Raw genomic sequence first — 71068 nt, forward strand, 5'->3', positions numbered from 1 at the left:
GATGTATACTACTGGTAAATTGGCTGGTAAAAAAACGTTTTGAACGGCTCAATTCCGTTACAAGGGCATGGGATGGACCACGACAGTGAAGCGGCATCAATGAGACCCGGCCCAGCCCATCATTCGCTGGTCAAATGCGACCGCAACGACCGGGTAATTAATCGCGCATCTAGCTAATCGTTGCACTGTTGCACATGGTTCGACGACCCCACTCGTCAGAAACGGTACTGTAGTAGCTTCGTACATGTTGGAGACCAGCAATGCTTCACGATGTATTGATCGGTGCATAGCACACGTATATATGGAGTACAAGGTAGGCCATAACCTTAACTATACAAAGACTAGGAGGTGGGCCAGGCTATACAATATACATGCAGGTAATGCGAGCAGCGGTGTGAACGGGGTGAGCGGCAAGAAGGTTACCGGGGTTGGCGGCCATGTGAGCCGTGGCTTCGGTGTCCATATACCAATCGCCACCGCCAGTGTACTGCTGCGGCGTGGGGGCGGTGTGGAGGGCCGCTAGGAGCGTGGGGTCTCAAGGTGCCCGCGGAAGAGCCGGGGCGGACGACGCGGGCTGAGGCGGTGGCGCCACGTACCCACCGGCCGAGGACAACCCATAGGCCGTGGAGGGGCCGTAGAGCGGCATGAGCGGGTACAGCTGAGGGGCCGCATGAAGCGCCTGATGAGCGGCAGGGCGGGCGCCGAAGAGGCCCGGAACAGGGGCACGCGGGATAGGCATGGAGTACGCGTGCACAACCCCGGTCAGGGGTTCTGGCCGGCCTGCCAGGGCGCCGGTGGGAGCTGCTGCTGGTGGTGGCGCGGCCGGCGGGGCCGGCTGCTGCTGCGGCTTGCGGCCACGGCGGCCCCCGCGGCGCTGCTACTGCTGCTGCTCGGCGGGAGGCTACGGAGGGGCCGGCGGCTGCTGCGGGTACGGGAATCCGGGCGACGGCGGCGCTGGGAAGGGACCCGGGACGGGCCTCGGCGGGGCGGTGGGTGGCGCACCGCCGCGGGTACCGGCGGTGAGGGCGGTGTGGGTGGCCCGGGTGCGTGACATCCGCATCCTCCGCTCCTCCAACTTCAGGTACACAACGATTCTCGGAAACGTCGGGTTGATGATGAGGGGGGTGTTGGAGGCGGCGTTCCCAAAATCGTCGTTCAGGCCGGCGATGAGGATGCTGAGGAGGAGCTCGTCGGAGACCTTCTCACCAAAATCACGTAGCTCGTCAACAAGCTTCTTGAGGCGCATGCAGTAATCATCAACGGACGTGCCGAGCTGCTGGCACCCAAAGAACTCGCCGTGCAAGAAAACCTTGCGTTGGAGCGCGTTGTCGGTGAAGAGGCCGTTGAGCTTGGTTCAAACGGCGTGAGCATCATCGTCGGCGGAGACCACCGTGTGGAAGAGGTCCTTCGAGATGATGGTGTAGAACCAACGGATGAGAGTGGCGTCGATGGACATCCACTCCTCATCGTCCTCCATGAAGCGGGAGTCCACGGAGCCATCGATGTGATCCCAGATGTTGTACTCCCGGAACACGAGGGAGAAATACGTCTTCCATGCATAGTATGTGGAGGTGAGGTGATCGAGGACGACGGGAACCCGGATGAGGATGTTGAGGTCGCAGATGACGACGGGATCGGGACCTTCGAACGGGTTGGTGCAGCGGCTGCGGGTGGCGTCGGAGGAGCCGGGGGAGGCCATGGGGTTGGCGGCGTCTCGCGGGGAAGCGGCGCGGCCGAGGGATGGAGGCGCGGCCGGGTGGCGGCGCGGTAGGGTGAAGGCGGGAGCGGGGGCGGCGGCGCACACGGGAGCGGCGGTCGCGGTGGCATGGGATTATGGCGGCGACGGCGGCGGGTGGTGGCGGCGGCGGCAATGGGATCGTGGCGGCACACGGATTAGGGTTAGGATCTTAGGTATGATATCATGTTGGAGACAAGGGTTTTGGCAATGCTTCACGATGTATTGATCGGTGCATAGCGTACATACATATGAAGTACAAGGTGTGCTACAACCTCAACTATATAAAGATTAGAAGGTGGATAAGCTATACAATATACATGCACGAACCATATATTCAACAGTACAAATTCCTTCCTTGACCACAACACATACACATCTTCTCTCTCAAACGCACGCCATGTTTGATTGTTTCCTCCAGTTATAAGAATCTGAACCGCAGACTTTCAGGGACTGTGCAGTGTACACCAGAGAAGCGTGTTATTTTTCAGAATATGAGAGGTACAGATGCCCAATTATTCGTCACATAGGTTGAGCCAATCTGCTTCCCATTCGATATGTTGAGGCAGCATAACACAGCAGGGTACATGTACATCAACGAACGACAATTTCATAATTCCATTCTATCCTCCGAGCCAACAATCCAGAACGAAAATGAAACGACTGTATGTATACACCAAAAGCCGGGAAGCGCAAAAAGAAAAGCTGCCACAATGCAGCTCAAGAACTACTGTATGTCCCAAAGTAACTGAAGCGGACCATGTTACAACAAAACGTTCATTTCAAAACTTGATATCAGGCGACGGTCGCCGGCGTGGACGCCGGAAGTTCGGCGCCGGCGGCGGGGGCCTCCTCCGCCACCGTTTCCTTCTCCTTCGGGGGTTCCGCGCCCTCTGTTTCCTTTGGTTCTTCCTGTTCTTTCGTTTCAGCTGCTGCGCTCGTACCTTCCTGTTGCACAGCGGCAGTAGACAGTATGGTTCAGCAATCAGCAAGTTATTGTGTTTTTTTTTGAGGATCTCAGCAAGTTATTGTTGACATGAATATGCACACCAAAATTCTTATACTGCACTTATTATCTCGCAAAAAAATATATACTGCACTTATTAGTTGCTAGGAAGTTTAACACTTTCTTTCTGTACATATGTGGTACTCCCACCGTTCGGATTTATTTGCCCCCTTTTATTTTGAGCCAAAATTTGTCCATGAACTTTACTAATAAAATATAAACTATATGTCATCAAAACTATATCATAGAAAACCTTTTGAACTACAAATCCAAAAATATACTTTTGGTAGCATGTACTTTATATATTTTTAGTTAAACTAGCACAAATGCCCGTGCGTTGCAACGGAAAAAATCAGTTTATATTCAAGTTTATTTATAATAATATGTGCAAAAATACATTCTTGTTCATGCAAATTTTAGTCAAATTTTTTTAAGATCCAAAATTATCGAAATAGGACATGCTAATCTTATAGAATATTTCTTTACCTACATCAACATACTTCTCCTTAAAAGAAATTAGGAACTCGGTAAAGTTTAGCCAATACCAGTCACAAAATTCGGAGAGAGATAGCATACATTCGCAACAACTATTATATTTTTGGGCTTGTTCGAGTGGGGATATTTGGATATTTTCTAGATTTTAAAAATATTGTACTAAAATAGTGTTTGGGGCTCACCATGGTTCTTGTTAAAAACAAAGTTATATATGATATTTATTTTTTCGTTAACATTCTTAGTTCAACCGACAACTCAACATGGACATAGAAAAATCCCCAGTCCAGCAGGAAGCAGGCCTTGCATTAGAATTTCAACAACTGTGGTTTTGTCGGGCGTCAAAAGCTCACAACAAAAATTCAGGTTTAGCCCCCTATGCCAAATATACTATTGTGACCTTGTGGAGTTAGTCTGACTCATTCTTTTTTTGAATGACAACTCATATTTAGCTGGGCAAGCTCATCCCCACGCTAGCACGGCCTCAACATGTATGTGCTTGATCTTGTCTTTCAGTAGGCTGCAACACGTTGGTGCGTGGCCTTATGCTGCTTCATTCTTGCCTCATGCAGTCCACCCATGCATGGCTGGCAGCGGCTCGAAGGTCTCACACCTCTTTGAGCACACAATCACACGATTTTCCCTCAATTCGCTTTCCTTATTTACTTTTTCAAAGGTGGCATGATTTTTCCCTCGATTATTTTCCGTTTCTCGATTTCCTTTCCTTCCTTGAATTCTCCTTTCTTTATTTCTTGGGACAACTCCTTGATAACCAGGAAACTTAAAAATGTATATAAACTGGTTATATTGTGTGCAAGAAACCGAGGTGGGACTAAACAAAACCAACATTTGTGTCTCTATTTAACACAAAAGTGATGTAGCTAGATGGTACATACCATCTATGGATAGACCACAGGTCATGCGTTTGAAACCCATGATGAAACACTTATTTTTTGCGTGGGCTGCCAATGTAGTTGGGCCGGCTTATAGCGCGCGGCAGGCCTGGTAGCTGGGCCAGCTTACAGCGCACGGTTCAACCGTGTTTAATTTAACGGGCTGAGGCCCAGCCAAGCGATGGGTGAACAGACTAGAAGCCAAAAACAATAGGACGAAACAAAACAGGACCAAACTAAGAATACCTATTCCCTTTAATAGTAGGTATAGGTATAAATATAGATATAGATAATGGTTAAGCTTGAACCCAAAATACAAAGGGCCTAATAAACCCGGACGAAGGTAATAGTACTAGGACTTTTGAGTAATTGCTCCTAGTAGAACTTTTGAACGGTAACTAGCTTGAACTAAAATCACGATACTTATTATGGGTCAAAGGAAGTACTCCCTTTGTCCGAAAATACTTGTCGAAGAAATGCATAAAAATAAATGTATCTAAAATTAAAATACATCTAGATATATCCATTTCTTCCACGAGTATTTCCGGACGGAGGGAGTAGTAAATTGCTTCTCCCACTGGTAAACGCACCAAAATTTCTAGGAAACAAGCATTCTCCCTACAATGTACCGGCGTGAACTAGCGAAGGCCATTGGATTTCGGTTAGCTGCCTGCTCATGCATATGATGCATGTGTGATATCAGCCTTGCAAAGTGGAAAGACCCAATAGCAACCCGCGACACAGGGCGTCGTGCCATAGTGCGTCACAAAAAGAAAAAAAAATACCATATTATAAGTTGCCTGACAATAGTCATCTTTTTTAAAATGAAAGTCATTTTTGTGTTGTCTAAGTTGGACATTATGATGTTTGAAGTTGCACGAAACGAAATTGTGTCTCTATAGTTGTCTAAACTTAACACTACACACGGTTAAGAATATCCAACTGCCTAGTTCTCAATTAATAAGAAATGCCCGTTTAGGATCTCCGGCTTTGAAATAATAATTTCTCGGTCACCTATATAGATAAAAGCTAAAACAAAAATGCAAAAAAAATCATGAAAAAATAAAGTTTTGAAAATAAAGTAAAACCAATAGAAACAAACTCGGATCACCTTGGGCCGAGTGGCGAACGGGCCTATTCCACTCAAAGTTTGTGTACAACACACACATAAAGATCAAGCCCGAATAGAACAACGGCCCAGATCTCGCAACCACAGAGCTATATCGCCCAAACTCAAAAAACGAACCAAAAAACCTAAAAATGATCTAATGGAGGGTGAACAAAAAGACATGCACTTGCTAAACATCCAGGTGCCGGTACGCATATACTCCTACTAGCAAAAAGACTGCTGCTGGTGCCGGTAGCAGTCTAGCAGAGAAGAAAAGAAGTACTCCTACTAGATCGAATTCGGTAGAAGTTGAGAGCTGAACAAAACCTCTAGCTGCGCCGTACCTCACTCTGTTGCCCGACCACGACGTCCCGGCTAGCTTCCTCCGCGGGTGCCGGTGCCTCTTCCACCACCGCCGGCAGCGCCACCTCCTGTTCCGCGCCGGTCGCCGGTGCCGTCGGCGGCTCGGCAGGCGGGGGAGCGTCGTCGTCGCCCAGCGCCTTCGGCTTCAACCCGCAGTTCCCCATCCTTCCTTCGCCGTCTCTTGCCACGCAGCGCAAGCGCAACAGACGTGAAAGAAACGGCGGAGGAAAATTAGAAGCGTGGTGAGTGGTGACAATCGAAGGCGATGTTTTATAAGCCTGCCGCCTGCTAGGAGTTCCGGTATCAACAATGATCTTCTTGCTGTGATGCTGTCGTGGGTGCGAGCTGGTACGGTTGGAACTAGCGGGCAGCGGCAACGATAGAATAGCTGTAATCAACAAATTATTATTGTAGCCGACTAGCCGGCCGTATTAGGGTATACCATTTGGCGTCGAACTGTCGACGTGATGCGAACCGTTCCTGGCATCGTCTGGTGGAGTCGTGGGCGGCACTGCAATTTCTTTCTTTCTTCATCTTGAGCCGGTTCTCCATCTTCAGTTAATTAACCCCAGGAGAAGGCAATCGCTCCATTAAGTAGATAAGATGTCACTATAGGTTCTTTTTTTTTTGCCGGGGGTCACTATAGGTTCTTGTTCGGCCATAATTTTTTCCTTCATAAAATCTCAAAGAACCGGAATTTTTTTACAGCCCTTAATTCCTTATCTGTTACTACGATGCTATCCTCTGATTTTTTTTTGACAGTTAAATTTGTCTCTCGTTAACCAGGTAAGAACGAACACATCGTATACAGGACAAACTACTAGTGCGGTTGCATGCATGCGTTCTCTTGGGTACACCCAGACTACATATACTCCGTACAATTGTACATACGTCTTCGGCCAGTGCGCTCCTAAAATATGAGGAAGAGGAGGCTGAGGAAACCAGGCAAAAAATAAGCTCAAGAATAACCGTATCAGTTGCTAAGAACACATGCATGCATGCCTATTTTTGCCTCCTTCTGACCCTCTCCGCTCTCCGACCACCGTTAAACCATCCTAAGGCTACCAAGAGCGCGACCATCCTAACCCTGCTCCTAACCACTCGTACTCCAACCATCCTGACCTATAAAATCCTCTCCCAAGCATCGATCATCATCAAGCTAAATAAGACTTCCAAGTCCCAGCTAATAAAACCGAGATCAATAATCCCCCGCCATCTCGCCGGTCTCCACCGCACCACCGTCCGTCCGAAATGGAGATGAAGAAGATCGCCTTCGCCGTCCTCATCGCCGCCGCCTCGGCCACCGCCGTCATGGCCTCCGAGGCCGCTCCTGCCACCAGCGACGCCTCTGAAGTGGCAATCGCCCCCGCCGCCCTCGTCGCCTCCCTCGTCGCATATTTCCTCTACTGAAGCAGCGGACAGTAGGGGAGGAGTTAATTACTAGCATTGCATTGGCCGCATGTGTGTATACATGCGAATGATGTGGTGTAATTTTTATCATTTTTGTATTGATGAGCACGGTTAACCGCTGATAGGTACGTGATACATGTACTTGTATCCGGTGGATGCTTAACCGTGCTGAACATGTTCATTTTTTTGGTCAGATCACATCAACTTGTGTACTTGTTGTGATTTGTTTTATTTGTTGAATTCAATGTTTTCTAGTTCACTTTCATATTTCGCGTTGATCCTCCTGTCATTTTAATGTCCTTCGGTCAAAAATGAGGAAAAAACTGGGCGAATTTCTGCACCGTAAGAAGACCAATTCTCTCTATATCACTCTCAAACGTTTTGTTTCCTGGATAGCGCTGCATGACAATTTTTGGGTTGCACTCAAGCCATTCCAATATTCTATTATTTTATTCTCTATAAACATTCAATTTACTGCTATTTTAAGAGCACTCATAAGAGTTTAAAAGATCATATCATGTGTAAACTAATCCTCTCTACTTACTACCTCTAACTAGTTCAACCACCACAAAACTGGGACTTGGTAACCCCTTGCCAACTGTTAGGCGTGCAACCAAGGTTTTTAATTTCGGAAAGAATATAATTTCGGACCTCGCTTAAATATGCAAAAATTCAGAAATTTAACGTATTTCGGAAATTATTTTTGCGTTTCAGATTTCAAATTTCACTTAATTTTAATGAATTCTAACATAACTTACTTTTTTTGAAATCATTTCGAATATGCCTCAAAATTTCGGAGTTAAAAATATTTCGGACTCCACTGAAATTTCATTGAAATTTTTAACTCTGCTTGCAACGCATAAATTTTCTTATTTTTCTTGAGCAAAAAGGAATTTAAATTATCAGTAGTGTTATCTGGCGAACGTCAGCTGGGAGGGGGATCGCAAGTGAGCGATTTTCCTCACAGTTCTAGTTGCTTCGCTAGATCTAACGATAAGAGTAACGAAAATGCCTTCTTCTGAAGAAACCACCTTGTTGTTTACAATAAGTTGTCATCCCCTCACAAATAAAACTGGTAGCGAAATCGTTTGAAGTGCCATCCCTTCCAGCGAATGTTCGCCAGCTAAGAGAGTCCTAAGTTTTGGACATCGTTTGGTCAACGCCGTTCGGATTGGATAAGCAAGCCCGGGAAGTTTGTCAAGTCATTAGTTGTAAACCCGTGTAGTTCTTTGGTCTCACGCACCAATGATCTCAATCCACCCGGGTAATTAATCATGGTAATCCCAACTGGAAACCACCAGATCAATACAGTCTCTTGTGAATCCAGCAAACCTTACATGCGATCGGTTACAAAGGAGAACACAATCCCCATGCGTACGAGTACGAGGCGTCACAGCGAGCATGGAGGGGACTAATCACGCAATAATAAGCACTGGTAGTACGTAATTAACCCGATCAACCCACAGCATGGAGGGTATCATCGTTTCTTGCGGAGTTTGGCGATGCCTTCCTTCACTTTGTACCAGACGCACTCACCAATCCTGTAGAACAGGACGTAGCCGCAGATGTACAGGCCTTCAAACACCTCCTGCGCGGCGCTCTTCCTCCTCGCCACTTCCTCGTCTCCCTGCTTCCCCTCGGCCTCCCCCGGCGCCTCCGGCTCGCCCTCCGCGGCGCCGTCGTTCGTCCTCGCCACGGGGGAGCTCCACGGCCTCTGCTCGCCGCGGGTCACATGCCGCAGCGGCGACGAACTAGGCGCGACGGAGGCGACGCCGGGGAGGAATTTGCAGCATGCCGCCTTGTTCGGAACCGCCGCGTTCAGAGCGCCCCTGTTCGGTTCGGTGGGGATCGGAGACAGTCGGAGAGAATTGATCCCCCGTGACCCCATCCAGTAATTGTCTCCAGTCCCATTAGAGACAGGATTAGCCGAACGAGCCCTGAACTGGAGTGGAATGGTTCTGGAGCACATCTTGGCGGGGGAAATTTGTTTGGCAGCTGACAGTCGGCAAGGCATTCAGCTGATTCAGGTTACATGACTCCATGGCGGATCGGGTGCTTTTTATACTAGTATGAATATCTGATTAGCCGGGTGAATCAGAGCCGATTAGTGATAACCGGAAACCGCCTTGGCGCGGGGCTGAGCCTGACAAACACGTCGGTGTTTACAAGGCGGTGCTAGTCCTTCGTAGTTTGTTTTCGTATATTGAGCATGAGATGGTTGATGACATCGGCTGGTACTTGACGTCGAATGCCCTGTCAAGAAACCCTTTCACTAGTGAGTTTGTGTTATTGAAAAAGTTTGTGTTCGATTTTTAGCACTGAATCCATTTTGCGGAGAGGCGAGAATCTAACACATTTCACCCCCGGTCTTTTGTGTGGTTCCGTTATAAACTTACAATAATGCCATTTGAGAATCTCCATGGTAATCCTTCTTTTTGTTGTTGGGATCTCCATGGTCGAGCTGAATGTTTCTGGCTTACGCACACCGTTCTGAGTTTTGACCGCCCCCTTGCATAGAATAGCTAACTAAACTCATTTTCTGAGATGTAGGAGAGCTAAATTTGGACAGTTTTTTTTTTTTTGAGACAAGCTAAATTTAGACAGCTACAGACTACAGTACCAGTGCAGTGTAGTTTATCCCTTCAAGCTCGGCGGGGAGCATCGATTTTTCAGTTTGCACAAGGAAGTAATATGGGCCAACATATTGACTGAGGAGTAGTAGCCCATACATTACCAATACTAGAAGAACGCCTGTGCGTTGCAACGGGGCCACATTAACTTTAAAAATTTAATATCAATTATGTTAAAATTTCATTTAATATTCTCATACATATTAAGTGACATTGACGACCTTTTTACCATCAAATTCTCACACACACACTTTTTCCCTCCCTCTTCCTCACTCTCTCCCCCTCTCCCTCACTCGGAAGGTGGGACGAAAATAAACCCGGAACGGAGACTACCAACTGAGACATTAGGAGTAGAGATCATTTAGTTGATAAGAATAAATAGAAAACGGTGTTAAAAAGGAGAAACAGATTAGAATACATTGAAAAACCAAAAGGACGATGTAAAAGGGGATTCGCCCTGTCCCCCGGGCCTTGCCACCGAACCGGCTCGGTGGTCCAGTCCCCGCGCGGCCGTCTTCTCCTGTTCCCCTAGCCACGTCGCTATAGTGCCGGGCTCCCGCCCGACCACCTCGCTGGCATCGAAGGGGAATGGATAAGGGTGACACCCTTCCTTCCCTGCCCCCATGGCCTCACTCCTCCTCGACGCCCCTTCCAAATCCACTTCTCCTCTTCGCTCGCTCGATCTCGTCGATCTGAACGAAGTCAGACGCCACGGCCACCATGACCGACCCCGTCCACATGGCCACTGCCCTCCCTGCGGGCTAGGAGCTTGTCGAGGAGCTCCAAACGCCTTTCGCTATTTCATCTGCGCCAACGAGATCAAGTCCAACACCCCCGCATCGACGTCGCTGCCGCCTTCCTCAACCTTGGGCCACCGCGACATTGCCATCCGATCCGCGCCGCCCCGAGCTCCCATGTCTTCCCCTAGGGCGCCATTGACACCGCCATGATCTCCTCTTGCCTTTCCCATGTTTCCCCTCTCGTTTGCTCTTGTTAGGTATTTCTCCGTGGCCGAGAATCGCCATCCGCCATGGCCATTGCAGGGGTAGCCACCGAGCTCCTCGGATTGACCCCGTAGCACATGCCCGCTCCTATGCACGCCCATGCCCGAGCCTGTCGCTCTTCTTCCGCACCCGCGGGGCCACTCCCTCTCCATGCCCACGCCCGTGCTACACCGCGTCGGTCGCGCCCGCCGCTGCCGTTGCGCTTGCCGCAGCCACCGCACCATTGTGCCCCGCGCGACACACACCCTGGCCGCGCGCCACACTCTCGCTGGCTGCGCTCGCCCCGTCTGCTGCCGCTTATCCCTTCGCTCGCCCCGCTGTCGCGCCCCTGCCTCGCGCCGCCTCCAGTCGTGGCCATCTTCTGCCGGTCGCCCCCTTAGCCACGCCGGCCGCATCTCTGCCCTCCACCGTCGGCCGCTCGCCTCGCCTGCTGCGTGTTGCTTCCTACTGCTATACGCTGCTCTACCGCTGGTACGCTGCTGCGCCATGCCCTCGACACCGCCGTGGACAAATGTGGCGGAGGGATTGTTAATGGAGTACGAGAAAGAGGTGGCGGAGAAGGTGTGGAGAGGCAGGAGGCCTGGGGCGGTGTCACCTGGCTGTGGTGGAGATGTTTATGCGAGAAGGAGCCGGAGTGGAAGGAGATGTCACAATTGGAAAGAATCACAAAAAAATCATAACCCGGAGATCTCAGTTCAAAAAAATGCTAATATCGATGGAGGGGTGATTTTCTTCAATAGGTGGAAAACATAGGAAATATTGGTTGTTATCAAGAAAAGGTAAAAATTTAGGAAAGCTAGCAAAATGCCTGTGCGTTGCTACGGGCAATAATACGGATAAACAAATATACTAATATTTAGGAAAAGGTGTGCATACCCTCCTTACCAAAGCAATTAAATGTACATATGTTGCCACTGGATAATATAAATATTATGTAACCACACATTGTTTTACTACTGTTATATAGAGAACCCCAATATTAGTCTTCTTTTTCTATCTAGAGGGAACTTTTGCCTTCCTCATTTCCTATTTTCAAGACGTTTCTTTCTACACTCACCTCGCTAATATACATGTGGTTTTTTCTCCTCTATTCATCCTTCTCCATCAGACCATCGGATCTAATAAACTATGCCGCTATATTTTTGTCACTACATCTTTGTTATGCTCCTTGATCGTCCCCTTAGGGAAGCACCAACACTCGGTACTTAGCACATGTGCCAGGATCAGAAACCTGGCCGATTGGCACTTATCCCTCTCTCGGAACAGGCTTTCGCCCTGCTTTAAGCAACGAAACAAAGTACACGGGCGAACGATACAATATAGTGGAGAGGTCCCCTTACAAAGTAGATCAAAAGATACAACATGAGCCTAGAACAAGCCTAACACCTCGCCGAGGCACGAACAACGACCCCCGAGCTCAATGACAACGCTCCCAAGAGGGTGACGGCGCGAAACGTCGCCGAATGTTAGTGTTAGATATAGCGTCGGCGTGAGACATTTCCATATGACAAAGGCAAAGTCACATTTGGTGCAAACTTAGATCTGATTTTCTACCATCCTCCATCATGCGGTACCATATTCCCTGAAAACTAATACCAATAAAATGCATGACTTGTAGAAGTCGTCAATAATGAATGCTGAAGTCTAGTAAAAATTTGTGTTTTTCTATAAACATGCTAAAAACCATAGAATAAGCCATTCCCAACATTTGATATCACAAAAAGATAAACTTAGCAAGTTGAAAAGGTCTAAATCACCTTTTCTTTTGAAACATGCAGTAAATCGTGAGGAACATACATTTTGCCTTCATTTCTTAAAACCGGGTCACAAACCGCAGATAGTTTGAACATATATTAGCAAATTCTATTAAGAATTCATCTATGAAGACACAATAAGATTTTGTACAAAAGAATAACCATAGGGATAATGGAAGGTGAGAAAAGGTTATGAATGGAAACAGAGCCAACGTAGTCTGAATAGCATAAATAGCATGGTACATAAAAAACTATTGAGAAAATAAATAAATATCATGCTTATTTGGTATAAAGAATTTCACTGTCATTAAAAGGAGATGATGCTAACTATTTGCAATCACAATGAAGTATGAGTGAAGACCAATCAACTTGTATTCTTTTTCTTTAACATGAAGGATGGGAATAAGTCGTAATGGTCATTCACTTGTTAACAAATTTGTATGGTCGCCAGTCCTTCAATAAGAATCCGCAGTTGATCGCCATTGAGACACTGTCCTCCAAAGTTGAGTATCCTGAGATAAAGCATAGTGGGAAATATTTAGCCATGCCACACATATTGCACATTGTATCAAACAGCCCAATTATATAAATGTATGATTAGAGAACTGTGCATGGTTTATTGGATCCATATCAAACCCAAGGAGTGGCAAAGGAAAGACAAGATGCGATATAAGCAAATCATCTTTCAATCTAAAGAGTAAATTGCATTTCTTGCCAGATATTATGTTTAGTAGTCGTGAGTTCACCTTGTATGTTCACATCATGCACACAAAGTGGACCTTCTTTAATTTTGATTACACCACTACAAGCACACCCAAATCCACAAAAAGAACAAAAAATAAATCACAAAACCTTCTTCATAGCTCTACCTCTCTCCACCATGCGGCCTGGAGAGAAGTTTGGCCATATCTAGGGTCTTGACTTCATAGGCTATTTATCCCGAGAATGCTTGAGATGGACATCCTACTGCATATCAATCCCACTCGTCGGCGGATGAATTTTTGGTGCAGGCTGGGAGCATGACCTGGGCAATGGCGTCGACTGATTTCTGCATAAGAACAATACAAATCTTAAAAAACAAAAACACCTTTAGTTGTATCTAAATGCCCAATGTCAATATAAAAATGGGGCAACAAATAGAAAAGAGGCCAATAACTTCATTTTTATTTATTATTTGCGAATGAGGCCAATCACTTCATTAAATGAACACACTAAAGGCAATATTTCCTTTCTCAGTATCTCATAATCTGTCATTCGAGCATTCAACTCTTAAATTCTCAAGCAAGCATTTTCTCCAAAAGCCAATGTGGTGAAAAATTCATACTGCAAGTAAATTAGAGAATAGATGAAAGTATCTTACAAGAACTTAAGGAAATATGCCCTAGAGGCAATAATAAAGTTATTATTTATTTCCTTATAATCATGATAAATGTTTATTATTCATGCTAAAATTGTATTAACCGGAAACATAATACATGTGTGAATACATAGACAAACAAAGTGTCACTAGTATGCCTCTACTTGACTAGCTCGTTAATCAAATATGGTTATGTTTCCTGACCATGAACAATGAGTTGTTATTTGATTAACGAGGTCACATCAGTAGTTGAATGATCTGATTGACATGACCCATTCCATTAGCTTAGCACCCGATCGTTTAGTGTGTTGCTATTGCTTTCTTCATGACTTATACATGTTCCTATGACTATGAGATTATGCAACTCCCGTTTGCCGGAGGAACACTTTGGGTGCTACCAAACGTCACAACGTAACTGAGTGATTATAAAGGAGCATTACAGGTGTCTCCAAAGGTAGATGTTGGGTTGGCGTATTTCGAGATTAGGATTTGTCACTCCGATTGTCGGAGAGGTATATCTGGGCCCTCTCGGAAATACACATCACATAAGCCTTGCAAGCATTACAACTAATATGTTAGTTGTGAGATGATGTATTACGGAACGAGAAAAGAGACTTGACGGTAACGAGATTGAACTAGGTATTGGATACCGACGATCGAATCTCGGGCAAGTAACATACCGATGACAAAGGGAACAACATATATTGTTATGCGGTCTGACCGATAAAGATCTTCGTAGAATATGTAGGAGCCAATATGGGCATCCAGGTCCCGCTATTGGTTATTGACCGGAGACGTGTATCGGTCATGTCTACATTGTTCTCGAACCCGTAGGGTCCGCACGCTTAAGGTTACGATGACAGTTATATTATGAGTTTATGCATTTTGATGTACCGAAGGTTGTTCGGAGTCCCGGATGTGATCACGGACATGACGAGGAGTCTCGAAATGGTCGAGACGTAGAGATTGATATATTGGAAGCCTATGTTTGGATATCGGAAGTGTTCCGGGTGAAATCGGGATTTTACCAGAGTACCGGGAGGTTACCGGAACCCCCCGGGAGCCATATGGGGCTTAATGGGCTTTAGTGGAAAGGAGAAAGGGGCAGCCCAAGGTGGCTGCGCACCTCCCCCCTCCCCTAGTCCTATTAGGACTAGGAGAAGGTGGCCGGCCCCCCTCTCCCTCTTTCCCCCTCGGGGAATCCTAGTCCAACTAGGATTGGGGGGGGGAGTCCTACTCCCGGAAGGAGTAGGACTCCTCCTGCGCCCTCCTCTTGGCCGGCGCCCCCCTCCCCCTTGGCTCCTTTATATACTGAGGCAGAGGCACCCCAGAAACACACAAGTTGATCCACGTGATCTATTCCTTAGCCGTGTGCGGTGCCCCCTGCCACCATATTCCTCGATAATACTGTAGCGGAGTTTAGGCGAAGCCCTGCTGCTGTAGTTCATCAAGATCGTCACCACGCCGTCGTGCTGACGGAACTCTTCCCCGACACTTTGCTGGATCGGAGTCCGGGGATCGTCATCGAGTTGAACGTGTGCTCGAACTCGGAGGTGCCGTAGTTTCGGTGCTTGATCGGTTGGATCGTGAAGACGTACGACTACTTCCTCTACGTCGTGTCAGCGCTTCCGCAGTTGGTCTGCGTTGGGTACGTAGACAACACTCTCCCCTCTCGTTGCTATGCATCACATGATCTTGCGTGTGCGTAGGAAATTTTTTGAAATTACTACGAAACCCAACATTGGCATCCGAGCTTAGGTTATTTATGTTGATGTTATATGCACGAGTAGAACACAAGTGAGTTGTGGGCGATATAAGTCATACTGCCTACCAGCATGTCATACTTTGGTTCGGCGGTATTGTTGGACGAGACGACCCGGACCAACCTTACGCGTATGCTTACGCGAGACCGATTCCCCCGACGTGCTTTGCACACAGGTGGCTTGCGGGCGACTGTCTCTCCAACTTTAGTTGAACCAAGTATGGCTACGCCTGGTCCTTGCGAAGGTTAAAACGAAGTCTATTTGACAAACTATCGTTGTGGTTTTGATGCGTAGGTGAGATTGGTTCTTACTTAAGCCCGTAGCAGCCACGTAAAACTTGCAACAACAAAGTAGAGGACGTCTAACTTGTTTTTGCAGGGCATGTTGTGATGTGATATGGTCAAGGCATGATGCTGAATTTTATTGTATGATATGATCATGTTTTGTAACCGAGTTATCGGCAACTGGCAGGAGCCATATGGTTGTCGCTTTATTGTATGCAATGAAATCGCGATGTAATGCTTTACTTTATTACTAAGCGGTAGTGATAGTCGTGGAAGCATAAGATTGGCGAGACGACAACGATGCTACGATGGAGATCAAGGTGTCGCGCCGGTGACGATGGTGATCATAACGGTGCTTCGGAGATGGAGATCACAAGCACAAGATGATGATGGCCATATCATATCACTTATATTGATTGCATGTGATGTTTGTCTTTTTATGCATCTTATCTTGCTTTGATTGACGGTAGCATTATAAGATGATCTCTCACTAAATTATCAAGAAGTGTTCTCCCTGAGTATGCACCGTTGCCAAAGTTCGTCGTGCCCAGACACCACGTGATGATCGGGTGTGATAAGCTCTACGTCCATCTACAACGGGTGCAAGCCAGTTTTGCACACGCAGAATACTCAGGTTAAACTTGACGAGCCTAGCATATGCAGATATGGCCTCGGAACACGGAGACCGAAAGGTCGAGCATGAATCATATAATAGATATGATCAACATAACAATGTTCACCATTGAAAACTACTCCATCTCACGTGATGATCGGTTATGGTTTAGTTGATTTGGATCACGTAATCACTTAGAAGATTAGAGGGATGTCTATCTAAGTGGGAGTTCTTAAGTAACTTGATTAATTGAACTTAAACTTATCATGAACTTAGTACCTGATAGTATCTTGCTTGTTTATGTTGATTGTAGATAGATGGCTCGTGCTGTTGTTCCGTTGAATTTTAATGCGTTCCTTGAGAAAGCAAAGTTGAAAGATGATGGTAGCAATTACACGGACTGGGTCCGTAACTTGAGGATTATCCTCATTGCTGCATAGAAGAATTACGTCCTGGAAGCACCGCTGGGTGCCAGACCTACTGCTGGAGCAACACCAGATGTTATGAACGTCTGGCAGAGCAAAGCTGATGACTACTCGATAGTTCAGTGTGCCATGCTTTATGGCTTAGAATCGGGACTTCAACGACGTTTTGAACGTCATGGAGCATATGAGATGTTCCAGGAGTTGAAGTTAATATTTCAAGCAAATGCCCGGATTGAGAGATATGAAGTCTCCAATAAGTTCTATAGCTGCAAGATGGAGGAGAACAGTTCTGTCAGTGAGCATATACTCAAAATGTCTGGGTATAATAATCACTTGATTCAATTGGGAGTTAATCTTCCGGATGATTGCGTCATTGACAGAATTCTCCAATCACTGCCACCAAGCTACAAGAGCTTCATGATGAACTATAATATGCAAGGGATGAACAAGACTATTCCCGAGCTCTTCGCAATGCTGAAAGCTGCGGAGGTAGAAATCAAGAAGGAGCATCAAGTGTTGATGGTTAACAAGACCACTAGTTTCAAGAAAAAGAGCAAAGGGAAGAAGAAGGGGAACTTCAAGAAGAACAGCAAGCAAGTTGCTGCTCAGGAGAAGAAACCCAAGTTTGGACCTAAGCCTGAAACTGAGTGCTTCTACTGCAAGCAGACTGGTCACTGGAAGAGGAACTGCCCCAAGTATTTGGCGGATAAGAAGGATGGCAAGGTGAGCAAAGGTATATGTGATATACATGTTATTGATGTGTACCTTACTAGAGCTCGCAGTAGCACCTGGGTATTTGATACTGGTTCTGTTGCTAATATTTGCAACTCGAAACAGGGACTACGGAATAAACGGGCACTGGCAAAGGACGAGGTGACGATGCGCGTGGGAAACGGTTCCAAAGTCGATGTGATCGCGGTCGGCACGCTACCTCTACATCTACCTTCGGGATTAATATTAGACCTAAATAATTGTTATTTGGTGCCAGCGTTGAGCATGAACATTATATCTGGATCTTGTTTAATGCGAGACGGTTATTCATTTAAATCAGAGAATAATGGTTGTTCTATTTATATGAGTAATATCTTTTATGGTCATGCACCCTTGAAGAGTGGTCTATTCTTATTGAATCTCGATAGTAGTAATACACATATTCATAATGTTGAAGCCAAAAGATGCAGAGTTGATAATGAAAGTGCAACTTATTTGTGGCACTGTCGTTTAGGTCATATCGGTGTAAAGCGCATGAAGAAACTCCATACTGATGGACTTTTGGAACCACTTGATTATGAATCACTTGGTACTTGCGAACCGTGCCTCATGGGCAAGATGACTAAAACACCATTCTCCGGTACTATGGAGAGAGCGTCACAGGCCAGTTTGATTGGACTCACTATCGCATGTATGTGGTCCAATAAAGTTCGTAGCGTCTCATCATATGGTCTAAGTGCATGACTTCCAGAAAGCAGGGACTTACCAGATTACACTCTGGGCGGATCATTCACTCTCGATGATTGTCATCTTTTACAGAAGAAAGTTATTTTCCTGTACGCTATGCTTCACGCAATTGTTCTATTTGATTCTGTATGGCGAAGCTGACTGGAAGGTGTGATGCATCATTATCATAGGTCTCTTACAGCTGCCCCTCATTAGATTTCTGGTAGGTGTCACTGAAAAGTAGCATTATTCCTCTGATGAACTGAAGCGTTCACTAGTGGATTTTTTAATGGGAGCTTCGAGGACTCACTTCTTCACTCGATCAAGTTCTGAATGGGCGCTCCCACTCACTTCTTTCGACGCGCAAAATTTGCTTCTCTAGCACAGGAATCCTTCTTTGTGGCACACGAATGTCGCCTTCGGATCTGTATAGAAGGAGTACCAACAAGTTCCTTTGGGTATTCCTATCCGGAAGACGACCATTTCTCAATTTGCGCTCTACAAGGCGGCTCTATGCACGGCTTGCCGAGCAGTTGCTTTCACCATCAAGCTCGCCAGACGTCTCTCCAAAGCCTTCTCTGGAAGATTTGACGACCTTTTGTTCTATGCCCCAGGGGACCAGTCAGCTTTAGAAGTGCAGCTATGTCTCAGATCGGATCTGTTGTGGAAGATGTTCCGCTCCGTATCTTACAACCCGCTGTTTTGAGCCGTTGCATCGTATCTTGGAACGTGATCATACATCGCTCGCCAGCAGGCCGATATCGCGGCCATAAATGCACGCTAGCGTAGAGACATCAATATTGATACTAGTACGACCATTACTCTTTGTGAAAGGGTGCGCCACGACAATTACGAGGGCACTTATTCGGCCACAACACATTCGAATGAGTAATGCGTGTTGCCGAGTGAATTTCTTTGCGGAGTCGAGTCTTGGAACTATTCCACAGTTCTTTCGAAATGTACGACCACAACCTGACGTACACTTGCAACTCATCTGTACACTACTAAAGGTTACAGATCAGAATCGAGTAGAGCAACTTTAGGTCTTTCTTGTTCGACTGATTTTCACTTCACTCTGAAATTCTTTGAAGCTTTTCAGAAGTGCTTTCGTATCTGTGGTTCACTGTTCAAAGCCGATAATAGGTAGGTCAAGTCCACCCCTCCTTAGTGCTGCCCCTAGTTAGTAAAGTCTCTCGTGACACAGTTGCAGACCTTAATGGATGCAGGATAATGGCCGCGCCAACCGAGTTGCCCCGGCTCAATATGTCATCAGGACCACCAGATACATACGGTCATGTATGCGATTTTTCAGAGGCAGCAGCATCGGTGGGTATGCTCTCTCATAAGTACCGGGACCGGTGTTTGTAGCCGTCATCTTGCCCCATGACGGGCCCCGCTCTCAAGTCTGGTTCGTTCCATTAGTACCAGAAGATTGGATCGGTATCCATAAGGAGTCAAGTGAGGTCTGCCGAAACGCGGTTCCCCATCAGCTATTGAGTTAGTCTGTCAAAGAAAAAATAGCGCCCTCTTTCTCTCTCGCTAAGGGCCGTATGGCCCCCATTTACTTCTCCTGGGTTCGGTTGTAAGGAGAATATGCCTAGTAAGGCTCAACTCAGTATAAATGATATTCTTTCCTAATATATCCTACCGTACATAATGATGATAATGATGCTGTACTACTCATTACATATAGCGTATGGCTACTGTTTCATTCAATCACTCCGTGAGACATCTATATTTTAGTGCTTCTAAGATTATGATATGAGCATAGCTAGGTTACTAACTATCAGAGAGTTCACTAGAATCGGACCTAGATCTCGTGTATAGGGTGCCACTCTCACCATATGAAACATAGATCATTACTCATGATAAAATACGAACAGACCATGGTATTATGTGTCTTCTCGATGATTCAAACGTGAATGACCAGTCTCTCAGAGAGTTTATGATACAATTTGATTCCGTAGATCTATCAAGTGATGCATGAGTCATATCCATCATACGTTGCGTTGAAGTGCACCCATACATGATTTACAGAACTATGATTCCTACGGATTCCTTCTAAATTATATCCCGAAGGGTACCTGTAATGTCACCCAGAATCGGTAATTTGGTGTAGTTTGTCGCTACACCTTGCTCGTAATCACATTTTTCGACTTGTAGTGACCTGTTCTCCAACGCAGCTGTACATGTCGTCACCTCTCCTGCACTTGGCCAGTGCTTTTCCGCATTATTTCGTGAATCCCGATTTGCCAGACGGAAACACTTTGAGTCCCTTGCTGTCCTATCGAGTTCGCCAAATAAAGTCTACAGCACTAGACTGAGAGGATTCACTAGTAAGGAGATCAATACCACAGGTGGCTGCCTCTCTGCGAGATCTAGTGAGAGTAGATGGTTGCGAGGTGTCTCACGCGATCTAATTAAGCTGCTATAGATTATGGCATCATCATACCTTTGTTCCTTGTCACTTCCTGTCTGAGTCTCGCGCAAGAGGACTAGGGTGGATCAGCTCTCGCGCTCATCCATGCTGACGTCTGGCATTAATAGCACATCGATCTAGAAACCTATGCTCAAGTTCTCTTAACAACCTATAAATGCAGTTATATGTGAGATCATGATGTATTACGGATAGGACTGTGAGTAGAGAGTATCTTTGCTTGGTAACGAGATTGAACTGCGATATGAGATACGACGAAACTGAGCTGTAACTCTCGGGCAAGTAGCCGACTAAATCCGATTGACTCATGAAGTGATCCGCTACTAATTACGTTCCACTTTCGTTGATGCTGTCTGACTCCCGATATACGCATCCATTTTGTTCAGAATATGTATGGAACACATTAGTGGCGGTCTCAGGTTCTCCAGTACATTGGATGCATACATACATGTGATGACTCCATCCTGGTCTGTGTATCATTCTACCTCCGCACTTCAGCCATTGCGTCTCGGATGAATGGCTTCTACTTGTGGGCATCGTAACGTCTTGTTCAATGCACTCAGGGTGCATCAGTATCACAGCTTAATCGATCTGCACTCAGAAGCGGCCTGTGACATTATTAAGTCGATGTTGTGGTGCGACTTAGTGATTGTTACCGCGAAGAAGTTTGTCTCTCGGTGCAGATCGCACGCGAATTCATCCCGGTCGACATGATCGTGACATCTCCACATTGAAGATCAAGTTGTATTTATAGCTCAGATCTTTAGATAGTATGTCTAGATGACAGCAACTGTATAACTTTCCTTCTGCCATACTTGCAGCTATTGTAGACTCTATTGAGCCGATACTTCATATGCTTCTTCAGGATACTGGCCATGGTTGCACAGGTGAAATGATTACTCGGCGCAGAGTCCTGGAAGAACATCTGCTAGCTCTATGAGTTCATAAAACCGTCGTCTAAGTCCCGATTCTAGGCCGAGGTATACCGGAGGAGTCTACTGCGCGCCACTAACCCTCCGATGGAGCATATAGGCCTCATGCTGTTCGCCTTTCAGTGCCATGAAAAAGCGTAGATTAAGGGGCCAGCCATCAAGTGTGGTCCCGCATCACTTCCGCCCTTCCTTCGCTAGTCCTATCGGACTAGGATAAGGTGGCCGTGCCCCACATCTCCCATCTTTCCCCTTGGGGAATCCTATGGAATGCAGGTGTGGCAGGGGGCGAGCGCGCAGTCCTGGTAGCTCTCCACGGAGCGAATGAATTAGACTTCTCTCCTCCTGCGCCCTCCCTCCCACTGGACCGCGCCCCTCTACCGCCCAATTTTGGGCCAGGGAATCCTCACGCCTTTCACTGAGACTCCCGGGTATGCAGCGTCGTAACCCTGTCCGTACCAATCAATCTGTTCAAACTGTATAGTCATATCCACCGAGGATAACGAAAAGCATTAAGAACTTGAAACCCACAGAACGAACACCGATCGCTGCACGGGATCAGCCGCGGCACCACTCATTCCTCTCTACTTTAGCATAGCGTGTAGGGATAAGTCATCTTAAGACAGGAAGCCTACTAGTCTGACCATGTGCCTAGAGTTCCATGTCTAGAATCGTCATTACAGTCTACCAGGCTTTATCGTATACTTATCGTGTGAAGATAACTGACCCACTTAGACTCTACCTTCCCCGTACTACTCCTCTTATTTGCTTGGATCGTACATGCTTAGTCGAATCCACTAAACCATGGAAGTCCCACGATCATCACGTGGAGATGGAGTAGTTTTCAGTGGTGAACATCTCTTTGTGTATTCTGATAAGTCTACTGATCAGTTGTGGCTGATTTTGAACTTCGGCGCTCGGATACCGTTCCTTAGTTCGTCGTCGTCCGTGGGTACTTTTTTCCGAGTATACGGCGATATATGGCATGGCACTGATCGAGTCGGGGTCGATCTACGTTTTAACCTCTCTGGATCTTCTGCTGTGACTCGGTTGCGCAAACGTGCTTCGCACGCGTCGTTCTGTAGATCGGACGAGTGTCTAGTATGCCGACTACCGCTCGGCTCATAGCCCCTGCGTGGTACCTGCTGTAACGACACAACTCTTGTCAACGTTTCCGTATGCACTCACATGATCTTGCGGTGAGCAACACTTTCTCTTGGATAATTTGTGAGAGATCCTCTCTGAATACATGGACTTCATGTGTTAATTTGCCTACCTGCAATCATCAAGTCAATCTCTGACTCCGTATAAATGGGGGGTCAGACGTTAGAGAACAATACTTTTTGTCAATGACAATTCCACATATTACAGTGATATGAATACTGGCCATCATCATCTTGTGCTTGTGACCCTCCATCTCTGACAGCACCGGTCATGATCTCAGCCATCGTCACGGCGCGTACATCCATGTGATCTCCATCGTAGCTCGTTGTCGTCTCGGCCAATCTTATGCTATCCACGCATTGATCACGTACCGTTATAGATAAACAAGCTAAGAGCATTACATCGCGATGTTTGCATTTGCATATCGAATCGATAACTGACAACCAATATGGCTCCTGCCGTCAGTCTGCCGATAACTCGGTTCAACATGATCATTCGTCTTTACAATTACATCAGTTTGGTTCCTGCATGGCCTTCGTCCATTTCGCATCAGTCAGACGACTCGCCGATGCGAAAACAGTCGACTAGACCGTCGCATCTACTTGCTGTTGCCAATTGTTGTCTCGTGGCTGCTCGCATAAGCTACGAGAGCACACTCGTGCATACTCCTCATCGCAGTACTATTGACAACACGAAGCATAGGCTATTAGGTCGGTTGTCGACATTAGGATACTCCTCCCGAGATTTTTTAGCTTCTTGCGCAAGACCCGAGTAGGTCCTTAACTTAGGTTCCTAACTCGTTAAAGTTGGAGACAGTGTCGCCGCGCCATCTCTGTGCTCACATTGAAGACTATGTCACGGCGGGAAACCCGGTGCTTCGCGTAGCGTACGCGTAATGTTGGGTGTGGCCGTCTTCATCCAACAATACCGCCGAACCAAAGTATGACATGCTGGTAGGCAGTATGACTTGTATCGCACAACTCACTTGTGTTCTACTCGTGCATATAACATCAACATAAATAACCTAGGCTCGGATGCCACTGTTGGGTTTCGTAGTAATTTCAAAAATTTTCCTACGCACACGCAAGATCATGTGATGCATAGCAACGAGAGGGGAGAGTGTTGTCTACGTACCCAACGCAGACCGACTGCGGAAGCGTGACGCACAACGTAGAGGAAGTAGTCGTACGTCTTCACGATCCAACCGATCAAGCACCGAAACTACGGCACCTCCGAGTTAGCACACGTTCAGCTCGATGACGATCCCCGGACTCCGATCCAGCAAAGTGTCGGGGAAGAGTTCCGTCAGCACGACGGCGTGGTGACGATCTTGATGTACTTCAGCAGCAGGGCTTCGCCTAAACTCCGCTACAGTATTATCGAGGATATGGTGGCAGGGGGCACCGCACACGGCTAAGGAATAGATCACGTGGATCAACTTGTGTGTTTCTGGGTGCCTCTGCCTCAGTATATAAAGGAGCCAAGGGGGAGGGGGGCGCCGGCCAGGGAGGAGGGCGCAGGAGGAGTCCTACTCCTTCCGGGAGTAGGACTCCCCCCCAATCCTATTCCAACTAGGATTCCCAAGGGGAAAGAGAGAGAGGGGGGCCGGCCACCTTCTCCTAGTCCTAATAGGACTAGGGGAGGGGGAAGGCGCAGCCACCTTGGGCTGCCCCTTTCTCCTTTCCATAAGCCCATAAGGCCCATATGGCTCCCGGGGGGTTCCGGTAACCTCCCGGTACTCCGGTAAAATCCCGATTTCACCCGGAACACTTCCGATATCCAAACATAGGCTTCCAATATATCAATCTTTACGTCGACCATTTCGAGACTCCTCGGCATGTCCGTGATCACATCCGGGACTCCGAACAACCTTCGGTACATCAAAATGCATAAACTCATAATATAACTGTCATCGTAACCTTAAGCGTGCGGACCTACGGGTTCGAGAACAATGTAGACATGACCGAGACACGTCTCCGGTCAATAACCAATAGCGGGAACCTGGATGCCCATATTGGCTCCTACATATTCTACGAAGATCTTTATCGGTCAGACCGCATAACAACATACGTTGTTCCCTTTGTCATCGGTATGTTACTTGCCCGAGATTCGATCGTCGGTATCCAATACCTAGTTCAATCTCGTTACCGGCAAGTCTCTTTACTCGTTCCGTAATACATCATCTCACACTAACATCTTAGTTGTAATGCTTGCCAGGCTTATGTGATGTGTTACCGAGAGGGCCCAGAGATACCTCTCCGACAATCGGAGTGACAAATCCTAATCTCGAAATACGCCAACCCAACATCTACCTTTGGAGACACCTGTAATGCTCCTTTATAATCACCCAGTTACGTTGTGACGTTTGGTAGCACCCAAAGTGTTCCTCCGGCAAACGGGAGTTGCCATAATCTCATAGTCATAGGAACATGTATAAGTCATGAAGAAAGCAATAGCAACATACTAAACGATCGGGTGCTAAGCTAATGGAATGGGTCATGTCAATCAGATCATTCAACTAATGATATGACCTCGTTAATCAAATAACAACTCATTGTTCATGGTTAGGAAACATAACCATCTTTGATTAACGAGCTAGTCAAGTAGGGGCATACTAGTGACACTTTGTTTGTCTATGTATTCACACATGTATTATGTTTCCGGTTAATACAATTCTAGCATGAATAATAAACATTTATCATGATTATAAGGAAATAAATAATAACTTTATTATTGCCTCTAGGGCATATTTCCTTCAACCGGAACCCCACCGGGAGAAGTAATGGGCCATACGAGCCTTAGCGGAGAGAGAGAGGGGCACCCAAAGGTGGGCCGCGCGCCTCTTCCCCCCTGGTCCGAATTGGACTATGAGAGGGGGGGGGGGCGGCGCCCCCCTTTCCTTCTCCTTCCCCACTTCTTTCTCCCTCCTAGTAGGAGTCCTACTCCTACTAGGAGGTGGACTCCTCCTTGGCGCGCCATAGGGGCCGGCCGGCCTCCTCCTCTCTTGAACCTTTATATACGGAGGCAGGGGCACCCCAGAGATACACAAGTTGATCCACGTTATCATATTCTTAGCCGTGTGCGGCGCCCCCTGCCACCATAGTCCTTGATAATATTGTAGCGGTGCTTAGGCGAAGCCCTGCGACAGTAGTACATCAAGATCGTCACCACGCCGTTGTGCTGACGGAACTCTTCCCCGACACTTTGCTGGATCGGAGTCCGGGGATCGTCATCGAGCTGAACGTGTGCTAAAACTCGGAGGTGCCGTAGTTTCGGTGCTTGATCGGTCGGGCCGTGGAGATGTACGACTACATCAACCAAACGCTTCCGTTGTCGATCTACAAGGGTACGTAGATCACACTCTCCCCTCTCGTTGCTATGCATCACCATGATCTTGCGTGTGCGTAGGAATTTTTTTGAAGTTACTACGTTCCCCAACACATACATCTGTATGTATGATTTCCAACAAATCTGTTGCTCTCTCCATAGTACCGGAGAACGGTGTTTTAGTCATCTTGCCCATGAGGCACGGTTCGCAAGTACCAAGTGATTCATAATCAAGTGGTTCCAAAAGTCCATCAGTATGGAGTTTCTTCATGCGCTTTACACTGATATGACCTAAACGGCAGTGCCACAAATAAGTTGCACCATCATTATCAACTCTGCATATTTTGGCTTCAACATTATGAATATGTGTATCACTACTATCGAGATTCAATAAGAATAGACCACTCTTCAAGGGTGCATGACCATAAAAGATATTACTCATATAAATAGAACAACCATTATTCTCTGATTTAAATGAATAACCGTCTCGCATTAAACAAGATCCAGATATAATGTTCATGCTCAACGCTGGCACCAAATAACAATTATTTAGGTCTAATACTAATCCCGAAGGTAGATGTAGAGGTAGCGTGCCGACTGCGATCACATCGAGTTTGGAACCGTTTCCCACGCGCATCGTCATCTCGCCCTCAGCCAATCTTTGCTTAATCCGTAGTCCCTATTTCGAGTTGCATATATTAGCAACAGAACTAGTATCAAATACCCAGGTGCTACTGCGAGCATTAGTAAGGTACACATCAATAACATGTATATCACATATACCTTTGTTCATCTTGCCATCCTTCTTATCCGCCAAATACTTGGGGCAGTTCCGTTTCCAGTGACCAGTCTGCTTGCAGTAGAAGCACTCAGTTTCAGGCTTAGGTCCAGACTTAGGTTTCTTCTCTTGAGCAGCAATTTGCTTGCCGTTCTTCTTGAAGTTCCCCTTCTTCTTCCCTTTGCCCTTTTTCTTGAAACTAGTGGTCTTGTTGACCATCAACACTTGATGCTCCTTTTTGATTTCTACCTCCGCAGCTTTCAGCATTGCGAAGAGCTCGGGAATAGTCTTATTCATCCCTTGCATATTATAGTTCATCACGAAGCTCTTGTAGCTTGGTGGCAGTGATTGGAGAATTCTGTCAATGACGCAATCATCTGGAAGATTAACTCCCATCTGAATCAAGTGATTATTATACCCAGACATTTTGAGTATATGCTCACTGACAGAACTGTTCTCCTCCATCTTGCAGCTATAGAACTTATTGGAGACTTCATATCTCTCAATCCGGGCATTAGCTTGAAATATTAAATTCAACTCCTGGAACATCTCATATGCTCCATGACGTTCAAAATGTCGTTGAAGTCCCGATTCTAAGCCGTAAAGCATGGCACACTGAACTATCGAGTAGTCATCAGCTTTGCTCTGCCAGACGTTCATAACATCTGGTGTTGCTCCAGCAGCAGGCCTGGCACCCAGTGGTGCTTCCAGGACGTAATTCTTTTGTGCAGCAATGAGGATAATCCTCAAGTTACGGACCCAGTCCGTGTAATTGCTACCATCATCTTTCAACTTTCCTTTCTCAAGGAACGCATTAAAATTCAACGGAACAACAGCACGGGCCATCTATCTACAACCAAAAATACATAAGCAAGATACTATCAGGTACTAAGTTCATGATAAATTTAAGTTCAATTAATCAAATTACTTAAAGAACTCCCACTTAGATAGACGTCCCTTTAATCCTCTAAGTGATCACGTGATCCAAATCAACTAAACCATGTCCGATCATCACGTGAGATGGAGTAGTTTCGTTGGTGAACATCGCTATGTTGATCATATCTACTATATGATTCACGCTCGACCTTTCGGTCTCCGTGTTCCGAGGCCATATCTGCATATGCTTGGCTCGTCAAGTATAACCTGAGTATTCCGCGTGTGCAACTGTTTTGCACCCGTTGTATTTGAACGTAGAGCCTATCACACCCGATCATCACGTGGTGTCTCAGCATGAAGAACTTTCGCAATGGTGCATACTCAGGGAGAACACTTCTTGATAATTTTAGTGAGAGATCATCTTATAATGCTACCGTCAATCAAAGCAAGATAAGATGCATAAAAGATAAACATCACATGCAATCAATATAAGTGATATGATATGGCCATCATCATCTTGTGCCTGTGATCTCCATCTCCGAAGCACCGTTATGATCACCATCGTCACCGGCGCGACACCTTCATCTCCATCATAGCATCGTTGTCGTCTCGCCAATTTTATGCTTCCACGACTATCGCTACCGCTTAGTGATAAAGTAAAGCATTACAGCACGATTGCATTGCATACAATAAAGCGACAACCATATGGCTCCTGCCAGTTGCCGATAACTCGGTTACAAAACATGATCATCTCATACAATAAAATTTAGCATCATGTCTTGACCATATCACATCACAACATGCCCTGCAAAAACAAGTTAGACGTCCTCTACTTTGTTTGTTGCAAGTTTTACGTGGCTGCTACGGGCTTAAGCAAGAACCAATCTTACCTACGCATCAAAACCACAACGATAGTTTGTCAAGTTGATGTTGTTTTAACCTTCGCAAGGACCGGGCGTAGCCACACTCGGTTCAACTAAAGTTGGAGAAACAGTCACCTGCAAGCCACCTATGTGCAAAGCACGTCGGGAGAACCGGTCTCGCGTAAGCGTACGCGTAATGTCGGTCCGGGCCGCTTCATCCAACAATACCGCCGAACCAAAGTATGACATGCTGGTAGGCAGTATGACTTATATCGCCCACAACTCACTTGTGTTCTACTCGTGCATATAACATCAAACCATAAAACCTAGGCTCGGATGCCACTGTTGGGGAACGTAGTAATTTCCAAAAATTTCCTACGCACACGCAAGATCATGGTGATGCATAGCAACGAGAGGGGAGAGTGTTGTCTACATACCCTCGTAGACCGAAGCGGAAGCGTTGACACAACATAGAGGAAGTAGTCGTACGTCTTCCCGGTCCAACCGATCCAAGCACCGTTACTCCGGCACCTCCGAGTTCTTGGCACACGTTCAACTCGATGACGCTCCCCGGGCTCCGATCCAGCAAAGCTTCGGGGAGGAGTTCCGTCAGCACGACGGCGTGGTGACGATCTTGATGTTCAACCGTCGCAGGGCTTCGCCTAAGCACCGCTACAATATGATCGAGGTGTAATATCATGGAGGGGGGCACCGCACACGGCTAAGGAACGATCACGAAGATCAACTTGTGTGTTCTAGGGTGCCCCCTGCCCCCGTATATAAAGGAGCAAGGGGGAGGCCGGCCGGCCCTTGGGTGCGCCAAGGAGAGGGGGGGAGTCCTTCTCCTAGTGGGAGTAGGACTCCCCTTTCCTAGTCCAACTAGGAATAGGGAGGGGGAAGGAAACAGAGGGAGAGGGAGAGGGAAAGGGGGGCCGCGCCCCCCTCCTAGTCCTATTTGGACTCCCCATGAGGGGGGGCGAGCCACCTCCTGGGCTGCTGCCCTCTCTCTCCCCTCAGGCCCAATAAGGCCCATTACTTCCCCGAGGGGTTCCGGTAACCCCTCCGGCACTCCGGTTTTATCCGAAATCACCCGGAACAATTCCGGTGTCCGAATATAGTCGTCCAATATATCAATCTTTATGTCTCGACCATTTCGAGACTCCTCGTCATGTCCATGATCACATCCGGGACTCCGAACAACCTTCGGTACATCAAAATACATAAACTCATAATAACTGTCATCGTAACGTTAAGCGTGCGGACCCTATGGTTCGAGAACAATGTAGACATGACCGAGATACGTCTCCGGTCAATAACCAATAGCGGGACCTGGATGCCCATATTGGCTCCTACATATTCTACGAAGATCTTTATCGGTCAGACCGCATAACAACATACGTTGTTCCCTTTGTCATCGGTATGTTACTTGCCCGAGATTCGATCGTCGGTATCCAATACCTAGTTCAATCTCATTATCGGCAAGTCTCTTTACTCGTTCCGTAATACATCATCTTACAACTAACACATTAGTTGTAATGCTTGCAAGGCTTATGTGATGTGCATTACCGAGAGGGCCCAGAGATACCTCTCCGACATTCAGAGTGACAAATCCTAATCTCAAAATACGCCAACCCAAAAAGTACCTTTGGAGACACCTGTAGAGCACCTTTATGATCACCCAGTTACGTTGTGACTTTTGGTAGCACACAAAGTGTTCCTCCGGTAAACGGGAGTTGCATAATCTCATAGTCATAGGAACATGTATAAGTCATGAAGAAAGCAATAGCAACATACTAAACAATCGGGTGCTAAGCTAATGGAATGGGTCATGTCAATCAGATCATTCAACTAATGATGTGACCTCGTTAATCAAATAACAACTCTTTGTTCATGGTTAGGAAACATAACCATCTTTGATTAACGAGCTAGCTAAGTAGAGGCATACTAGTGACACTCTGTTTGTTTATATATTCACACATGTATTATGTTTCCGGTTAATACAATTCTAGCATGAATAATAAACATTTATCATGATATATGAGGAAATAAATAATAACTTTATTATTGCCTCTAGGGCATATTTCCTTCAATTGCGTCATTGACAGAATTCTCCAATCACTACCACCAAGCTACAAGAGCTTCGTGATGAACTATAATATGCAAGGGATGAATAAGACTATTCCCGAGCTCTTTGCAATGCTAAAAGCTGCGGAGGTAGAAATCAAAAAGGAGCATCAAGTGTTGATGGTCAACAAGACCACTAGTTTCAAGAAAAAGGGCAAAGGGAAGAAGAAAGGGAACTTCAAGAAGAACAGCAAGCAAGTTGCTGCTCAAGAGAAGAAACCCAAGTCTGGACCTAAGCCTGAAACTGAGTGCTTCTACTGCAAGCAGACTGGTCACTGGAAGCGGAACTGCCCCAAGTATTTCGCGGATAAGAAGGATGGCAAGGTGAGCAAAGGTATATGTGATATACATGTTATTGATGTGTACCTTACTAGAGCTCGCAGTAGCACCTGGGTATTTGATACTGGTTCTGTTGCTAATATTTGCAACTCGAAACAGGGACTACAGATTAAGCGAACACTGGCAAAGGACGAGGTGACGATGCGCGTAGGAAATGGTTCCAAAGTCGATGTGATCGCGGTCGGCACGCTACCTCTACATCTACCTTCGGGATTAGTATTAGACCTAAATAATTGTTATTTGGTGCCAGCGTTGAGCATGAACATTATATCTGGATCTTGTTTAATGCGAGACGGTTATTCATTTAAATCAGAGAATAATGGTTGTTCTATTTATATGAGTAATATCTTTTATGGTCATGCACCTTTGAAGAGTGGTCTATTCTTGATGAATCTCGATAGTAGTAACACACATATTCATAATGTTGAAGCCAAAAGATGCAGAGTTGATAATGATAGTGCAACTTATTTGTGGCACTGCCGTTTAGGTCATATTGGTGTAAAACGCATGAAGAAACTCCATACTGATGGGCTTTTGGAACCACTTGATTATGAATCACTTGGTACTTGCGAACCATGCCTCATGGGCAAGATGACTAAAACACCGTTCTTCGGTACTATGGAGAGAGCAACAGATTTGTTGGAAATCATACATACCGATGTATGTGGTCCGATGAATATTGAGGCTCGTGGCGGATATCGTTATTTTCTCACTTTCACAGATGATTTAAGCAGATATGGATATATCTACTTAATGAAACATAAGTCTGAAACATTTGAAAAGTTCAAAGAATTTCAGAGTGAAGTTGAAAATCATCGTAACAAGAAAATAAAGTTTCTACGATCTGATCGTGGAGGAGAATATTTGAGTTACGAGTTTGGTGTACATTTGAAGCAATGCGGAATAGTTTCGCAACTCACGCCACCTGGAACACCATAGCGTAATGGTGTGTCCGAACGTCGTAATCGTACTTTACTAGATATGGCGCGATCTATGATGTCTCTTACTGATTTAGCGCTATCGTTTTGGGGTTATGCTTTAGAGACGGCCGCATTCACGTTAAATAGGGCACCATCAAAATCCGTTGAGACGACGCCTTATGAACTATGGTTTGGCAAGAAACCAAAGTTGTCGTTTCTTAAAGTTTGGGGCTGCGATGCTTATGTGAAAAAGCTTCAACCTGATAAGCTCGAACCCAAATCGGAGAAATGTGTCTTCATAGGATACCCAAAGGAGACTGTTGGGTACACCTTCTATCACAGATCCGAAGGCAAGACATTCGTTACTAAGAATGGATCCTTTCTAGAGAAGGAGTTTCTCTCGAAAGAAGTGAGTGGGAGGAAAGTAGAACTTGACGAGGTAACTGTACCTGCTCCCTTATTGGAAAGTAGTACATCACAGAAACCTGTTTCTGCGACAACTACACCAATTAGTGAGGAAGCTAATGATAATGATCATGAAACTTCAGGACAAGATACTACTGAACCTCATAGATCAACCAGAGTAAGATCCGCGCTAGAGTGGTACGGTAATCCTGTTCTGGAAATCATGAACCTACGAACTACGAAGAAGCGATGGTGAGCCCAGATTCCGCAAAATGGCTTGAAGCCATGAAATCTGAGATGGGATCCATGTATGAGAACAAAGTATGGACTTTGGTTGACTTGCCCGATGATCGGCAAGCAATTGAGAATAAATGGATCTTCAAGAAGAAGACTGACGCTGACGGTAATATTACTGTCTACAAAGCTCGACTTGTCGCAAAAGGTTTTCGACAAGTTCAAGGGGTTGACTACGATGAGACCTTCTCACCCGTAGCGATGCTTAAGTCTGTCCGAATCATGTTAGCAATTGCCGCATTTTATGATTATGAAATTTGGCAGATGGATGTCAAAACTGCATTCCTGAATGGATTTCTGGAACAAGAGTTGTATATGATGCAACCGGAAGGTTTTGTCGATCCAAAGGGAGCTAACAAAGTGTGCAAGCTCTAGCGATCCATTTATGGACTGGTGCAAGCCTCTCGGAGTTGGAATAAACGCTTTGATAGTGTGATCAAAGCATTTGGTTTTATACAGACTTTCAGAGAAGCCTGCATTTACAAGAAAGTGAGTGGGAGCTCTGTAGCATTTCTGATATTATATGTGGATGACATATTACTGATTGGAAATGATATGGAATTTCTGGATAGCATAAAGGGATACTTGAATAAGAGTTTTTCAATGAAAGACCTCGGTGAAGCTGCTTACATATTAGGCATAAAGATCTATAGAGATAGATCAAAACGCTTAATTGGACTTTCACAAAGCACATACCTTGACAAGATTTTGAAGAAGTTCAAAATGGATCAAGCAAAGAAAGGGTTCTTGCCTGTGTTACAAGGTGTGAAGTTGAGTCAGACTCAATGCCCGACCACTGCAGAAGATAGAGAGAAAATGAAAGATGTTCCCTATGCTTCAGCCATAGGCTCTATCATGTATGCAATGCTGTGTACCAGACCTGATGTGTGCCTTGCTATAAGTTTAGCAGGGAGGTATCAAAGTAATCCAGGAGTGGATCACTGGACAGCGGTCAAGAACATCCTGAAATACCTGAAAAGGACTAAGGATATGTTTCTCGTATATGGAGGTGACAAAGAGCTCACCGTAAAAGGTTACGTTGATGCAAGCTTTGACACTGATCCGGACGATTCTAAATCGCAAACCGGATACGCGTTTACATTAAACGGTGGAGCTGTCAGTTGGTGCAGTTCTAAACAAAGCGTCGTAGCGGGATCTACATGTGAAGCGGAGTACATAGCTGCTTCAGAAGCAGCGAACGAAGGAGTCTGGATGAAGGAGTTCATATCCGATCTAGGTGTCATACCTAATGCATCGGGTCCAATGAAAATCTTTTGTGACAATACTGGTGCAATTGCCTTGGCAAAGGAATCCAGATTTCACAAAAGGACCAAACACATCAAGAGACGCTTCAACTCCATCCGGGATCTAGTCCAGGCGGGAGACATAGAGATTTGCAAGATACATACGGATCTGAATGTGGCAGACCCGTTGACTAAGCCTCTTCCACGAGCAAAACATGATCAGCACCAAGGCTCCATGGGTGTTAGAATCATTACAGTGTAATCTAGATTATTGACTCTAGTGCAAGTGGGAGACTGAAGGAAATATGCCCTAGAGGCAATAATAAAGTTATTATTTATTTCCTTATAATCATGATAAATGTTTATTATTCATGCTAGAATTGTATTAACCGGAAACATAATACATGTGTGAATACATAGACAAACAAAGTGTCACTAGTATGCCTCTACTTGACTAGCTCGTTAATCAAAGATGGTTATGTTTCCTGACCATGAACAATGAGTTGTTATTTGATTAACGAGGTCACATCATTAGTTGAATGATCTGATTGACATGACCCATTCCATTAGCTTAGCACCCGATCGTTTAGTATGTTGCTATTGCTTTCTTCATGACTTATACATGTTCCTATGACTATGAGATTATGCAACTCCCGTTTGCCGGAGGAACACTTTGTGTGTAACCAAACGTCACAACGTAACTGGGTGATTATAAAGGAGGTACTACAGGTGTCTCCAATGGTACATGTTGGGTTGGCGTATTTCGAGATTAGGTTTTGTCACTCCGATTGTCGGAGAGGTATCTCTGGGCCCTCTCGGTAATGCACATCACATAAGCCTTGCAAGCATTACAACTAATATGTTAGTTGTGAGATGATGTATTACGGAATGAGTAAAGAGACTTGACGGTAACAAGATTGAACTGGGTATTGGATACCGACGGTCGAATCTCGGGCAAGTAACATACCGATGACAAAGGGAACAACGTATGTTGTTATGCGGTCTGACCGATAAAAGATCTTCGTAGAATATGTAGGAGCCAATATGGCATCCAGGTCCGCTATTGGTTATTGACCGGAGACGTGTCTCGGTCATGTCTACATTGTTCTCGAACCCGTAGGGTCCGCACGCTTAAGGTTACGATGACAGTTATATTATGAGTTTATGCATTTTGATGTACCGAAGGTTGTTCGGAGTCCCGGATGTGATCACGGACATGACGAGGAGTCTCAAAATGGTCGAGATGTAAAGATTATATATTGGAAGCCTATGTTTGGATATCGGAAGTGTTCCGGTGAAATCGGGATTTTATCGGAGTACCGGGAGGTTACCGGAACCCCCCGGGAGCCATATGGGCCTTAATGGGCTTTAGTGGAAAGGAGAAAGGGGCTGCCCAAGGTGGCTGCGCACCTTCCCCCTCCCCTAGTCCTATTAGGACTAGGAGAAGGTGGCCGGCCCCCCTCTCCCTCTTTCCCCCTTCGGGGAATCCTAGTCCAACTAGGATTGGGGGGGAGTCCTACTCCCGGAAGGAGTAGGACTCCTCCTGCGCCCTCCTCCTGGCCGGCGCCCCCTCCCCCTTGGCTCCTTTATATACTGAGGCAGAGGCACCCCAGAAACACACAAGTTGATCCACGTGATCTATTCCTTAGCCGTGTGCGGTGCCCCCTGCCACCATATTCCTCGATAATACTGTAGCGGAGTTTAGGCGAAGCCCTGCTGCTGTAGTTCATCAAGATCGTCACCACGCCGTCGTTGACTGGAACTCTTCCCGACACTTTGCTGGATCGGAGTCCGGGGATCGTCATCGAGTTGAACGTGTGGCTCGAACTCGGAGGCCGTTAGTTTCGGTGCTTGATCGGTTGGATCGTTGAAGACGTTACGGACTACTTCCTCTACGTCGTGTCAGCGCTTCCGCAGTTGGTCTGCGTTGGGTACGTAGACAACACTCTCCCTCTCGTTGCTATGCATCCACATGATCTTGCGTGTGCGTAGGAAATTTTTTGTTGAAATTACTACGAAACCCAACAAGAACTACCTGTATGTTTTTAATCGACAAAAGCTAGTCCATATGATCAAAGCTTGCAACGGCTTCTAAGATGCCAGCAACAGGTTTAAACATTTTCTTCTTTTTGGTTTCTGGCAAAGATTAAAATCGCGGGCGAGAGAGAATCGCGGCCGGGATTTTTGCAACGACGATTAAGGAAATAATGGCGCAATCGCCTGATCTCCCACTATTTACTGAGCCATGCAAATCACGGGGCGGTTTCAGATCCACGATAGCTTAGATTTCTCCCGCCATTTTAATCTTTGGTTTCTGGATAAAATTTGTGCACGGACATAAGCTAAAATCACATGTAAGTGCAATGAGACAGGGAGAGAAAGAGATAACAGGAAACTGACAAGTAAATATTTTCTTTGTTCCCAGCAACATATCTCCCAAATATGTTTCCATCCCATACCATATCTCTACTACAAAATCCTTGTTCCTAGCTTCTCCAACATGCCCCTTGCAGACAGAGCCGTTGAGAAAACTATATCCAAAAATAGTTGAGAAAATAACTCTTCAGACCGAAGACCCGTGTTGCCCCACCTCCCACCATGATACGTCCTCCGAACTCTGTTGCAACGCCTGCCACTCCGCTGGTTCCCTGCCCAACTTCCCATATCTGCTCTGCCAACACACTTCACCATGCCTGCGTCTACCCGGCTCGCAATGGTCCTGGCCACTCATGTCCTCTGCCACAATTTGGCGGTCGTTCGGACGCGTCTTCGCTCGTCCATCTCGAACAAAAGCTTCACAGGTGCATGGTCAGGCAAAGTGAGATTTGGGTGGATCAGACTGTTCACAACCAAATCCATTCCACTGCTAAAAGTGCTAGTAGCAAAGACTACTCATGCGTAGTAGGAAAAAGATCCTCAACACATCTTGTCAGTTTTCTATTATGATTTCAGATATGCTCGTAACCAATCCCTAGCTGATATAGCTAGGGAAGGTCACAAGTGTTCCTTAAAAAACACAAGATCCTCCATTAAGGTATACTTTCTGTTTGATCGAACCATTTCAGCTAAGCCATCGAATTCTTTTGGTAAATTCAGAATCATGATTCCTCGGACCTGACAATCTAGCATACTATTCCACTATATTCTGAACAATATTTAAACCTACGTTTAGACTAAGATTAGTCCACAACCTGATTGTGTATCTCTCACCTGTCTAGTATCTCAACACTTTATGATTAAACCATAAACATTGTAATATACTGGAAAAGCACCATCAATTGTAGTAAAATTCAGAAAACCTGAATACTGTACCCGTGATATATTTCCGCATTCTATGTGCAACCTCAACTACCATAAACAATTCATGCACGAGGACCACCTGTTTAGAACCAACGATCAATCTAAGAGAAAGTTCCCAATACGAGGTGCAATACATAGTTTACAGAATCACATCGACAAAACGAACTACAAAACTATCTTCTTCACCAAACGAACTTGCATAAGCTAACGAAAACAGGTAAATAATCCAGCTCCATAAATGCGGTGCAAAGCATACTACATAACAATATCTAAAAATACACCGCGAGTTTAACCATGGTAAGAATCGAGAAAACATAACATTTCCTATTGCCTGCAGGCACTTTAGCACAGAAACATCAAAACGAACACAATCATCTTAAATTCTTAATCCATACCAAATAGTTCAATGATTCCTGATAGTTCAAATAGAGAGTTCATAAATAGTGGTAATGACGAGTAATACAACACACATTTTACAGGTGTAGATAAAATTAACACCCGATCACGCGCAATGTACAATTTTTTTTAATAAACATACGAACTCAATGGATCAATCGAGCAAGACGGTCTTTCATTACACAACATTGCGTACCTGGCAGAGGTCCCTCTCAATGAGTGTGCGTCCAGCGCCCTCACATTGTATCTGTATACCTATGTACCTACGATTCAGGATAGGTGAAGCATACAAACGATCAGAAAAATATAGAAAAATGAACAGAACGTAAATACCTGTGATGTTCGGTGATGTAGGGCACGGCCTTGCGCCGCTCCTCGCTGCAAGAAACGATGTTCAGGACAGGTGAAGCATACAAACAATCAGAAAAATATAGAAAAATGAACAGAACATAAATACCTGTGATGTTCGGTGATATAGGGCACGGCCTTGCGCCGCTCCTCGCTGCAAGAAACGATGTTCAGGACAGGTGAAGCATACAAACGATCAGGAAATACAGAAATGAACAGAAAAATTCAGAAAACGAACAGAATGTAAATATCTGTGATGATCCGTGATGTAGGGAACGATTGACACGGCCTTGCCGGTCCTCGCTGACTGCAGACCACCCCCTGACCCTAGAGTTCCGCGATGGCGGCGGTTGCGTCCTCCAACAACCACGCCCTCCCTCAAGTCCTGCCCTGACGTGAACATCATCCTAATTAACAAAGATAAATTTAGTAGCACACATGCAACATAAGTTGGTAATAGCTTGTTTGAAAAATAACACAAATAACTCAACGACATTGAACCTGAAGCAAATGTTAACCAACATGGAGGAGTATAGGAACCTTCTTTAGGTGTTTAGATTACAACGGGTAGTCCGGTTCATCGTCAGCATCTGAGTCATGCCGTGGGATCCGCAAGCTACATCTGCTGTGTTGGCGACATCATCGTCGAAGAGAAGTACCTGATCCTCACCATAAGAGCAACCAGGAAACATCCATTGACTCGATCAACAATATTCAAGAGCCTGAAAATACAAGGACGGCCGACCATATCAGGGTGTGGCAATAATCTACTCAACCCTGCTGATGTAGACCGAAACTCAATGTGAGGTCTGATCCGTTGTTGCGGCCCGACCTTTCACAACACTCCACCACCAGCAGTAGCAACCTCTCGCTCGCGCACGCGATATGCACGAAATAGAGGGTTTGAACCTTACGGCCCAGCACGAGAAAATCAATCTTGACGATGATACTCACGCGCAAAAACAATTTCTACAAAGAAATCGCAACACAGAGGTTTTCTAAAGATCCCTCCAAAACTTGATACGGGTGTTTAGCCTGAAAAACACATCATGTCTATTTCATAAAACAATAACCTCCCTACATTGTACGCACCATGACTATTTATAATAACCTGACTTGATCCTGGCCTAAGGCCCCTCACGCACGCACACAACTTCAAAAAGAAAATAAACCTTAAAATAAAAGATTCCAATCCTTTTACATCTCAGATTGGATTTTATATCTAATAACTATTCCTAACCTTTAATTATGGTGCGCTATCTCTCTTGACTTGTTTCGGTGGCCCCCAGCCTACTTCTTTTAAGCATAGAAAACTCCACACGTTGCGCATCATGTTTGTAATTGCCTGGTACTCCTTGCGTGGTAGAAACAAAAGCATGAATCGTTCCTTAATCCCTCCTTTAACTTCTATAATATCTCCAATTAAATATCCATAGTTCTTGGTTGCATGCACCGAATGGATCTCGCCTCCTGGAACACAAACGGAATAGCATCCTAGGCCGGTTTCCATTGCACGTTTGTTTACCTTTATTTCTTGCATGGTTGCATGCATGTCAAATCCTGAAACAATTCTGATCTGGTCCTGAGCCAGTGAATGTTTATTTTCTTGGCTTACGCCCATCTTGTGCAATACATTAGCATGCATGCACATAACATCGACCAATGCTTGCACCTCTTCATCATCTTCACTGGACTGGAAATAGTTTGAAACACAAATATCCTTCATCTTTACTCCATTGACATGCGACAAAGTATCGTGAACAACCATATTAGTAGCATCATCCGTGTTCGTATCATTCTCTCCCCCTAGAAAAGAAACCGTCCTCGGTTTCAAGTTGATCTCTTGACCAATATTTTTATCTCTAGACTGAACGGCGACCGTAGAAATTTCAGTAGCTTCGACCATATTCTTTTTTGCATCTTCCTCTTCTTTTATCTTCTTCTGATGTTCTCTTCTCCAAGCAATAAAACGATCCTCACCCATGGTCACAAGGTCGTACTTCTTACCCTTCTTGATGATATATATGTGTGTTTGACAATCATATGCAACATCATGCTCTTTGTACCATGGCTCACCTAACAATAAGTGAGATGAAATCATCGGTGCCGGAATCACGTCACACAAAACCGTGAAAAAATATTTTCCCAACAAAAACGGTACCTTGGTTTGGTGTGTGACATTGAGCACTTCATGACCCCAACGGAACAAGTATGGTTGTGCTCGTGGCGTCATCGGTAGGGCTAGCTTCTCCACCATCTCCATGCTTGCAGCATTGATTAAACTCACGTGGTCGATTGTCATGGCACACGACCTCTCCTGTACCACAACACGGGTATGAAAAAGCCCACCCCATCGACCTTCTTCCTCCAACTGTAATCTATAGCTTAGCTTCCATGATAATCCAGTCATCTTGTCTGTTGTGTCGTGAACAACCTTGCTCTGATACCACCTGATGTAGACCGAAACTCAATGTGAGGTCTGATCCGTTGTTGCGGCCCGACCTTTCACAACACTCCACCACCAGCAGTAGCAACCTCTCGCTCGCGCACGCGATATGCACGAAATAGAGGGTTTGAACCTTACGGCCCAGCACGAGAAAATCAATCTCGAGATGATACTCACGCGCAAAAACAATTTCTACAAAGAAATCGCAACACAGAGGTTTTCTAAAGATCCCTTCCAAAACCTTGATACGGGTGTCTACCCTGAAAAAACACATCTCGTGTCTATTTCATAAAACAATAACCTCCCCTACATTGTACGCACCATGACTATTTATAATAACCTGACTTGATCCTGTCCTAAGGCCCCTCACGCAGGCACACAACTTCAAAAAGGAAATAAACCTTAAAATAAAAGATTCCAATCCTTTTACATCTCAGATTGGATTTTATATCTAATAACTATTCCTAACCTTTAATTATGATGCGCTATCCCTCTTGACTTGTTTTGGTGGCCCCCAGCCTACTTCTTTTAAGCATAGAAAACTCCACACGTTGCGCATCATGTTTGTAATTGCCTGGTACTTCTTGCGTTGGTAGAAACAAAAGCATGAATCGTTCCTTAATCCCTCCTTTAACTTCTATAATATCTCCAATTAAATATCCATAGTTCTTGGTTGCATGCACCGAATGGATCTCGCCTCCTGGAACACAAACGGAATAGCATCCTAGGCCGGTTTCCATTGCACGTTTGTTTACCTTTATTTCTTGCATGGTTGCATGCATGTCAAATCCTGAAACAATTCTGATCTGGTCCTGAGCCAGTGAATGTTTATTTTCTTGGCTTACGCCCATCTTGTGCAATACATTAGCATGCATGCACATAACATCGACCAATGCTTGCACCTCTTCATCATCTTCACTGGACTGAAAATAGTTTGAAACACAAATATCCTTCATCTTTACTCCATTGACATGCGACAAAGTATCGTGAACAACCATATTAGTAGCATCATCCGTGTTCGTATCACCTGCTATCATCAAGCAAAAGAAAATAAACCTTGAAGCTACACAAACAACTACTATCCTCAGGCACAAGAAATGAAAGCTTGAAGCTACATAAATATCAACTACCTTACAGAGGCAATTTGGTTCATTTAAAACCATTATTCGGAAATGAAAACAGTAGTCAGGAGAAAAAAATTATACATTCAATTCACCACGCAAGCGCACAAGCAAAGTAGTAGTACTCAGATTCAGCCGTCGTACCTCAACAACGTCAAGCTACCCACCGTACAGGGCCTAAGGTGAGCATTCCCTGCCATTCAAGAAAAGAGTGGATCAGAAAATTGCACCCTTGAATTATCTCCATGAAGGTAAACCCATTCCTCAAGATTCATTTTTCTGTTCTAAAGTTCATGCATAAAAATCGCAGGGGCACAAATCAAACTGTACGCTGTCCAAACCAGGAAGAATACGTGGTATCAAATGGAATGAGGGAAGCTCACCTGAGACTGAGAATCCATAGACGGGCATAGCCTTCGTGGCTGACAGGGGCGGAGGAGGGAGGGCGGGGCACACGCTGTACGAGCTCGCAGGGCCATACGTGACGGCGGCGGTGGTAGTTGCTTGAGGTCGCTCGAGCTCCCCATCTTGAAAAGGGGAGGCGGCATGCTGTGAGATGAGACAGCGAGACGAAGATTCGATCGAAAAATTTCTGGGATACGGGTGGCGGCGCATCGTGTGGAGCATTGGGGCAGCGACGCGGCGGTGGTAGAAGGAGGATCAGGATCTGGCCGGTGAACCTCCTCCTCTCCGATGGAATCTGGCCGGTGAATAGCGCTCGTTGGCGGCGGAGAGGATCTGCGCGGGGGGCGGGAGCAAGCCGTCAAGTGGGGTACTCACCAACATGGCGGAGTCGCGAGATCTTGGCGCGTCTCAGCCGGACATCGGCGGCGGAGGCTATGGCGGCTGGGGCATTCTTGACAATCGATGTAGGAAACAGATCGAGGGGGCGGCGGCGGAGCAGTAGGGGCGGCGGCGGAGTGGGAGAGAGGTCGCATCTGGATCGAGAGGAGGGTGTGTCGTACGCGCGCGCCCGCCGCCGCTCGAGCCGCCGCCTCAGCTCGTCCAGCGCCGCGCCCTGCCGCACCGACTCCCTCCTCACCTGCTCGAGCGCCGCCTCGAGGCGGCGCGCCAGGTGTGCCCGTTCCTCCGGCGATGTAGAGGAGGGTGGAGGTGGCTGAGCGGGTGATAGTGGAAGGTGGGGGGCGGCGGCGGCGGAGCGGGGAGATTGGGGCGGCATTGCATCGCTAGACGAGGGAGATAGGGCGGCCGCATCGGGTGGATCGGGACACGGATGGTGGCGTATGTTTTTTTTTGGTTTTGCACGGGGTGGTGGGAGGTGGGCGAAGGTTAACCGACGAAAAAAACCGGACGAAAGTGGTGGGACGAAAATTGACCAGTGGAGATTACCAATTGCTTTATTAGGAGTAGAGATGGGCCCAGAAGTGCAAAGCCCAAACAGGTTGTGTACTGTACTTCTCCGACCCGACAAGGAAAAAAAAGAACGCCGCGGAAGTGAAAGAGCTCGATTCAGAAGCTAGGGTTTGGGGAGAGCAGCGGAAGGGGGTACCAGCCGGCGGCGATGGCGTCGGAGGAGGATGTGGCGGTGAAGGAGCCGCTGGATCTCATACGGCTCAGCCTCGACGAGCGCATCTACGTCAAGCTCCGCTCCGACCGCGAGCTCCGCGGCAAGCTCCATGTATGTTTCCTCGCCCCTCTTCGTAATTTCTGCTGTCGATCTGGTAGCTTTCGCTGCCTGAGCTTGGCTGCGTGAGGGATCTTGTTTATGTGTCCACTATGTGGTTGTGCTGCCTTATGTATTTTAATACTAGCTGATATTAATGCATAGAGAAATGAGTTGCCGTGGTCTTGTGGTGTGTAAACAGACTTTCCGGTTGAACTGGAAGACATCAGAACCCAAATTTATCTGTGTAGAGACTCATATGATGTACCCTTTTCCCCTTCCATTGGATATAAATGCGAGTAGAAGCTTTCGTTATGGACATCAACAATAACCGTTTACATTAGATAAAGCTTAACATGCTGATTCGAAAGTTTTCTCGATTAGTGGAACCAGATGAATTGCAATGTGTGTAGTATTTTAATTTTGAGTTCATAGAAATATGTTGGATTGTGGTGGCAGAATCATCTCGGCATTTCAATGCAAGACTTTGGGCATCATTTTCTAGGGATTGGTTGATCTTTGTATTTATCTTGTCAGATTCTGTTGAATAACTTAATAAAGATGGCTGCATGCATCATTTTGATGCAGAGGCCGGGGGTAATCCTCCTTTAAAAAAAGAAAAAAAAAGGAAAAAAGAATAGCCGCTTACTTTAGAATAAAGCATAACATGCTGGTTTCAGAGTTTTATCGATTAGTGGAACCAGATGTCTTGCAATGTAGTATTTTAATTTTGAGTTCATAGAAATATGTAGGAACGTAATGGCAAAATCATCTCGGCATTCCAATGTAAGACTTCGGGTTGCTTAAGTTAAGAGGTTATAACTTATTACCCGCTGGGCATTATTATCATTTCACCGATTCATTACAATTGTATACCTGGAAAAAACATCTGTGGGTTATATGATGCGCCCCATGGGCCATACACTGTATTAATGCATTGTTATTCAGTTGTACTGACAGCTGGGAAATTTGACCCTGGGGCATCAGCATGGCCACTATTTGAGATTCTCTGTTTCTAAGTTTCCTTTATTCTTCCTTTGATCCAGGCTTATGATCAACATCTCAATATGATACTTGGAGATGTAGAAGAGATAGTGACTTCCATTGAAATTGATGATGAGACTTACGAGGAGATTGTTCGTGTAAGTACTTTCTCGTTCCTCGAAATTTTGAACTGTATGCTGATGTGAGTTTGTTCAAATTCAGACCGTCGACTACTGTTTGTTCCAAATCAAAATCATTAGTTATTCCAATATGTTTATTTAGTTTGTGTTAATGATGTGTAGAGCCTCTGGAGTGAGGGTTTGGCACGATTACCCTGATACTGCTTAACATTAAGTCATGTCTCACACAACCGTCAGTTCTGCACTCACATGTAATTTGGGAGGCGCATTGTTTTACCATGATGCTGCTTAACGATAACCCAGTGTCAGTTGCATAGTAACGTGTAAAATGCTTTGTGTTTATAAATGAGCAGTCTTACCTGCTTGTATTCTGCTGGTAACACTTGTGTTATATTGCATAATAAGCATAGCACCAATTTCTTTTGTTTACAGTTATTGTAGTCAGGGTTTTTAACTTAATTAATGAAACTTTCTTCCACGTATTACTAGATGTACTATGTGGCTCATGTCACTATGGTCACTTAATCACTTTACAGTGTATATGATAATTCATCTTCTTTTACTATTGAACCTGGTTACTTGTTTTCTTCATTTCGTTAACTTTTAAATTTCTGTGTGGTCACCGTTTCCATAGTTTGGGGTAATTCGATACTACAGCACAAAATGGTGTCAGATACTTTTGGCTGCTGATATGCAATAGATTTACTACTAACTTATATTCTCTATTCCAATGATTCCAGACCAGCAAGCGCACCATCCCCTACCTTTTTGTCCGAGGAGATGGCGTGATACTGGTTTCGCCGCCCTTGCGGACCGTCTGATGGCGTGATACTGGTCTCGCCGCCCTTGGGGACCGTCTGAAGTCAGGGCAGAACAACTACCATTCAATGGGCATTGGCAGCAGCGCTATCCGGATGACACGCATCAGCTTATACATGTTATCTGGAGCATTACCGGCTCGTGAGACACTGCATAACTTGAGTTAATCAATCATCCATGTATCCTGATACAAAGAGAAAACACTGTACTCACATCTGTTATGTAGATGGATCTGATTCAGGCACCTGTTCATCCATTAGACCATAGTCGAGGGAAGCTTGAGTTAATCATTCCTCTCCCAGCGCCTACCTCTGAATGGCATCTAGCAGCATCAACATTCACTGCGCGTTCACAGTTGCGGTTCACGGCGAACTGATTTTTGTGCTACGATATGAAATGTAGTAAGTCAAATTCGCGAAACAAAAACCGGTGGTGGTGGGTGGGTCACTCCTTCCAGCCGGGCGAGACCCCCCCAAAGCTGACACGATGATCACGGCACGTCGATGAACATGGCGCCGTGTGCCCCCCATCACGAGAAAAACCAATTTAAATTTGACCGCAGCATCGTGCCGGTGGCAGCTTTTTATGTATTTACTATTATTTACGTATATGTACGCATGAACGATGGCGCCTAGTGCGCTGTGAGTGACCGGATGCCTTGATCCATGCACGTTCCGCATGTGCAGGGATTCTGCCCGGCCAGTTGCCCAGTTTGTTTAAACCGTTTATGTTTTTTGTTGACGGTGCGGGGCCGAAGCTTCGCACCGGCACGGCACCGCATGCATCCGACGACGACGCGTTCACCGCTCGTCCCCCCGCCCCGCCAACTCCTCTCCTATATATGCACGCCGGGCCGCGGACGTTTCGGCCATCCCGTCCTCAGAGCCGCGCAACGATCCAGCGCACACAGCAAATTAAGCAGCGACCTCCTTCGATCGAAGATGAGCCAGGACAAGGCCGCCGGCGAGAAGGCGGCGGCGGAGCCCAAGAGGCAGACGCCGCGGCTCAACGAGCGGATCCTCTCCTCCCTCTCCCGGAGGTCCGTCGCCGCCCACCCGTGGCACGACCTCGAGATCGGTGAGCCCCTTCCCCATTTCGTCTCAGATCCGGAGCTGCTGGTTGGTCGCTCACGCGGAACGTATGCTGATTAGTTAATCTTTGCGTGAATTGGCCGGTGCAGGCCCTGGCGCTCCGGCGGTGTTCAACGTGGTGGTGGAGATCACCAAGGGGAGCAAGGTCAAGTACGAGCTCGACAAGAAGACCGGGATGATCAAGGTCTGCAGTCTGCGCCCGCGCGCATTCCCTTCCCTCGCCTCTCTCAAACCCTTTTCCCTGTTAATTTGCATCGGCATGGATCGTGGATGTGTTCTGAGATGTGAGATCATCATCTGCCTGCCAGGTCGACCGGATCCTCTACTCCTCCGTGGTGTACCCTCACAACTACGGCTTCGTCCCACGCACCCTCTGCGAGGACAACGACCCCATCGATGTCCTCGTCCTCATGCAGGTGAGTGAATCGACCAACACTCCAATCATCGTCCTGTCATGACAAGTGCAAATTAACAATCCTGTCAAGGCATCACCGTCTGCATTACCCACCGTTCTTTTCTGACAACCGCGTGTTAATTAATCATTTCTTTTCTTTTCTTTTCAAACCAGGAACCAGTCCTCCCCGGCACCTTCCTCCGGGCCAGGGCCATCGGCCTCATGCCCATGATCGATCAGGCACGCTGAACCAATCCCCTCATCCCTGTCCAAGCGCACAAGTCAACTTTCCAGCCACCATTTTGGCATCAAGCTTATATTCATATCATACTCTCTGTTTTTTGTTTTTCTTAAACAGGGAGAGAAGGATGACAAGATCATAGCCGTCTGCGCCGACGACCCCGAGTACCACAACCTCAACCATCTCAGCGAGCTCTCTCCCCATCGCCTCCAGGAGATCCGCCGCTTCTTCGAAGATTGTACGTATACCATTCCCTGCATTATATATCTCGCATTTCCGCAACCTTTTCATGCATCTTCAGACTTCAAGTGTGTGATTCTTGGCTGATCAAATCTTTCAGACAAGAAGAATGAGAACAAGGAGGTGGCTGTCAACGACTTCCTCCAGGCCGATGATGCTCGTGCTGCCATCCAGCACTCCATGTAAGCTCTCGCCATTTTGGACGATGATCAGTAATCAAGCTCAAGAGGCATTGACGACGGAAGGCGTCGATCTATGCTGACCTAAATTGATTTGTTTCTTTTCAGGGATCTGTACGCAGAATACATTATGCACAGCCTAAGGCAGTAGAGTGTGTACTATTACTATTTTTCCTTTGCCCTTCCTCCTATGATGGGATGCAAAGAAGATCCCCTCGGAACATTTGGGATCTGATGAACAACCAAGCGAGTTTGTATTTCTACATTCTTGCTTTGTATTAGCCATATTTTCCCATCACTGTGGTACTATGTATCTCAAATTTGTATTCGAGACCTTGTGGTTTGGCTCGTGTATTATCTTCAGTTCTTACTGGACGGACAATAATATAACAATTTATCACATTGATATCTGAGATACTGTGGTAATGCCATATCTCAAATTTGTATTCTAGACCTCGTGGTTTGGCTCGTGTATCTTCAGTTCTTATTACTGAAGGAACAATAATATAACAATTTGTCACATTGACACATTGATATCTGAGATACCGTAGTACTACCTATCTCAAATTTGTATTGAAGACCATGTGGTTTGGCCCGTGTATCATGTTCAATTCTTACTATATGAACAATAATATAACAATTTGTCACATTGATATACAGTATGAGCTAAGTGTTTTTTCACCCCTTGTCAGATTGACCATTTTTGGTCTACAAACTTCAAAATTGAATAAGCTAACCCCATCTTTTTAATTCCGGATATTGTGTGTCCCTCCTTCCATTTGGAGTCGTACCAATGCTGAGTTGCTGACACACTGAGAGGACAGTGGCCATCCAGGTCATCTTCCGTATCATCATGTACTTGTAGAATGGATGCTAAACAAATTCAGAAGTTTATGCCTATTTGTTTATGCCTATTTGTTTACTGAGTGTGAGTTTTAAAATAAGGGTTTTTATCATTTTTGCCACTAGTTGTGTCCCACTACTCAGTTTTGCCATTAGAAGTTACGACTACTCAAAAATGCCATCGATCCGTGAGATGTTTGCTCAAAAATGTCATCGTTCCGTTAGATGTTTCCTCAAAAATGCCATTAAACATCGTTATTTTCACATCAAACTCATTGACCATGTTATATGACAAAAATAAGCCTAGACCCGCATGTCAGTTCTCTCTATCTCACAATGATAAGTATGGCCCCACTTGTCAGGAGTAACCAAGCGAATAATTTTATAGGAAAATAAGAACGTCGTTGGGATCAAGTGGGCCCCACACTTTATTGTAGTGAGATAGAAGGAGAGCTGGCATGCTGGTTCGTAGGTATTTATGTCATTATAACTGAAGGAAATATGCCCTAGAGGCAATAATAAAGTTATTATTTATTTTCTTATATCATGATAAAAGTTTATTATTCATGCTAGAATTGTATTAACCGAAAACATAATACATGTGTGAATACATAGACAAACAGAGTGTCACTAGTATGCCTCTACTTGACTAGCTCGTTAATCAAAGATGGTTATGTTTCCTAACCATGGACAAAGAGTTGTCATTTGATTAACGGGATCACATCATTAGTTGAATGATCTGATTGACATGACCAATTCCATTAGCTTAGCACCCGATCGTTTAGTATGTTGCTATTGCTTTCTTCACGACTTATACATGTTCCTATGACTATGAGATTATGTAACTCCCGTGTGCCGGAGGAACACTTTGTGTGCTACCAAACGTCACAACGTAACTGGGTGATTATAAAGGTGCTCTACAGGTGTCTTCAAAGGTACATGTTGGGTTGACGTATTTCGAGATTAGGATTTGTCACTCCGATCGTCGGAGAGGTATCTCTGGGCCCTCTCGGTAATGCACATCACTTAAGCCTTGCAAGCATTGCAACTAATGAGTTAGTTGCGGGATGATGTATTACGGAACGAGTAAAGAGACTTGCCGGTAACGAGATTGAACTAGGTATTGGATACCGACGATCGAATCTCGGGCAAGTAACATACCGATGACAAAGGGAACAACGTATGTTGTTATGCGGTCTGACCGATAAAGATCTTCGTAGAATATGTAGGAGCCAATATGGGCATCCAGGTCCCGCTATTGGTTATTGACCGGAGACGTGTCTCGGTCATGTCTACATTGTTCTCGAACCTGTAGGGTCCGCACGCTTAAGGTCTCGATGACAGTTATATTATGAGTTTATACGTTTTGATGTACCGAAGGTTGTTCGGAGTCCCGGATGAGATCACGGACATGACGAGGAGTCTCGAAATGGTCGAGACATAAAGATTGATATAGGCTTCCAATATATCAATCTTTATGTCTCGACCATTTTGAGACTCCTCGTCATGTCCATGATCACATCCGGGACTCCGAACAACCTTCGGTACATCAAAATACATAAACTCATAATAACTGTCATCGTAACGTTAAGCGTGCGGACCCTACGGTTCGAGAACAATGTAGACATGACCGAGATACGTCTTCGGTCAATAACCAATAGCGGGACCTGGATGCCCATATTGGCTCCTACATATTCTACGAAGATCTTTATCGGTCAGACCGCATAACAACATACGTTGTTCCCTTTGTCATCGGTATGTTACTTGCCCGAGATTCGATCGTCGGTATCCAATACCTAGTTCAATCTCGTTATCGGCAAGTCTCTTTACTCGTTCCGTAATACATCATCTTACAACTAACACATTAGTTGTAATGCTTGCAAGACTTATGTGATGTGCATTACCGAGAGGGCCCAGAGATACCTCTCCGACATTCGGAGTGACAAATCCTAATCTCGAAATACGCCAACCCAACAAGTACCTTTGGAGACACCTGTAGAGCACCTTTATGATCACCAAGTTACGTTGTGACGTTTGGTAGCACACAAAGTGTTCCTCCGGTAAACGGGAGTTGCATAATCTCATAGTCATAGGAACATGTATAAGTCATGAAGAAAGCAATAGCAACATACTAAACGATCGGGTGCTAAGCTAATGGAATGGGTCATGTCAATCAGATCATTCAACTAATGATGTGACCTCGTTAATCAAATAACAACTCTTTGTTCATGGTTAGGAAACATAACCATCTTTGATTAACGAGCTAGTCAAGTAGAGGCATACTGGTGACACTCTGTTTGTTTATATATTCACACATGTATTATGTTTCCAGTTAATACAATTAGCATGAATAATAAACATTTATCATGATTATAAGGAAATAAATAATAACTTTATTATTGCCTCTAGGGCATATTTCCTTCAGTCTCCCACTTGCACTAGAGTCAATAATCTAGATTACACAGTAATGATTCTAACACCCATGGAGCCTTGGTGCTGATCATGTTTTGCTCGTGGAAGAGGCTTAGTCAACGGGTCTGCTACATTCTGATCCGTATGTATCTTGCAAATCTCTATGTCTTCCACCTGGACTAGATCCCGGATGGAATTGAAGCGTCTCTTGATGTGCTTGGTTCTTTTGTGAAATCTGGATTCCTTTGCCAAGGCAATTGCACCAGTATTGTCACAAAAGATTTTCATTGGACCCGATGCATTAGGTATGACACCTAGATCGGATATGAACTCCTTCATCCAGACTCCTTCGTTCGCTGCTTCCGAAGCAGCTATGTACTCCGCTTCACATGTAGATCCCGCTACGACGCTTTGTTTAGAACTGCACCAACTGACAGCTCCACCGTTTAATGTAAATACGTATCCGGTTTGCGATTTAGAATCGTCCGGATCAGTGTCAAAGCTTGCATCCACGTAACCTTTTACGGTGAGCTCTTTGTCACCTCCATATACGAGAAACATATCCTTAGTCCTTTTCAGGTATTTCAGGATGTTCTTGATCGCTGTCCAGTGATCCACTCCTGGATTACTTTGGTACCTCCCTGCTAAGCTTATAGCAAGGCACACATCAGGTCTGGTACACAACATTGCATACATGATAGATCCTATGGCTGATGCATAGGGAACATCTTTCATATTCTCTCTATCTTCTGCAGTGGTCGGGCATTGAGTCTTACTCAACTTCACACCTTGTAACACAGGCAAGAACCCTTTCTTTGCTTGATCCATTTTGAACTTCTTCAAAATTTTGTCGAGGTATGTGCTTTGTGAAAGTCCAATTAAGCGTCTTGATCTATCTCTATAGATCTTAATGCCTAATATGTAAGCAGCTTCACCGAGGTCTTTCATTGAAAAACTTTTATTCAAGTATCCTTTTATGCTATCCAGAAATTCTATATCATTTCCAATCAGCAATATGTCATCCACATATAATATTAGAAATGCTACAGAGCTCCCACTCACTTTCTTGTAAATACAGGCTTCTCCGAAAGTCTGTATAAAACCAAATGCTTTGATCACACTATCAAAGCGTTTATTCCAACTCCGAGAAGCTTGCACCAGTCCATAAATGGATCGCTGGAGCTTGCACACTTTGTTAGCTCCCTTTGGATCGACAAAACCTTCTGGTTGCATCATATACAACTCTTCTTCCAGAAATCCATTCAGGAATGTAGTTTTGACATCCATCTGCCAAATTTCATAATTATAAAATGCGGCAATTGCTAACATGATTCGGACAGACTTAAGCATTGCTACGGGTGAGAAGGTCTCATCGTAGTCAATCCCTTGAACTTGTCTAAAACCTTTTGCGACAAGTCGAGCTTTGTAGACAGTAATATTACCGTCAGCGTCAGTCTTCTTCTTGAAGATCCATTATTCTCAATGTGCTTGCCGATCATCTGGCAAGTCAACCAAAGTCCACACCTTGTTCTCATACATGGATCCCATCTCAGATTTCATGGCTTCAAGCCATTTTGCAGGAATCTGGGCTCACCATCGCTTCTTCATAGTTCGTAGGTTCATCATGATCTAGCAGCATGATTTCCAGAACAGGATTACCGTACCACTCTGGCGCGGATCTCACTCTGGTTGATCTATGAGGTTCAGTAGTATCTTGTTCTGAAGTTTCATGATCATCATCATTAGCTTCCTCACTAATTGGTGTAGGTGTCGCAGAAACAGTTTTCTGTGATGTACTACTTTCCAATAAGGGAGCAGGTACAGTTACCTCATCAAGTTCTACTTTCCTCCCACTCACATCTTTCGAGAGAAACTCCTTCTCCAGAAAGTTTCCGAATTTAGCAACAAAAGTCTTGCCTTCGGATCTGTGATAGAAGGTGTATCCAATAGTTTCCTTTGGATATCCTATGAAGACACATTTCTCCGATTTGGGTTCGAGCTTATCATGAAGCTTTTTCACATAAGCATCGCAGCCCCAAACTTTCAGAAACGACAACTTTGGTTTCTTGCCAAACCATAGTTCATAAGGCGTCGTCTCAACGGATTTCGATGGTGCCCTATTTAACGTGAATGCGCGTCTCTAAAGCATAACCCCAAAATGATAGCGGTAAATCAGTAAGAGACATCATAGATCGCACCATATCTAGTAAAGTACGATTACGACGTTCGGACACACCATTACGCTGTGGTGTTCCGGGTGGCGTGAGTTGCGAAACTATTCCGCATTGTTTCAAATGTACACCAAACTCGTAACTCAAATATTCTCCTTCCACGATCAGATCGTAGAAACTTTATTTTCTTGTTACGATGATTTTCAACTTCACTCTGAAATTCTTTGAACTTTTCAAATGTTTCAGACTTATGTTTCATTAAGTAGATATACCCATATCTGCTTAAGTCATCTATGAAGGTGAGAAAATAACGATATCCGCCACGAGCCTCAACATATTCATCGGACCACATACTGAAGGAAATATGCCCTAGAGGCAATAATAAAGTTATTATTTATTTCCTTATATCATGATACATGTTTATTATTCATGCTAGAATTGTATTAACCGGAAACATAATGCATGTGTGAATACATAGACAAACAGAGTGTCACTAGTATGCCTCTACTTGACTAGCTCATTAATCAAAGATGGTTATGTTTCCTAACCATGGACAAAGAGTTGTTATTTGATTAACGGGATCACATCATTAGTTGAATGATCTGATTGACATGACCCATTCCATTAGCTTAGCACCCGATCGTTTAGTATGTTGCTATTGCTTTCTTCATGACTTATACATGTTCCTATGACTATGAGATTATGCAACTCCCATTTGCTGGAGGAACACTTTGTGTGCTACCAAACGTCACAACGTAACTGGGTGATTATAAAGGTACTCTACATGTGTCTCCAAAGGTACATGTTGGGTTGACGTATTTCGAGATTAGGATTTGTCACTCCGATCGTCGGAGAGGTATCTCTGGGCCCTCTCGGTAATGCACATCACTTAAGCCTTGCAAGCAATGCAACTAAAGAGTTAGTTACGAGATGATGTATTACGGAACGAGTAAAGAGACTTGCCGGTAACGAGATTGAACTAGGTATTGGATACCGACGATCGAATCTCGGGCAAGTAACATACCGATGACAAAGGGAACAACGTATGTTGTTATGCGGTCTGACCGATAAAGATCTTCGTAGAATATGTAGGAGCCAATATGGGCATCCAGGTCCCGCTATTGGTTATTGACCAGAGACATGTCTCGGTCATGTCTACATTGTTCTCGAACCCGTAGGGTCCGCACGCTTAAGGTTTCGATGACAGTTATATTATGAGTTTATACGTTTTGATGTACCGAAGGTTGTTCGGAGTCCCGGATGTGATCACAGACATGACGAGGAGTCTCGAAATGGTCGAGACATAAAGATTGATATATTGGACGGCTATATTCGGACACCGGAAGTGTTCCGGATGATTTCGGAGAAAATCGGAGAGCCGGAGGGTTACCGGAACCCCACCGGGAGAAGTAATGGGCCATATGGGCCTTAGTGGAGAGAGAGAGGGGCAGCCAAAGGTGGGCCGCGCGCCTCTTCCCCCTGGTCCTAGAATTGGACTAGGAGAGGGGGGCGGCGCCCCCCTTTCCTTCTCCCTCCCCACTTCTTTCCCCCTCCTAGTAGGAGTCCTACTCCTACTAGGAGGAGGACTCCTCCTTGGCGCGCCATAGGGGCCGGCCGGCCTCCTCCTCTTGACCTTTATATACGGGCAGGGGCACCCAGAGAACACAAGTTGATCCACGTGATCATATTCTTAGCCGTGTGCGGTGCCCCCTGCCACCATAGTCCTCGATAATATTGTAGCGGTGCTTAGGCGAAGCCCTGCGACAGTAGTACATCAAGATCGTCACCACGCCGTCGTGCTGACGGAACTCTTCCCCGACACTTTGCTGGATCGGAGTCCGGGGATCGTCATCGAGCTGAACGTGTGCTAAAACTCGGAGGTGCCGTAGTTTCGGTGCTTGATCGGTCGGGCCGTGGAGACGTACGACTACATCAACCAAACGCTTCCGTTGTCGATCTACAAGGGTACGTAGATCACACTCTCCCCCTCTCGTTGCTATGCATCACCATGATCTTGCGTGTGCGTAGGAATTTTTTTGAAATTACTACGTTCCCCAACAGTGGTATCAGAGCCTAGGTTTTATATGTTGATGTTATATGCACGAGTAGAACACAAGTGAGTTGTGGGCGATATAAGTCATACTGCTACCAGCATGTCATACTTTGGTTCGGCGGTATTGTTGGATGAAGCGGCCCGGACCGACATTACGCGTACGCTTACGCGAGACTGGTTCTACCGACGTGCTTTGCACACAGGTGGCTGGCGGGTGTCAGTTTCTCCAACTTTAGTTGAACCAGAGTGTGGCTACGCCCGGTCCTTGCGAAGGTTAAAACAGCACCAACTTGACAAACTATCGTTGTGGTTTTGATGCGTAGGTAAGAACGGTTCTTGCTAAGCCCGTAGTAGCCACGTAAAACTTGCAACAACAAAGTAGAGGACGTCTAACTTGTTTTTGCAGGGCATGTTGTGATGTGATATGGTCAAGACGTGATGAGATATAAGTTGTTTGTATGAGATGATCATGTTTTGTTGAAGTTATCGGCAACTGGCAAAATCCTTATGGTTGTCTCTCTATTGCATAAGATGCAAGCGCCCAATAATTGCTTTACTTTATCGCTATGCGATAGCAATAGTTGCAAGAGCAATTGTTGGCGAGACGACCACGTGACGACACATTGATATAGATCAAGATGATGGAGATCATGGTGTCATGCCGGTGACGATATAGATCATGACAGTACTTTGGAGATGGAGATCAAAGAAGCAAGATGATGATGGCCATATCATGTCACATATTTTGATTGCATATGATGTTTATCTTTTATACATCTTATTTTTGCTTAGTTTGACGGTAGCATTATAAGATGATCTCTCACTAATTATCAAGAAGTGTTCTCCCTGAGTATGCACCGTTGCGAAAGTTCTTCGTGCTGAGACACCACGTGATGATCGGGTGTGATAGGCTCTATGTTCAAATACAACGGGTGCAAAACAGTTGCACACGCGGAATACTCAGGTTATACTTGACGAGCCAAGCATATACAGATATGGCCTCGGAACATGAGACCGAAAGGTCGAGCGTGAATCATATAGTAGATATGATCAACATAGTGATGTTCACCATTGAAAACTACTCCATCTCACGTGATGATCGGACATGGTTTAGTTGATTTGGATCACGTGATCACTTAGAGATTAGAGGGATGTCTATCTAAGTGGAGTTCTTAAGTAATATGATTAACTGAACTTAAATTTATCATGAACTTAGTCCTAGTAGTATTAGCATATTTATGTTGTAAATCAATAGCTTGCGTTGTTGCTTTCATATGTTTATTTTGATATGTTCCTAGAGAAAATTGTGTTGAAAGATGTTAGTAGCAATGATGCGGATTGGATCCGTGATCTGAGGTTTATCCTCATTGCTGCATAGAAGAATTATGTCCTTGATGCACCGCTAGGTGACGGACCTATTGCAGGAGCAGATGCAGACGTTATGAACGTTTGGCTAGCTCAATATGATGACTACTTGATAGTTTAGTGCACCATGCTTAATGGCTTAGAATCGGGACTTCAAAGACGTTTTGAACGTCATGGACCATATGAGATGTTCCAGGAGTTGAAAGTTAATATTTCAAGCAAATACCCGAGTTGAGAGATATGAAGTCTCCAACAAGTTCTATAGCTAAAAGATGGAGGAGAATCGCTCAACAAGTGAGCATGTGCTCAGATTGTCTGGGTACTACAATCGTTTGAATCAAGTGGGAGTTAATCTTCCAGATAAAATAGTGATTGACAGAATTCTCTAGTCACCATCACCAAGTTAGTAGAACTTCGTGATGAACTATAATATGCAAGGGATAACGGAAACAATTCCCAAGCTCTTCGTGATGCTAAAATCGACGAAGGTAGAAATCAAGAAAAACATCAAGTGTTGATGGTAGACAAGACCACTAGTTTCAAGAAAAGGGCAAAGGGAAGGAGGGGAACTTCAAGAAGAACGGCAAGCAAGTTGCTGCTCAAGTGAAGAAGCCCAAGTCTGGTCCTAAGCCTGAGACTAAGTGCTTCTACTGCAAAGGGACTGATCACTGAAAGTGGAACTGCCCCAAGTATTTGGCGAATAAGAAGGATGGCAAAGTGAACATAAGTATATTTGATATACATGTTATTGATGTGTACTTTACTAGTGTTTATAGCAACCCCTCAGTATTTGATACTAGTTCAGTTACTATGATTAGTAACTTGAATCAGGAGTTGCAGAATGAACAAAGACTAGTTAAGGGTGAGGTGACGATGTGTGTTGGAAGTAGTTCCAAGATTGATATGATCATCATCGCACACTCCCTATACTTTTGGGATTAGTGTTGAACCTGAATAAGTGTTATTTGGTGTTTGCGTTGAGCATGAATATGATTTGATCATGTTTATTGTAATACGGTTATTCATTTAAGTAAGAGAATAAATTGTTGTTCTGTTTACATGAATAAAACCTTATATGGTTACACACCCAATGAAAATAGTTCGTTGGATCTCGATCGTAGTGATACACATAATCATAACATTGAAACCAAAAGATGCAAAGTTAATAATGATAGTGCAACTTATTTGTGGCACTGACGTTTAGGTCATATTGGTGTAAAGCGCATGAAGAAACTCCAAGCTGATGGGTTTTTGGAATCACTTGATTATGAATCAGTTGATGCTTGCGAACCATGCCTCATGGGCAAGATGACTAAAAACGCCGTTCTCCAGAACTATGGAGCGAGCAACTGACTTATTGGAAATAATACATACTGATGTATGAGATCCTATGAGTGTTAAGGCTCACGGCGGGTATCATTATTTTCTGACCTTCACAGATGATTTGAGCAGATATGGGTATATCTACTTAATGAAACACAAGTCTGAAATATTTGAAAAGTTCAAAGAATTTCAGAGTGAAGTGGAGAATCATCGTAACAAGAAAATAAAAGTTTCTACGATATGATCGCAGAGGTAAAATATTTGAGTTACGAGTTTGGCCTTCAGTTAAAACAATGTGAAATAGTTTCACTACTCACGCCACCTGGAACACCACAGCATAATGGTGTGTCCGAACATCATAACCGTACTTTATTAGATATGGTGCGATCTATGATGTCTCTTATCGATCTACCACTATCGTTTTGGGGTTATGCATTAAAGACAGCTGCATTCACATTTAAAAGGGCACCATCTAAGTCCGTTGAGACGACACAATCTGAACTGTGGTTTGGCAAGAAACCAAAGTTGTCATTTCTTAAAGTTTGGGATTGTGATGCTTATATGAAAAAGTTTTATCCTGATAAGCTCAAACCCAAATCGGAGAAATGTGTCTTCATAGGATATCCAAAGGAAACTATTGGATACACCTTCTATCATAGATCCGAAGGCAAGACTTTTGTTGCTAAATTCGGAAACTTTCTGGAGAAGGAGTTTCTCTCAAAAGAAGTGAGTGGGAGGAAAGTAGAAAACTTGATAAGGTAATTGTACCTTCTCCCTTATTGGAAAGTAGTTCATCACAAAAATTTGTTCTTGTGACTACTACACCAATTAGTGAGGAAGCTAATGATGATGATCATGTAACTTCAGATCAAGTTACTACCGAATCTCGTAGGTAAACCAGAGTGAGATCCACACCAGAGTGGTACGGTAATCCTGTTCTGGAAGTCATGTTACTAGACCATGACGAACTTGCGAACTATGAGGAAGCGATGATGAGCCCAGATTCCGCGAAATGGTTTGAGGCCATGAAATCTGAGATATGATCCATGTATGAGAACAAAGTATGGACTTTGATGGATTTGCCCGATGATCGGCAAGCCATAGAAAATAAATGGATCTTCAAGAGGAAGACAGACGCTGATAGTAGTGTTACTATCTACAAAGCTAGACTTGTCGAAAAAGGTTTTTGACAAAGTTCAAGGTGTTGACTACGATGAAATTTTCTCACTCGTAGCGATGCTTAAGTCTGTCCAAATCATGTTAACAATTGCCGCATTTTTATGAAATCTGGCAAATGGATAAACAAAACTACATTCCTTAATGGATTTAAAGAAGAGTTGTATATGATGCAACCAGAAGGTTTTGTCAATCCTAAAGGTGCTAACAAAATATGCAAGCTCTAGCAATCCATCTATGGACTGGTGCAAGCATCTCGGAGTTGGAATATACGCTTTGATAAGTTGATCAAAGCATATAGTTTTATACAGACTTACGGTGAAGCCTGTATTTACAAGAAAGTGAGTGGGAGCACTACATCATGTCTGATAAGTATATGTGTGTGACATATTGTTGATCGGAAATAATGTAGAATTATTCTGCAAAGCATAAAGGAGTGTTTGAAAGGATTTTTTCAAAGAAAGACCTCGGTGAAGCTGCTTACATATTGAGCATCAAGATCTATAGAGATAGATCAAGACGCTTGATAAATTTTTTCAATGAGTACATACCTTGACAAGATTTTGAAGTAGTTCAAAATGGAACAGTCAAAGAAAAAATTTCTTGCCTGTGTTACAAGGTGTGAAGTTGAGTAAGACTCAAAGCCCGACCACGGCAGAAGATAGAAAGAGAATGAAAGTCATTCCCTATGCCTCAGTCATAGGTTCTATAAAGTATGCCATGCTGTGTACCAGATCTATTGTATACCATACACTGTGTTAAGAGAGGGAGTACAATAGTGATCTAGGAGTAGATCAATGGACAGCGGTCAAAATTATCCTTACTGGAATAAGGATATGTTTCTCGATTACGGAGGTGACAAAATATCAGAGCCTTCCCCGACCTTAGGAGCCCCATTGCTTGATCGTTTTTAGAAGCCGAGTTGTGTCTAGAAAAATGTTTTGAGTCATTTAGGAATTATATATCGGAGAGCTTAGGAATTCTTTTTACTTCCCAGTCTCCTCATCGCTCTGGTAAGGCTTCCTGACGTAGAGTTTTGACTCTTCTCTTCTCAAATTTCACTAATTTTTTTTAGGATCACGCGAGTATTTTGGATTTGTTCCGATGGTTTTGTGACGAGAACATTGTTCTTGGTGCCTCCTGTCTTTAGGGGTTGTGGCAGTGTCCCGGGGAGTTGAGCTCCGAGGTGTTGTCGTCACAATTTTATCGTTGCAATTCTGGTATACTTGAGATATGTGCGCGACATCGAAAAACTCCTTTATGCAGTTCGTTGGTGAGATAACCTCGACGCCACCCAGTACTGGGGCGGGAGTTCGGGAGTATCGCCATAACTTGTATAACGGATGCTTTTCGAAGGTTGAGATAGATGGTTTCCGAAGGTTTCTTGGTTATGTGTTGAAGGATGGATACAGCTGGATGTAGGATTTGCTAGCTTGAGTGAGATATTATGCTCCCCTGTATCCCCAACACCTGATTGCATAACCGGGAAAATTTCGGGAGTTTCATAGGTGGGAATTCAAGTAGCCTTAGGATATCTTTCCGACAGATGTATGATATGAAATTGGGGTTCGACGTCTAGTGGTTCGCCTATTCACGGTCGATTTTACAGTGGTCTCGTTGTGTCTTAAAGAGTCCTTGGCTATGCTGACTCGGGGACGCTTCGTATGTCATGTGCACTGCCTTGTACATGATGGTGCTGTACGATCGAGCCCGTGTAGGTCCCACCACGAAAACTTCGGACGAAATTTCTATCATGTATTTGTTCCGGCTTATTCCGCAAGCCAACCCTTGGTTTTATTTCAGTTGTGGCATTCGAGTTGCTTCGACGTCATATGTTGATTCCATCCCGTTGTTGTACCCCTTCTACCTGATTCTTCGTGGCTTCGCAATTTAGGAATATGTGACCACTTCAAGAGAATACATTCGTTCATTTTGTTCGGATGTGAAGACTATGTTGCAATTTTCATTCCGTTGGATTCAGCTTCAATATTTGTCTATTTGTGTGCTAATGGTGGTCAACCTCTTCAGGATGGCTCCTCCAACGCGCACGACTCCGAATCCTGATCCGCCACCACCTCCGCCTCCTCCGGAAGCTGCAAGCTGTGATGGCCGCTACTAATGCAAATACACAGTTGATCATGCAAATTCTCCAAGAGCGCAATCAAGGCAGTCAAGGGAATCAAGGCCATAATCAGCACCACTTTGCTACTCTGAACCAGTTCCTCGCAAATGGTCCAAAGACGTTCAGCAATGCATTGAGGCTACCGATGCTGACAATTGGCTAGTGGATCTGGGCAAGCATTTTGAATGCAGCAACGTCAGGCCTGAAGATTTCGTCAAGTTTGCTTCTTTCCAGCTCAAAGATCAGGCTGCAGAGTGGTTCCAGCAGTACAAGGATTCCAGAGGTGGACGTTTGATCACTTGGGATGATTTCTGTTGTGATTTCCGCGCTCATCACATCCCTCAAAGTGTGATTGAGAGTAAACGTGAAGAATTCCGCAATCTGAAGCAAGGCTCTTTGTCTGTCTATGACTACAACAAGTTGTTCCAGAAGCTTGCCCGTTTTGCCAAGCAGGATGTTCCTGATGAGAAGAGCATGATCTATCAGTTCAGGGGTGGTCTTCGTGAAGAAATTCAGCTCGCTCTTGTCCTCTTCGAGCCGTTGAGATACGATGAGTTCTACAACATGGCACTGAAGCAAGAGGCTGCTCAGTTGAGGTGTGATGCTTCCAGGAAGCGTGCCAGAGATGTTACTCCGTCTTCCTCTACTCAAGTGGCCAAGCAGCAGAAGTATTGGCTTCCTCCTCCTCCGTTCCGTCAGCCGTATCAGCAGAAGAGCAAAGGTGGCAGTGGTTCTTCCCACCCACCCAATCCAGGCTTTCAGAACAAGACTTCGTCTCAAGCTCCAAGGCCAAAGTGCTCCGTACCACCGTCCGCTTTCAGAGGTCACGTGCAACAAGTGCCAACAGAAGGGTCACTGTGCCAACAAGTGTTTCAACCAGAGGCGTCTTCCTCCTCCTCCTCCTGTCAGGTCGGCAAGTACAGCTGTGGTCAAGCACAATCCCAAGCATGCCAAGGTCAATATGATGAACGCAGCTCAGGCAGAGGATTCTTCAGATGTCATCATGGGTAACCTTCCTGTTAACGATGTTCCCGCAAAAGTACTTTTTGATACTGGTGCATCGCATTCTTTCTTGTCATGCCCGTTTGCATCGAAGCACAATGTTGATACTGAGATTATGCCCAAAGCCATGCAAGTTGTATCTCCAGGCAAGCTTCTGACTTCAAGTTTGGTTGCTCCCGATGTTTCTATCACATTGGGCGATTACAAGTTTCTCTCTTCTCCGGTGGTTCTTGGTAATTCTGACATCGATCTTATTCTTGGGATGGACTGGCTCTCTAAACACAAGGCTCACCTCGATTGTGCAGCCAGGCAGATTCAACTGACTCATTCGTCTGAGGATGTAATTGTCTTTGCCGCTCGTGATGATACCATCCGGTTGTTCTCTCTCAATGAGAAGGGTGAATTGGATGCTATCTCGCAAATTCCAGTCGTTTGTGAGTATCAAGACGTCTTTCCAGAAGAACTCCCAGGCATGCCTCCAAACCGGCCGGTTGAATTTGTTATTGAACTTGAGCCCGGTACGGAACCTGTGTGCAAACGTCCCTACAAGCTCGGCCCCGAAGAGTTGAAGGAGTTGAAGAAACAACTCGATGAGCAAGAAAGATTGGGTCTTATCCGGCCTAGTACTTCTCCATGGGGTTGTGGTGTTCTTTTTGTGAAGAAGAAGGATGGTTCGAGCCGACTTTGTGTTGATTACCGTCCAGTGAATAAGAAGACCATCAAGAACAAATACCCACTTCCCAACATCAATGAGCTGTTCGAACAACTCAAGGGTGCTCAAGTATTCTCCAAGCTTGATCTTCGTATGGGTTATCATCAGATTCGTATCCGTGAGCAAGATATTCCCAAGACGGCGTTCAGAACAAGCTTTGGTTCATATGAATACACCGTCATGTCTTTTGGTCTTGCCAACGCTCCTCCGACGTTCTCTCGCATGATGAACTTCATCTTCAACCCCTACACCAATGACTTCGTTTTGGTCTATCTCGACGACATTCTGGTTTTCTCCAAGAACAAGGAAGATCATGCCAAGCACTTGCGTTTGGTTCTTGACAAGCTCAGGGAACATCAGTTCTACGCCAAGTTCTCCAAGTGTGAATTTTGGCTTGATGAGGTTCTTTATCTTGGTCATATCATCTCTGCCAAGGGCATTGCCGTGAATCCTGAGAAGGTGTCTGCAATTGTGAATTGGGAACCTCCTCAGAACGTGAAGCAACTCCGTAGTTTCCTCGGTCTCGCAAGCTATTGCAGAAGATTCGTTGAAAACTTTTCTAAGATTGCGAAGCCTCTCTCAAATCTTCTTCAGAAGCACGTCAAGTATGTTTGGTCTCCGGAGTGTGATATTGCTTTCAACACTTTGAAAGAGAAGTTGATCACTGCTCCAGTTTTGACTCCGCCTGATGAAACCAAGCCGTACGAGGTCTTTTGTGATGCCTCTCTCCAAGGTCTAGGTGCTGTACTGATGCAAGAGAAGAAAGTTGTTGCTTATACCTCTCGCCAGTTGAAGCCTAATGAGAAGAACTACCCCACTCATGATCTCGAGTTGGCGGCAGTTGTGCACGCTTTGTTGACTTGGAGACATCTTCTATTGGGAAGGAAAGTGGACATTTTCACTGATCACAAGAGTCTCAAGTACATCTTCACTCAGCCTAATCTCAACCTCAGGCAGACTCGATGGGTCGAAATGATTCAAGAGTACAATCCAAGTATTGAGTATACTCCAGGCAAGGCTAATGTGATTGCTGACGCTTTGAGCAGGAAAGCATATTGCAACAGTCTGATTCTGAAGCCTTATCAACCCGAGCTTTGTGAAGCTTTCCGCAAACTTAATCTGCAAATTGTTCCTCAAGGTTTCCTCGCCAACCTTCAAGTCTCTCCTACCTTGGAAGACCAGATTCGCCAAGCCCAGCTTCTTGATGCTATGGTGAAAAAGGTGAAGATTGGTATTGCAAAGAGTCAGTCCAAGTACAAGTGCTACCGACTGGATGACAAGGACACTCTCTTCTTTGAGGATCGAATTGTCGTGCCCAAAGGTGAACTTCGTAAAGTGATCATGAACGAGGCTCACAACTCTCTCCTCTCCATCCACCCTGGTAGTACGAAGATGTATCAGGATCTCAAGCAAGCTTATTGGTGGACTCGAATGAAGCGCGAGATCGCTCAATTCGTGAACGAGTGTGATGTCTGCAGAAGAGTGAAGGCAGAACACCAAAGGCCGGCAGGTCTCCTCCAACCTCTTGCTATTCCAGAATGGAAGTTTGACCACATTGAAATGGACTTCGTGACTGGGTTTCCAAAGTCCAAGCGTGGCAATGATGCTATATTCGTTGTCATCGACAAGCTCACCAAAGTGGCTCATTTTCTGCCTATCAAAGAGTCGATCACTGCAGCTCAATTGGCAGAACTCTATACCTCTCGAATTGTCTCTCTGCACGGTATTCCTCAAGTGATATCTTCAGACCGTGGCAGTATCTTTACCTCCAAGTTTTGGGATTCTTTCCAGAAGGCCATGGGTACCAACATTCGCTTCAGCACTGCTTTCCATCCTCAAACAAGCGGGCAAGTCGAGCGTGTCAACCAGATTCTTGAAGACATGCTCAGGGCTTGTGTGATATCTTTCGGCATGAAGTGGGAGGACTGTCTTCCTTATGCTGAATTCTCATACAACAACAGTTTTCAAGCAAGTTCGGGCAAGGCCCCTTTCGAAATTCTGTATGGCAGGAAGTGCCGTACCCCTCTCAACTGGTCTGAAACCGGTGAACGTCAGCTGCTGGGCAATGACCTAATCACAGAGGCAGAAGAAATGTGCAAGGTCATTCGTGATAACCTCAAAGCAGCCCAATCCCGCCAGAAGAGCTACTATGATAGTAAGCACCGTGATTTGGCTTTCGAGATCGGAGATCACGTTTACCTCTGCGTCTCTCCTATGAAAGGTACTCGTCGCTTCGGCATTAAAGGGAAGCTTGCCCCCAGATATGTCGGACCTTTCAAGATTGTCAGCAAGAGAGGCGACCTCGCCTATCAGCTCGAGCTACCTTCAAACTTTGCCAATGTTCATGATGTGTTCCATGTCTCCCAACTCCGAAAGTGCTTCAAGACGCCTGACCGCACCGTCAACTTCGAGGACATTGAGCTCCAAGAAGATCTCTCCTATCGTGAGCACCCAGTTGCTATTCTTGAAGAGACTGAACGCAAGACCCGCAACAAGTCAATTAAATTTCTCAAAGTCAAGTGGTCTCACCATTCCGACCGTGAAGCTACCTGGGAACGCGAGGATCACCTCCGTTCTGAGTACCCGGAGTTCTTTCTGTCCTAGATCTCAGTTCGAGATCTTTTCGTAGTGGTGGAGTGTTGTAACGCCCCAGATATACTTTCCATATTTGTATCCAACTCTTGCCGTTTCCGGCGTTAAGTTATATTTATTTCTCGGGTTCGGGTCTTTGTCTCCGTGTGTTGTTTTCGTTTTTCTTGCATCTCATATCATGTCGTCACGTGCATTGCATTTGCATACATGTTCATCTCATGCGTTCGAGCATTTTCCCCGTTGTCCGTTTTGCATTCCGGCGCTTCGTTCTCCTCCGGTGGTCATTTCTAGCTTTCTTTCGTGTGTGGGGATTAAACATTTCCGGATTGGACCGAGACTTGCCATGCGGCCTTGGTTTACTACCGGTAGACCGCCTGTCAAGTTTCGGGTCATTTGGACTTCGTTTGATACTCCTACGGTTAACCGAGGGACCGAAAAGGCCTCGTGTGTGTTGCAGCCCAACACCCCTCCAATTTGGCCCAAAACCCACCAAACTCTGCTCCATGTCCTAGAGCGTTCGATCACGATCGCGTGGGCGAAAACCGCACCTCATTTGGACTCTCCTAGCTCCCTCTATGCCTATATATACACCCCCCTCCGAAATCCACGGTTCTTCTCCCCCCTAACCCTAGATCCAACTCCTCCCGCCGCCGGCGGACAAAAAATCGCGCGCCGGATGTGTCCGCCCGGCTCCGCGGGACGAATCCGCCGCCGCCACGTGTCCCGGGGCCGGTCCCCAGTTCGCCGCCGCCCGCGGGCCCGCGAGGCCCGTGCGGGGCCCTCCCGGCCCGCTCCGCCGCCCGCCTCCTCCTCCAGTCGCCGCCCCCGAGCCCGGTGATGCTCGCCCACTCCGGCCGCCGCAGCGCCATTGCCGGCCGCCGCCCGGAGCACCTCGCCCCGCCGCCCCAAGCCCTCGCCGGCGCCCGCGCCAGGGAGAGGAGCTCCCGGCTCTGGCGACCGCCAGCCGCGCCGCTTCCTCCTCGCCGTCCGGCCCCCCCTCCCCGCTCCGGCTACTTCCTCTCCGGCCGCCGCTGTCGTCTACAGGAATCCCGGCGAGATCCGCCGCCGTCTCGGGCCGCGTGCCCGAACCCTAGATCTGGATCCTGGGGTAGTTTTTTTTCACTAAGTCCCTAGATTTTTACTCCATATGCTCCTGTTCAAGGACCCGTATCTCCGCATCCGTAACTCCGATTTGGGCATATTATATATCAAAATCTTCGTCTCGACATGTACATCATTTCATTCCATTGCATCATTTGCATTTGAGTTCATCTTGATGCCCAAAATGCTGTTAGAAGGAGGCTTCGTGAGTTAAATTGCAGATCCGTTAGTTCATCATAGACTTTTGTCTTTTTTGCCATGTTTAATCCGTGCATGATATGCCTGTGCCCCTTTGGGATGAATTGTTAAGCATTTTGTCTTCTTTCCAGAGGTGCCACCCATGCATTTTTAGGATGTGTGTGGTGACTTGTGCAAGCTTGCAAAGAGAGGCACCTGAGATTGCTGATTTCAGGGACTTATGATTTTCACCAAGTCTGGGATATTTTAGTTCATGATGCCATATGTTCAGCTTGTTTCCTAGTGATCCGTGCCTCTTTTGAGGATGATCAGTAAGGGTGTTTTGATATTTATGTTATGCTATATCCATCCATGTCTTTACTTGTTATGTTGGAGTGCTCTAGGTTGAGTCAATCGAGCTCAACTTTTGCTTCGTGGTTAATCTGGGCAGATCGTCAACTCGTTTGCGATTTTGCCGATGCTATTGTTAGTGATCCATGCATGCTATGCCATTGTTCTTGCCATGTGTAGCTAGCATATTGTGCCTTCTTTCTGGATATATGCTTGCCTTGCCGTGACTTGCACCGTAGTGAGTGCATCGAGCTCGTTTACATGCCTTCGTGAGTTAAATTACTGCATGTCTCAGTTTTCACTAAGTCTGAAAACTGATTGTGTTTGAGCTATGTTCGTGTGCTCGTTAGAGTATTTTGTGAACCCTTTTGGCCCCAGGTCACTTTGGGTGTTTTGTTAAGCTTGTCGAGTAGCTCCATGCCATGTTCTTACTTGTCATATTCAGTTCATGTATCATGTTGTTTTGCTGCTCCGAAAAGGGCATCGTGGTCTGAGATTTCAGACTAGTGTTAATTTCACTAAGTCTGGAATCTGTTTTGCATATTCATTTTTGGATGCTTGTTTGAACCTCTTAATGGATGAATTTGTCCATGGCTCAGTGCTAGTGATTTGTTAAGCATCTTGTGTATATCACTGCCATGTCTTTTGTTTTCATGTTTGGTGGCTGTAGCATGTTCGTTTCGTTGCATTTAGGAGCCTACTTGCTGTATATCGCAGATCGGTTCGTTTCGTAAAACACTTGCCATTTCCAAACCGTAGCTCCGATTCCTATGATCTTTGTATCGTTTCAGGTGATTTCACCCCCTCTATCCAGTGGCACACTTGGTTTTCCAAGTTGAGGCCAAGTTCATGCATTTTCTGTAACGTCTTGCATTTTGCATCCCGCATCGCATCCCGCATTGCATAACATCTTTGCATATTATTGTTTGCCCTTGCACGTGGTTAATTGTATTATTGTTGCTTGTTTGTGTTGTTTGGGTAGAGCCGGGAGACGATTTCGCTAACGAGGAGCCGGTTGAGTTTGCTTTTGAGGATCCAGTCAACTCTGACAGCTTTGCAGGCAAGATGATCATACCCTCGAAATCACTACTATCTTTGCTATGCTAGTTTGCTCGCTCTTGCTATGCCAATGCTACGATGCCTACCTTTTGCTTGTCAGCCTCCCAATTGCCATGTTGAACCTCTAACCCACCTTGTCCTAGCAAACCTTTGATTGGCTATGTTACCGCTTCGCTCAGCCCCTTCTTATAGCGTTGCTAGTTGCAGGTGAAGATTGGAGCCGTTCCTTGTTGGAACATTTATTTACTTGTTGGGATATCATTATATTGCTATGTTATCTTAATGCATCTATATACTTGGTAAAGGGTGGAAGGCTCGGCCTCTCGCCTAGTGTTTTGTTCCACTCTTGCCGCCCTAGTTTCCGTCATATCGGTGTTATGTTCCCGGATTGTTGCGTCCCTTACGCGGTTGGGCTATAATGGGAACCCCTTGATAGTTCACCTTGATTAAAGCTTTTCCAGCAACGCCCAACATTGGTTTTACCATTTGCCACCCAGCCTCTTTTTCCCTTGGGTTTCCGGAGCCCGAGGGTCATCTTTATTTTTAGCCCCCCCACGGGCCAGTGCTCCTCTGAGTGTTGGTCCGACCGAGTAGACTGCGGGGCCACCTCGGGGCAACTTGAGGGTTGGTTTTACTCGTAGGATGTCTCATCTGAGTGTGCCCTGAGAACGAGATATGTTCAGCTCCTATCGGGATTTGTCGGCACATTCCGGCGGTGTTGCTGGTTTAGTTTTGACCTGTCGAATCATCTTGTTGTACCGGGATACCGAGTCTGATCGGTGTGTCTTGGGTGGAGGTCTATTCCTTCGTTGACCGTGAGAGCTTGTCATGGGCTAAGTTGGGACTCCCCTGCAGGGATTGATCTTTCGAAAGCCGTGCCCGCGGTTATGGGCAGATGGGAATTTGTTAATGTCTGGTTGTAGATAACTTGAACCTTAATTAATTAAAATGAATCAACTGTGTGTGTTACCGTGATTGCCCCTTCTCGGCGGAGTCCGGGAAGTGGACACGGTGTTGGAGTTATGCTTGCGCAGGATGTTCCTTTAGCTTCTCGCTCGTGCTTCGCCTTCTCTTCTCGCCCTCTTGTGCGCATAAGTTAGCCACCAAATATGCTAGTCGCTCGCTGCAGCTCCACTTACCTTTACCCCTTACCTTTCCTATAAGCTTAAATAGTCTTGATCGCGAGGGTGCGAGATTGCTGAGTCCCTGTGGCTCACAGATACTATAATTCCAGATGCAGGGACAGATGATACAGCTCCGGATGGCGCGCTTGAGCTCAAGTGGGAGTACGACGAGGACTCTCAGCGTTACTACGTGTCTTTTCCGGATGATCAGTAGAGGTGCCTAGTTGGGGTTATCGATTCAGGGCCTTGTCGCATGTTGGGGGTCTTTTCTATTTTGGCACAGTAGTCGGGCCATGAGTGTCTGTTTGATGGATGTTATTTATGTACTTTGATGTGACGTGGCGAGTGTAAGCCAACTATGTACCTCCCCTTTATCTTATTTATGTACATGGGATGTGTGATGATTTCCTGACTTGCGACATTGCTTTCAATGCGGTTATGCCTCTAAGTCGTGCCTCGACACGTGGGAGATATAGCCGCATCGAGGGCCGTTACAGAACTCCCCCGAGCACGCAGGCAACCTCAGGCCACCCCAATAGCACTCCCCTAGCTCGCATTCGACCCGGGGAGGCCTCCTTCCTCATCTCCGGCAACTCCTGCCGCCGCCACCGCCCCGGCCAATCCGGCACCTCTAGTACCTCCCCCTCTCCACTCTCTCCACCAGGAGCCTTCTCTTCCTCCCACGAACACTTTCCCCTACTCAATTTTGATCGGGAACCACCGTAGCCCCAAACACACTTTGCTCCCGAAGCTCCCTCCACCGTGAAGCTCACCGCCGATGACTCCGTCCACCCCCGAGACCGTAGCAACCACCACGGGACCGCCTCGACCCCCTGAGCCCGTGGATGGCTTCGGTTTCTCGAACGGTGTCGCTGTTCACCGGCGAGCAACGCCGGAACCTCGCCCCGCTCGGACAAAGGAGGAAGAAGGAGGCGCGGCGACAGGTCAAACCTGACCAGTGGGCCCCCTGGACCACTGTCAGTGACCCTGTACCTATTCCACGTGGGTTAAGTTGAAGGCGTAATCCACCCAGTACGTTTCCCCCGTCCGAAGGCGTATTCCCCTCTGAACGTTTTCTTTTCTGTTTTATTTAAATGACAGATTTTGACCACAACTTTGACTGCCTATAACTTTTTAAATATTAACTCCAATGAATTAATTCTTTTTCCTACATCTCTCAAATATTGTCTAGTTTATTTTAAGATTTTTATTTGAAAATTTTCCAAACAACTTTTTTGTTACTTGTTTTTGAATATGTGTTATTTGCATATTTTGGAAATAGGATTTTTGGGGAGAGAAGGAAGCTTTCAAATTTTGGAGAGCACCCCCCACCTCTCACACATGAAGGCAGCATTCTGAACCCCGGAATAGTATTTTTGGTGTGTTAGTTGACACGTTTATACACCACCTTATATCGGAGAACTTGTTATTCATGTGATATGATTCAATTGCAATGAATGCATATTTAGTGGATTTTCCTTGCTGTTGGGAAATGAATATTTGTGATGGTAATCATCCTCATGTCCCTTGCATTGCATGCGGAAAGAATCCGGAAAGCCTCTGCCTTGGGTAGGCGTTGAGCTTATCGCCGGTTTCCGTCGGGATGGTATGTCCGGTATGGCATGGTAAAGGTATATTGAGTGGTGATTTTTGTTGGTTGAAATATTTATTACATGTCATGCAGGGAATTTATAAACCTCCTGAGTCGACCTGTAGATCGAGTCTTTTTCAGTAACCCCCATACTTGCTATGTACTACACATGTCCCTGCGCAGGTAGGGTATGGTTTCAGTAAGTCGTCAACCCCTTTCCAGCACACACCGTACAGAGAGGCCATGGTGGAAGATATCGGTTGCCAGCTGGTAGGCATGCCACCTGGTCAGGGGCATTGGTGTTTCCGGTTGGGACCGAGAGGGAGGCCCACCCTTAGAGCGCGCGATATAAATTTTGATCATGCTAACGCGAGGTTTGTAGCCTCCCCACTTAGAGTTTTGCTTAACAAGTGTCATGGGTGGATTCCACACACCGATGAGTAAGCTGGTGTGTGCAAGTTAGCGTGTTTTCAACTAAAAGGCCATGGCGGATTAGTCCCGATGGACTAAAGGATCCGTTTCGTGGGTAAGAGTACACCCTCTGCAGAGATTTAACCTATTCAAATAGCCGGTGTCATGGTTAGGATTTTACAGTCT

The 71068-nt window shown here is 45.6% G+C and overlaps 5 protein-coding genes across 8 annotated transcripts; 2 read left to right on the forward strand and 3 right to left on the reverse strand.

The window, feature by feature from the left end:
- Window positions 1-2323: 2323 nt before the first annotated feature.
- On the reverse strand, window positions 2324-5829 carry LOC125535652 (major latex allergen Hev b 5-like). Its single transcript, XM_048698727.1, has 2 exons — window positions 5579-5829; window positions 2324-2683 (listed from the first exon to the last, which is right to left on the reverse strand). The coding sequence occupies exons 1-2, from the start codon at window positions 5759-5761 to the stop codon at window positions 2531-2533; spliced, it is 336 nt and encodes a 111-aa protein (XP_048554684.1). The 5' UTR covers window positions 5762-5829; the 3' UTR covers window positions 2324-2530.
- Window positions 5830-8224: 2395 nt separating this feature from the next.
- LOC125519790 lies at window positions 8225-9868 on the reverse strand. Its single transcript, XM_048684563.1, has 2 exons — window positions 9404-9868; window positions 8225-9260 (listed from the first exon to the last, which is right to left on the reverse strand). The coding sequence occupies exon 2, from the start codon at window positions 9019-9021 to the stop codon at window positions 8485-8487; it is 537 nt and encodes a 178-aa protein (XP_048540520.1). The 5' UTR covers window positions 9022-9260; window positions 9404-9868; the 3' UTR covers window positions 8225-8484.
- Window positions 9869-11894: 2026 nt separating this feature from the next.
- On the reverse strand, window positions 11895-42179 carry LOC125519801. Of its 4 annotated transcripts, none has more exons than XM_048684579.1 (9): window positions 41969-42179; window positions 41730-41778; window positions 38520-38740; window positions 38257-38425; window positions 38128-38172; window positions 38004-38048; window positions 37867-37925; window positions 13265-13443; window positions 12586-12907 (listed from the first exon to the last, which is right to left on the reverse strand). In XM_048684579.1, the coding sequence occupies exons 3-8, from the start codon at window positions 38540-38542 to the stop codon at window positions 13359-13361; spliced, it is 426 nt and encodes a 141-aa protein (XP_048540536.1). In that variant the 5' UTR covers window positions 38543-38740; window positions 41730-41778; window positions 41969-42179; the 3' UTR covers window positions 12586-12907; window positions 13265-13358. The 4 variants fall into 4 exon arrangements, 2 of the variants coding, with proteins under 2 accessions (XP_048540536.1, XP_048540529.1); XM_048684572.1 differs by having other exon boundaries at window positions 13248-13443; XR_007288326.1 differs by lacking the exons at window positions 41730-41778; window positions 41969-42179 and adding exons at window positions 11895-12230; window positions 41492-41715 and having other exon boundaries at window positions 12820-12907; window positions 38128-38425; window positions 38520-38795.
- Window positions 42180-42977: 798 nt separating this feature from the next.
- On the forward strand, window positions 42978-45439 carry LOC125519822 (sm-like protein LSM3A). Its single transcript, XM_048684596.1, has 3 exons — window positions 42978-43224; window positions 44256-44351; window positions 45074-45439. The coding sequence occupies exons 1-3, from the start codon at window positions 43108-43110 to the stop codon at window positions 45152-45154; spliced, it is 294 nt and encodes a 97-aa protein (XP_048540553.1). The 5' UTR covers window positions 42978-43107; the 3' UTR covers window positions 45155-45439.
- Window positions 45440-46008: 569 nt separating this feature from the next.
- Window positions 46009-47703, forward strand: LOC125519780 (soluble inorganic pyrophosphatase-like). The gene is made up of 7 exons (XM_048684552.1): window positions 46009-46229; window positions 46333-46427; window positions 46552-46659; window positions 46812-46877; window positions 46996-47116; window positions 47219-47300; window positions 47406-47703. Exons 1-7 carry the CDS (start codon window positions 46094-46096, stop codon window positions 47446-47448), a joined length of 651 nt encoding a protein of 216 aa, XP_048540509.1. The 5' UTR covers window positions 46009-46093; the 3' UTR covers window positions 47449-47703.
- Window positions 47704-71068: the final 23365 nt, after the last annotated feature.

The sequence above is a fragment of the Triticum urartu genome, chromosome 1 (genome assembly GCF_003073215.2).
Source record: "Triticum urartu cultivar G1812 chromosome 1, Tu2.1, whole genome shotgun sequence".
In the NCBI taxonomy this organism is placed as follows: domain Eukaryota; kingdom Viridiplantae; phylum Streptophyta; class Magnoliopsida; order Poales; family Poaceae; genus Triticum; species Triticum urartu.

What these genes read in the sequence shown, in the direction of transcription:
- LOC125519822 (XM_048684596.1), top strand. Translation starts at nt 43,108, where the DNA reads ATGGCGTCGGAGGAGGATGTGGCGGTGAAGGAGCCGCTGGATCTCATA. An exon ending in AGCTCCGCGGCAAGCTCCAT is followed by an intron (nt 43,225 to 44,255) that starts GTATGTTTCCTC and finishes CCTTTGATCCAG; the next exon opens with GCTTATGATCAACATCTCAA. An exon ending in CTTACGAGGAGATTGTTCGT is followed by an intron (nt 44,352 to 45,073) that starts GTAAGTACTTTC and finishes CAATGATTCCAG; the next exon opens with ACCAGCAAGCGCACCATCCC.
- LOC125519790 (XM_048684563.1), bottom strand. Translation starts at nt 9,021, where the DNA reads ATGCCTTGCCGACTGTCAGCTGCCAAACAAATTTCCCCCGCCAAGATG.
- LOC125519780 (XM_048684552.1), top strand. Translation starts at nt 46,094, where the DNA reads ATGAGCCAGGACAAGGCCGCCGGCGAGAAGGCGGCGGCGGAGCCCAAG. An exon ending in AGAAGACCGGGATGATCAAG is followed by an intron (nt 46,428 to 46,551) that starts GTCTGCAGTCTG and finishes TCTGCCTGCCAG; the next exon opens with GTCGACCGGATCCTCTACTC. An exon ending in GCTGCCATCCAGCACTCCAT is followed by an intron (nt 47,301 to 47,405) that starts GTAAGCTCTCGC and finishes GTTTCTTTTCAG; the next exon opens with GGATCTGTACGCAGAATACA.
- LOC125519801 (XM_048684579.1), bottom strand. Translation starts at nt 38,542, where the DNA reads ATGTTGGTTAACATTTGCTTCAG. An exon ending in TTGGTTAACATTTGCTTCAG is followed by an intron (nt 38,426 to 38,519) that starts GTTCAATGTCGT and finishes TTTGTTAATTAG; the next exon opens with GATGATGTTCACGTCAGGGC. An exon ending in ATCACAGATATTTACATTCT is followed by an intron (nt 38,173 to 38,256) that starts GTTCGTTTTCTG and finishes CGTTTCTTGCAG; the next exon opens with CGAGGAGCGGCGCAAGGCCG.
- LOC125535652 (XM_048698727.1), bottom strand. Translation starts at nt 5,761, where the DNA reads ATGGGGAACTGCGGGTTGAAGCCGAAGGCGCTGGGCGACGACGACGCT. An exon ending in TGGTCGGGCAACAGAGTGAG is followed by an intron (nt 2,684 to 5,578) that starts GTACGGCGCAGC and finishes GCTGTGCAACAG; the next exon opens with GAAGGTACGAGCGCAGCAGC.